The sequence below is a fragment of the Rhea pennata genome, chromosome 12, assembly GCF_028389875.1.
Source record: "Rhea pennata isolate bPtePen1 chromosome 12, bPtePen1.pri, whole genome shotgun sequence".
NCBI classification, from domain to species: Eukaryota; Metazoa; Chordata; class Aves; order Rheiformes; family Rheidae; genus Rhea; species Rhea pennata.
In genome coordinates, this window is record NC_084674.1 from 24,268,422 (window position 1) to 24,329,369 (window position 60,948).

The following is a 60,948-nucleotide window of genomic DNA, read 5'->3' on the forward strand; positions in this document are numbered from 1 at the left end:
GGTATGTGCCTTGTGAACTTTATCCCATCAGAGACTTCCAGTTTCAAGGCCCAGACATGAACTCCTATCACCTCTTTCTCCAAGGAAGTGACAGAATCCTGTAGTACCTCCCTATTCGTGCGCTTACATGCTGCAATCGTTTAGTCATAGTCTCCCACTGGGAAATTGTTGCCTACATACAAGTTTTCCAGAATTTGCACAAAAAAAAAAAAAAGGAAAAAAGGAAGAAGTTTGCATTTAAAAAGACAAATGCCTAGGAAATTAAAATCTAATGGTAAATACAGGGAACCCTAATTTGTCCTTAACATTAATAATTTCTGTGCAAAATTAAGACTGAAGTATGTTTGGATTAAGTTACTTTGATAATCAAAATAAATGAAAATATTTTTGACTCTTAGCTGAGAAGGTCAATAAAGCATAATATGGTTTAAGGTTGCCACGATGTAACTGATAATAAAGCGATAGAGAATGAACCAAAAAAGATGAGGGAGTCCAAGTTTACTGTGGTATACTGGAAACTACGCACATAAAGTATTATAGCTGCTTTAAGAAGTGCTCTAGAAACAGGGTTTTGAAGCTATCCTAAGGTGACCGGAGTCCTTTTACACCATTTGTGCCACACTGAGGTCAAGTTGGCTTAACAATAAGTTAGTTTACGTTTTGAGTTCCTTTGCAAACGATCTCCTGCAACAAGCCTCTGCATTTTTTTTAATAAACTAAAAAATCTGGAAGATTGCTATATCAATTTAACCTAAGCATTATTAGCACTGCAAAACATTTACAATCTATCCCCCAAACCACCCTAAACCTGCACTCCTAAGTTACCAACACTCTTTAAACAAGGACCTCCAGAACTGTGTGCAGTGGCCTGCTCATCTCACTTACGCTATACACACAGATTAAGTTCTCTTTTATGTTAGCCTGTTTTTGCCAGAGCACACTATCAGGATCTTATGCTGGTTAGGTATCTGTTTACTATGACTTTCCCCACAACCTTTTCAAAATCCATGTATTTCAAATATGGTTTCTCACACTATGCTCTGTAGTATTATTATGCTGTACTTAAACTAGACAAAATATGATCTTTTTTTTTTCATTCCCATATCAGTCTCTTCATTGAGCTATGTTAATACACACTTTTGTTTTCACAGACTGGAATCTCTCTTCTGTGCAACTGTTCTTGCATTTAATTCTGAAGAGGGTTCTTTCCAATTTTTACCTGTAATGCAGAATTCATGAAGCAGGTATTTCCAAGGTTACTGAGTCCACAAAGTCCAGGTTGTGACAGGGAAGCAGAGTCCCTGCAGTTGTAAGAATTATAGGAAAAGCCAGAACCTCTGGAAGGAAAGACAACACAATGTACTCTGCAGTAAGTTTACCCAGTCTCAGTAATGTTTAAGAGCAGCATCAAATACCAGTTGAAAAAATTGTTTAACGAAATGCACCAGCTTGCATGTTTATGCTCCACCACACTGGCTAAAATTGGATACCAGGAGGGTGAAAAATACCTGCTAACTCTGTCAATGTTATTCTCTATGCAATCTGTTTTTAATTTATGCCTCCTAACACAATAATTTCCTGTATCTACAAGTACACAGCACACTATACTACTGCAGTAGTCTACTCTAAGTATCCATATTGAATTTTGTAAGGACCAATGAGAGAATTACTGTCTCTACCTGGTAAGGCAGCTAACACAGATGGAGATAGGAATATAATCCTATCCTACATAGGATATAATATAATATATAGGATATAATGTAGTATATAAGTTTATAATCCTATAAACCCCTTTCCCAAAAAGAAGGAAAAAAAAAAGAATTAGGCAATGCCGTAAGAATCAGGCAATGCCCTAATAGTTAGTAAGCTCTGGAACATGCATTTCCAAGTGAGGAGGGAAGAACAGAATAAGATTGCTTCAAAAATAAGTCTGGTTAAACACATATGCAAGGGTAGCAGAAGTAGTTATTTTACTCCTTTTCTATTCAGGCAAGGATGCATAGCAGTCACAAGAAGGTCAAGGAATACAAAGAAACGTTCCTGCTCTTACCCCCTGCCCAGGTGGGAGCTGTTCAGTCCATAGGAGTTACTGCTATCACCATTAGTAATGACAGAAGTGGCAGACACTGAGGAATAAGAACTTGCTGATGATTTTGAAGAGGTAGTAAAGGTTCTGCTAGTTGCAGTACTTGATCTGGGAGAAAGGAAAAAGTAGAAACAGTGCTACTACTTTTTTCAGCCTCTCCCAACCCCCACAAAACTCCAAGGACTTGCCACTTTAAAGTTAGTTCCTTCACCCAGAATTTAAGCTTTGATCTACATGGTCATATTTCCAAGTACTTGTCTGGAACAGAAAATGTAGCAAGAGCATTGAAAGTAGCAGCAGCAATTCTTGCTTAAAGCAAAATCTCCATCCATAAAGCAAAATAAGAAGGCAACTTCAATGCAGCAAATGAAAGAGAAGTAAGTTTTAAGTTTACTCATAAATCACCTTGAAACAAGCAAGCAAACCCCCCCCCCCAATATTAAGACCAAAAAGTATTTCTTCTGGGTAAAAAGTAACAAAAGAAGCCCTCCTCTACTTAAAACACAAACAACCACTCAAATAGGATATTATTAACAAATTATTAACAAGAATTTAATCAGTTTGGACACTAAGCGGTTTGCTATGGAGTCTAGCTTGTATAACTACATTCCTCGGGGCTAAGACACACTGCTATGTTCACGCAGTGCAAGTATCTCAATCCTCAGCATTATGAGGCTGGATGCACAACGACTAAGCTGTTTAGAAACACAGCACATAAGGAATACTGCTGTGAACACCCAAGTGAAATGCATAATCCTTCCCAAGAACAAACCAATAGCACTTGCAAGGAAATGCAAGAAACAGATCACAGAAGCCTCATCTAGGCATAGGATTTCCCGGGGTGCTGAATCTAAAAACGAAGCTGGAGGAAAACCCAAGAGGAGCTGAGCAGCATTTGTTAGGCAGACAGCTGCTGGACTTTGGAAACTGGGGAAGGGAAGGGAGGCCTTCAAACCATACTGGAAAAAGAGTACAAGTTTCAACTAATGCAGAACAAAAATACATCCTCCTCCCTCTAAGCCAATAAGGTAACACATAAGACCTGTACATCAGTGCACGCAGCACAAGGAATGAACAGGAAGAATTAGGGATCTCTGGGCAGCTGCAGGGCCATGATTACATTCAAATTACAGAGAGATGCTAGGATCACAACCCCAGAACTCAGGAGAGCAACCTTTGCACTCTTCAGGGAATTACTTGGAGGAATCCCATGGGTTAGGGCCCTAGAAGAAAGGGGGCTCCAGGGGAGCTGGCTAGTATTCAAGCACCACTTCCTCCAAGCTCAAGAGCGGTGCATCCCAAGGAGAAAGAAGTCCAGCAAAGGGGGCAGGAGACCTGCATGAATGAGCAGGGAGCTCCTGGCCAAACTCAGACAGAAGAGGAAAGTACACAGAATGTGGAAGGGACAGGCCATTTGGGAGAAATATAGGAACACTATCAGAGCATGCTGGGATGTGACAAGGAAGGCTAAGGCCTGTTTGGAATTGAGTCTGGTAAGGGATGTTAATGACAACAAGAAGGGCTTCTTCAAATACATCAGCAGCAAGAGGACTGGGGAAAACATGGGCCCACTACTGAATGGGGTGGGGTCTAATGACGAAGGCTACAGAGAAGGCAGAAATACTGAATGTCTTCTTTGCTTCAGTCTTCACTGTCAAGGGTAGCCCTCAAGAATCCCTGAGTGTGGAGGCAAGGGAGAAAGTCTAGAGAAAGGAAGACTTTCCCTTGGTCACAGAGAATTGGGTTAGAGATTTTTAGGCAAGCTTGACATCCACAGATTCATGGGCCCGAAGGGGATGCACTCACAAGTGCAGAGGGAGCTGGCAGATGTTGTTGCCAGGCCATTCTCCATCATCTCTAAAAGATCGTGGAGAACTAGAGAGGTGCCTGAGGACTGGAAGAAAGTCAGTGTCACTCCAGTCTTCCAAAAGGGCAAGGAGGAGGACCCAGGCAACTATAGGCCGGTCAGCCTCACCTCCATCCCTGGAAAGGTGATGTGACATTCTGTATGTCATCTCCAAGCATATGGAGGATAAGAAGGTGATCAGGAGTAACCAGCATGGATTCACCAAGGGGAAATCCTGCTTAACCAATCTGATAGCCTTCTACGAAGGAATGACTGGCTGGGTAGGTGAGGAGAGAGCAGTGGACGTTGTGTACCCTGACTTCAGCAAGCCTTTCGACACTGTCTCCCGCAACATCCTCCTAGATAAGCTCAGGAAGCGTGGGTTAGACGAGTGGACAGTGAGGTGGCTTGAGAACTGCCAGAATGGCAGAGCTCAGAGGGTTGTCATCAGTGGCACGGAGTCTAGTTGGAGGCCTGTGGCTAGTGGAGCCAGGGCTCAGTACTGGCTCCCATGCTGTTCAGCTTCTTCATCAATGACCTGGAGGAAGGGACAGAGTGCCTCCTCAGCAAGTTTGCTGATGATAGCAAGCTGTGAGGAGTGGCTGATACAGCTGAGGGCTGTGCTGCCATTCAGAGAGACCTGGCCAGGCTGGAGAGCTGGGCGGAGAGGAACCTCCTGAGGTTCAACAAGGGCACGTGCAGGGTCCTGCACCTAGGGAGAAATAACCCTAGGTACCAGTACAAGCTGGGGGCTGAGCTGCTGGAAAGTAGCTCTGCAGAGAAGGACCTGGGAGTGCTGGAGGACAACAAATTGACTATGAACCAGCAATGTGCTCTTGTGGCCAAGAAGGCCAATGGTACTGCGTCCGGCTCTAGGCTCCCCCAGTACAAGAGAGACATGGAGCTACTGGAGAGAGTCCAGCGTAGGGCTACAAAGATGATCAGAGGGCTGGAGCATCTGCCCTACGAGGAATGGCTGCGAGAGCTGGGCCTCTTTAGCCTGGAGAAGCGAAGATTGAGGGGGGATCTTATCAATGTCTATAAGTACCTGAAGGGAGGGTGTCAAGAGGATGGGGCCAGACTCTTTTCAGTTGTCCCATGCAAAAGGACTGGAGGCAACAGGGAGAAACTGAACCACAGGCACTTTGACCTGAATATACAGAAAAACTTAATTTACTGTGAGGGTGACAAAGCACAGACACAAGCTGCCCAGAGAGGTTGTGGAGTCTCCTTCTCTGGAGATATTCAAAGCCCACCTGGATGCAATCCTGTCTAGTGTGCTCTAGGTGAGCCTCCTCCAGCAGGGGGGGCTGGACAAGATGATCATGAGAGGTCCCTTCCAACCTCAACCATTCTGTGAACAGACACTGGAAGAGTCCAAGCTCCTGTGGCTTTCCTTTGGTGAAAGGTGCTACATGTCTAACAGAGATAAACACCTTCTGCAGCAACAGTAACATTCTATCCGTACAGGAATAAACAACTGTGAAGAAAGGCTTCATCTAGCCCTCCTGATTAAGCACAATTGTCTCCCAAGTTAACTCCCATTTGGGCTAAAATATCTCTTTTAGAAAAGATCTGCCATCATGGTTTTATAATGGCCAGCAATAGCCAATGCAGCAACCCACAGGTAAACCGTTCTAACGATCAATCATCTTTCCTTTTAAAAGAAACATGCATTTTTTTTTTGCAGTGTGCATATTTGGCTTTCACTTTCAGACACTGGTTGCTACAGAAGATCACAATCAGGAGACTGAACCAGTACCAGCATCACACTGCCACAGGAGTCCAGCATGTACACAGGGCTTAAGTTCTTTATTCTCACATATACAACTTCATACTTAATTGCACTGATGTACACTGTTACCAGTTTGCCAATTAAAGACTGCAATTACAAGTCTGTACACAACGCTACTCTGAAAGCATGATGTCAAGTACCAAGTCAAGCACTTAAAGTCAGGAACTAATGATGTGTCCATGCAATCTAACCCCTTTTGCTGAAGAGGTCCTCTTAAATCAGGACATGTGGGACCAGGGAAAGGAAATACTAGTTTCAAAGATGAAAGGGCACTTATTTATTGCATTAAGTCCTTAAAAAGTATATATTTATCACAGATGTCTTAATAAAACCTTACAGTAATTGTACAACATGTAGTATCACTAAAATATTGTAATCAAACTGAATATATCAAGATAAATCAAGATGAAGTAGTTGAGACAGACCACGAGTTACAAGATGGGTCAACCAAATGACAACTCCTCAATATTTTCACTGAAATGAGTACCAGAAAGAAAGAAGTCATCTGTAACGCATGTACAAGGCTACTAGTAAACAGAGTATCATGAAGAGAAAATAGCAAGAAGTTCTAGCAGTGACTTCAAGAATCAGATAGTTTGCTACTGCATATTGACAAGACAGACAGACAACTTCTGGTCAGATATGAACAGTATTTCATGAAAATTCCCATTTTATCATGCAATACCTGTGAAGAAGGTACTATTTTTATACGATCGACCTGATTTCTTACTCATCTGTGCTAAGAAAATGATATGCAGGCTACACAGTGTATGCTGGGACATATCCTGAACTAGCAGAGTTCAGGCTGATGTTTTGGGGAATCTTGTAAATAAAAAATTCAGGAAAGGACCAAGTTTCAGAGAAGAGAGTTATTGGCACTAACCTCCTTCAGAAACAAAGTATGTTTACAATTCTGACATCACTCTGTCAAGTGCCAAGAATGCAGAAAAGCAGCTTTCCTTGAAGAAGCCAGAGCCCTTGACAAGCAATAAATGGTGACAGTGGTGGGGGAAATCTGACCACAAACTTGTACATCTCAGTTATCTTCTGAGCATGCATTCTGCAAGTAATAAGTGACCTGAATGCCTACTTTTCCAAGGTCTCATTTTGCACAGTTACACAGATGCTTACCATTCCTTTCTCTTGGTGTATCCCTACTACGTGATACTTGATGGGAATGGTCCGTGTTGTAACTTTTTGTATCTGTGCTACCTGATACTTGGTGAGAATGGTCTAGTGTTTTAACTTTCTAGTGCCTAGAACAATACCGCTGTGTTAAGCGGGATACAAATAAGGAACTAACAAGGTCTTGGAAATCTGTGAGAAAGAATAGCGGTTGGTTACATATAGATCTTGTGGCTTCCAGCCACAGAATCACCATGAGAAGCAGTCAACATGAAGGTCAGAAGTTGGAGGTCGCTATTTCATTACTCTTCAAAGTCAAATGTGGCCCCCAAAATAAGTCTGCATGTGTGCGCAGTATCATGACCTAGTTATGCAACCGGGGCGGAGTTGGGCTAGACTCCCCGCACTTGTTGGCCCCAGGTGCCGGGACTCCCGCCTACCGCAAATAATCATAAATACTGGAGCTTTTCCGAAGGAGGGAGAGGCTGCTACAAAACAGAGGGCCACGCTGCCTCCTCAGGGATGCCCGAAAAGATTGTGCCTGCCGACTCTCTCTCTCATCATGCAGATGATCGGGACAAGCATTGAGGTGATCCTTCTCGAGATTATCATCGGGTTGGTCTGTTTGTAAGTATCTACTAATAAACTTCTTGCTACTGACGAGTGTGTGTGTGTGTGTGTGTGCGCGCGCGCGTGCGTTTGTGCTGTCTTGCCAAACCGGATGTTTGGCCCCTGGGAATCTAACTAGAACACTTGGCAGCAGATGGCTCTACCTCCCATTTGGTTTATGCCATTAAAAGTCTAAATACAGAAGAGCTGTCTCCTAAGCTTTTAATATTACAGTGATGCACAGCAAAGAAAAGTCTCTCTAAATATGACCTCAGCTGGAGAAAAGGAAAACCTTTGCATCGAACAGGATTAAAATTTGGAGTTAATTTGATACAGCAAGATGGGCCCCATTCTTCAGAACTTCAAAACCTAAATGCATTTAGAAAACATAGCACCTATCAATGTTACAGATTTGCTTTGCTCCATAGAAGATCAGAACAAGTTTCCAGGGCGACAGTCTTGGTTAGCATTCTTAGCCATCCTGTTGACGCCCTTCCCAATGTGCATCCTACAATACCTTTTGCTTCCAGAAAGTGTCAGTTAGTTCCTAAAGACAAGAAACCCCCTCTTAATACAGAATACTTCACACTCCAAGGCCCTTGTCAGTACTCAGAATTTGTAAGACACACACTTTCTCTGGGCTGGAAACTCTACACCTTTCGTTTTGCTACTTTTGTTTCCCACTTCCTCTCCCCAAAACTCCATTTGGTTCAATTACCAAAAATAATAGGGACTATTTATACATATAAAGTCTGTGGATGAATATCATAAAACTTATTAAGCTGAGGTCTTAAATGTATACTACTGATGTAGCATAACATGTATATGGACACACATACGCATACCTGTGGGAAGACAAGCCATGTCACAACCCAACAACATTTGAACCCTTCAGGACAGGGAGTTTTTTACCAGCTTTTTTCCCCCCACATTTAAAATGCTGGCAGTGTTTCATTGCATGAAGACATCTCATATCCAGAACAAAAGAATAAAACAAAACAATGTTTTCAATGAACAACTCAGAGCATACTCTTAAATTCCAGAGTACTCCTTCACATGAGGTTTATTTGATTAGGTATCTGGCAAATGAAAGAACATGGCTAAATGAGCAGCTGAATTTTTTGATTTTTAAAAGAGCTTTATCTGAAAATAATTTTCTGCTGTTCCGGGGGTGGGGGGAATCCATGTTGTTCCCAGAACTTACCTATGTACAAGACCAATACTAGTAATAATAATAAATCTTTGCAATGTGCTTTGCTGGATTTCAACATTATAAAAAGCTGCAATTTAGACAATGTTTTCACAAAACTAAATGAACTATTTATAAAGCTACACTTAATAAAAACAAGCCTTGAAAAATTAAGGATTCTTGACAGAAGATGAGAAACAGCTAGAGAATATTCAGACATCAAATAAATTACAATGTATTCAGTATTTACACATTTATAGAAAGGTATGCTAAAATAGGAATGGAAAACAAATAAACTTCAGAACCGATTATGACTAAAGTGAAAAGATAAGTATAGACAGTTCCAACTGGATTAGTGTGGAACACTGCCAATGATTCAAGAAATAAGTTGAATTTGACATACTCACCAAGAATAGATTCTGTAACAAAAATATGTAAAGAATATCAAAACTATTATTTTAAGTCCCTTAAAAATAGGTAAAAGCTTTGTGAAATAACTCTTGAGAAGTAGAAGAAAATCATTAACCCATACAAATGAATGCTCTAATCTAGAATGGCATCCAGCCTACTGATACTTGATAGGGAGTGAAGACAGGCAACAGAGGGAGCACCAAATGGCAGGAGAAAAGTTCCCTGGGACCATCAACATTTAATAAACGCAAATATGTAGACTCAACTGTCCCAGAAAAAGTCTGAATTGCAGGCTACTGGAAGATAGTAGTATACCACAGCAGGTGTATTGTTATTTATACACTCTTCCTACAGGGAATCTCTTTTTATCCCTCCTACACATATCTGCTACTGCCCACACTAAGAGGCAGGATACTGGGCACATCTGTGCCAAATCTGGTACCGCCATTCTCACACTTCTGGCAGTTTAAGCATGATTCATACACATTTTGGGGATTATCAACCGCCACAGAAGACATAGTTAAATCTAATACGAAAATACTTGCTTTTTGTTGGCATCTTTTGCATATGCCTACAGAAGAGCAAGTACTCAGCTTCTTTCTCCTTCCACTTCAACCACAGAAGGAAGCTTAAGTCCAATCATCTTTCTCCTGACTTGCCTTACACAACACAGCTGAGTTGGGTGTAGGATGCCATAATGTTAGTCCAACACTGATTGTTCTGATCCAAAGACATTAAAGTATACCATTTTCCTCAAAGGTACCTTCTCCCTGGCCATATAAAGAGGCCCTCATTATTTGATCAGCAGTTTGCATGCTGATCAGCATACATCAGGGTCAATCCTGAAGAGCAGTGGAAATCTAGCTGGCCAGCTGCTTCTTCCCCTCTTTATCTTTCCAAATAGTTTTTGAATAAATGGATATCATGCATTTAACGTACAAGACTAAACAAGGGACGATAGTCAGAGAACAGAGCTTTCTAAACTAATGCATCTACCTGAGTAAGGAAAACAGATTACGTAGAACAAACATGCTTAGTTTCTTTAACTAACAGAGACAAGGGAAAAAGAAATAACCAGAATAAAGTACAAAGGAACAGATAATCCTATTGGTATGATTTGTTACTATTTTCTCCACCACCACCATCAGCAGGTACCCATCAAGTCAAGCAATTTCATGAGTCCTACATTGTAATAAACAATCCTAATGAGTAAGAAAATATTAACTTGCACACTGATAACCATTTTCACTTAAATATCACTAGAGATATATATGTTTACATATCAGATTAGCTATTGAAAACAAAAGACAATTGATGTCTGGGAAAAGTACAGGGCTCCTTTTTAGCTTTGCTTCAGTTGGAAATAAAAATCTTAGTGCTCGTAGCTTGTCCTCTGCGCATGGCTGCCTCCCTGCAGCTGTCAAGTAATGTTTGGGGTTTTTTTGTTTTTTAAATGTATGCATGCATGCATCTGATGAGTATTTATGCACCTTTTACACAGCACTCTCACAGAAAGTTCATTGCAATCCTATGGACACTCTCATGACCCATTTACTAAACATTATATCTCAAAGGCAGAGTTACCATCTTAAGATAGGTTCCACTGACAATCCAATTCTGATTTGATCCCCAAATTTTAAACTAGTAAGATCTTCACATCAACAAGTTCTCTTGACAGCGAGTTCCCTACGTTAATTTTTTTGTTAGAAAAACATGTTCTTTATCAGTATTGAGCCCGATGGCTTCAGTTTCACTGCACTTTGCATTCCTTCTGCAGGAGAGTAGATACAGACCATTTCCTCATAGCTGTATCCAACTTTTTCTACACCATTCATTATATACACACACAGTATTTCATCAAGCCCCCATCTTATCTCTATACTTATCTCTTCTCTAAATTAAAGGTAAGAGCTGTGTCAACATCTACAGGCTAATGATTGTCTTTTGGGAGGTAGGGGAGGAAGTCAAGCCATTTCTATATCCTTTTTAAGGATGAACTACCACAACTGGAAGTATTTGCTTCCAGCAGCTTTGGCAACATACTGCAATACACTTTTCGTTCTACATATTAAGACACAAGTTTTTATTTGACTGTGCAGTCTACAGAGGGAGGTTTTTAAGCAGACTAGTTTAACATAAATAATACTTTGCTCATTTCCTAAGCAGTGTATGAACATAAGCTTTTTAATCCTTATACTGCCTATTTGAAACAAGCTTTAAAACAGAAGAAGATTGCTAAGACAAGAAATTGGTATGCAAAACAACTGAAGAATATTTACATTCAAGGTTTTATTTCCTCCTTCAAAATACCCAGAAGAAAGCAGCCCACAACAAGACAAATTTGGGCTTTCATGGAGAACAAAGTGCCACTAAAAATCAAGCAAGCAAGCTGGACAGAATAGTGGGACCTCTTTAAATAGCTTACTTTGCCAGAAGAGACTGTCTAGGCCATGTTCCATCTTCATTCTTCACTTCTATTAGAACAATCTGAAAGAGTTCATGAGATAAAAACAGATAACTGCAATTCTACTATGTATATATATACACTGCAAAATCATTAACAATCACTTTCTCAATGATTGCTCAAAATAAATAAAAGGGAATTAAATAGATTGCCTATTAAAGAATACAGTACATAAGAATCCGAAAACAAACAGTTTTTTAGAGAAAGCACTACCCATGAAAACATACATTGGAAACTGCAGAGTGTATTAGTGTATACTGCCATCATTTACTGTGATCATTAAAAATCAAAAACAAAAAAAGACCAAACCCTTACCTGACCCTGATAGAGCCCTGCATCTTGCACAGTACTATCCAGTTTGCTGAGCTGCTCATAAGCATTACTCATATACCTGTTCCATAACCTAGTTTCCTTTTCAGCTGGGATATTAAATAATTTTCTCATTTCTTTCTCAATGGTAGCTGTTTGAGAGGGTGAAACAAAACAAAACAGAAGCATTTTAAGGACAGTACCACAGTTGACATTCAGCATTTTCACATGGGAAAATACAAGGAATGATACAAATAAAGATGTCAAATTTCAGGAAGAATACTTGGGCAGGGAAAGCCATTAATGAAATGCCTAAAATATTCACACACAAAGAAGCAGCAGCCAGAGCAGAACCAGAGCTAGAACTGCTTTCCACAGGAATAACATGATTGTTTCTCAAGGACAGGTTAGTTAGCAACAAGCTCCTTAATGCTCTTAACCTTCACTCACTGCATTACATATGTAGAATCACTGTGGCTGGAAGGAACCTCAGGAAGCCTGTAGTCCTACCTGCTCAAAGTAGGGTCAATACTGAATTTGGACCAGGCTGGTTGAGGCTTTATCCAGTCAGGTCTTTAAAACCTTCAAGGATGGAGATTTCTCCACTCTTCTGAGCCTCATTCAAATGTTCAGCTGTTCCCTCAGAGAAATTGTTTTCCGCATCTTATTCAACTGGAACCTCTCCTGTTTTAATTTATGACTATTGTCTCTGTTTTCTTGCTTTGTACCTCAGTAAAGATCCTGAATCCATGCTCTCAGTAACATCATCATGGATACTTGGGGAAAGGAGGCCACTATTAAGAGGGCCCTGCAAAGCTTTATCTTCTACAGGCTAAGAAAGCCCTGTTCCCTCTGCCTCTCCTTACACATCACGTGCTTCACTCCCCAGCCATTTTGGTGGTCTCCACTAGACTTACTCCAGTTTATCAACCTTTTTCTTGCAAGGATCAACATATTTTGAGGGAATATAAGAACATAGTTCTCAATATCAGAGAGATACTTACCAATAGTATCCGCTTTGCTGAAATGGCAGCTCACCACATTATCAGGGTCACTGTTCTCACAAAGTTTCAACTCAAGAAGATAAACTTCAACCTTACAATGCTTCACAAACAGACCATATTCCACTACCTGAAAACAGAAGGCAGATGCAATGGGCGAGTAACACAAACAAGAAAGTTAAAGTGCTTTACTGAATAGCTCTGAATAAACTACATTTGCTTAAACGTCTTATGTCTTAAAGAGTCTGGCAAGTCAAATTCTAAAGTGAACACTGACTTGTTTCGAAGTTCAGATCAAAGTCACAGCCTCTCTGCTAGTTTAGGATTGGGTTTTTCTTTTTTTAAGGAAAAAAATCCCACTATTCTTTCCCCACTAGAAAGCTCCAAAGGTACAGACCTATCATCATAGCTGAACTGGTAATGTCAGCTAATTACAGGTAAAAAAAATCAATCACGCAATCAGAGCACTCTAAAATATTTACCTTTTACATCTAGCCTTTGGCTAAGGTTTACTTAAAAAAGAAACAAGCCTGAAATGTTGGAACAAGTTCTCTTTAATAGAAGACAGCTCACACAACAAAGAATGAATTATTTTCTTGTATAGTATACAGAAGGGGCCTCACTCCTCTCTCTGCAAAAGCAAATCAATATGGCAGAATTTCCTTTGATAAGCCTGCTTTATTTTGGAGCCCTTTTAAAAATAACTTTCATATTTGAGGGAATACTGCAATGAATATATCTGCCCATCCCATTAGCTTTCAGACTCTTTTTTTTAAGCAAATATGTCTTCTAATGCTAGATACTGTTCTTCAGCTACGGACCACAAATCACATTATTCCAGTATGTTTTAGAGGTCAGTTACCTGATGCTTGTGGTGTAATAGGACAAAAAGAACCTAGCTGCAGAACACACATCTCCTACTGTGACATCTAGTACTATGGTGGAAGTTACAACTGATGTCAGAACTCCTCTATGCTCAAACACTAATCATTTCTCATTATCCTGAGTCAAGTTTTCAGCTAACAGATGCACAGTACTAAGCTATTTTACTTTTAAAATTGTTGCACTTGTTTCATTTTCTGGCTCTATTGCTGAGATTCCACCTTGATAATGATTTAAAATTACATGTTCAGCTATAAGTGAATTATTTTTAAATTTGCAACTTTATTAATTTAAATCCTATGATCACTCCTTCTCCTCTACACTTATTATTAAGGCAAACTACAGAACAATCCCAAAGCCTTCTGCAACACTGAAGCAACATCAAGTTCTTTTTTCAAAAATTAAATTCAGAATGTAGGCTATTTAAGATTGTACTGGCAAAAACACTGTTTCCCAGGTGCTGAATTATATTAACTTTTTAACAATTTGGAAATAAGATGCTTTAAAATTTAGCCTATAAAACAAATCTTAATTATTTACACTTATAAACCCAGTGAATTCAGATCAAGGGAAGAAAAAACAGTAAGTGTTTGGACTCATAGATATCAGTGTATATCATATATACTAAAAACACATATACCAGAAGTGGAAGTGAGGCTGAACAGTCTCACCGATTGCTGGCCCTATGCAAGTAGACAGAGCACGTATCACTTGAAAAAATACAAATAAAAGTGGACTGTCAGTACAATCCCATCAAAAAAAAGCTATCAGGGACAGCCACATATTTTAAAAAGCAGGTACGAATTTTAAAAGCAACAGTTGTTTTGCATGCCACAAGACCTGCTACAATCTCCATAGAAAAACTTGTGCCATCTTACAGAAAGTAAACTTTACTCAGTTTTAGAAAGAAAAGAAAAAAACAGAACTAGGACTCACTGTGAGAATCTGGGGAGACAATACTTCCCTTCTGAGCTTTTATAGGCTTGTGTTAGATACCTAAGGTACTGTTTTAAAGATAAATAAATAACAAATACATTTGGAAAGATCTTCAGTATTTTATTGTTCCAATAGAAACAGGAAGATTCCTGTTTAAACAACTTTTGGACAGGCAAATTGGGCCTTAAAAAATACAGAATCAAAGGAACCAATTCATAAGTTTTTAATTTATTTTTCAGAAGCAAGTTGGGTACACTGGTAGAGACATTCAAGCTTACTGTTAGTTCTATTTTGCAAATTAATACACTTTCTACTAGGACCGGATAGAAGATTGTCCTGACAGCACAGTACAAAATATCACTAGAACACCTGTACTACAGACAAATCTAATCCCCTTGTACTTGTCTCTGATCATCAGAAGACCAAGGATGAAAGAAATCTCAGCTTGTAAAAATCACAATATATCTGAAAAAAAAAAAAAAATCTTCCCAAATCTCACTTCTACAGATATTCTGATGCATGAATTATCATCAATCTGGTTTTAGGAAAGGATTAAACTTATGATCCTTTAATGGTTTAAATATGTCACTTTAAATGCCATCTGGAGAATCCTGCCAGAAGATACTGACCCCTTCATACTCAGATACGGGACTCTGGCTTGAAATTTTTACTCATCTCAAAGTTTAGTCTTTAATTTTTCTGTTGCTTCCCCACTGCAAAGGCTGTCATCATCTTAAGTTTTCTCCTATGTGTTCCACTGACTTTCTGCCTTATAATTCTTACAAGAGACTTTAATACCCCACAAACCTATTATTATATTCTTCTTCAAGAAGTTTTAAGTCAATAATCAACTTCTGTTACCATGTTAACATCAAACACTGAAACTCTCCTGGCAATTCAAAACTTAAAAAATTTGTTCTTCACTAGAACAGGATAACTCCACATCACCTGACTGTAAAACCAACATTAGCTGTAAACTCTCCTGCTCAACAATCAGAGTGCTGAATACTTGGGTCTGATTACCCCAAGAAAATAAGGCTCACGCAGTCAAATCCATCACCCATTTATTTCACAGTACCTTTCAGATCTGTTGCCCAACTTCTGAATTTTTTTTTAGAAAGCAGATTATGTAAAGATAGATCAGGTTTTGTGAGAGTCAGTGTTCAGTAATAGTTCTAACATTTCTCAGATAATATAGAATAATATAGAAAATCTATACTGTTTTTATTAATACCATAATCATCTCCTTCATAAACTGCAACTCATTACCAACTGTCTTCCTGCATTTCCAGTTCTTTTACATGGGAGTTGTATCAATATTCACAAGAGTGACCATGGGATGAAGAGAGAAACTATGATCATTCAAGCTGTCTGAAGATGTCATCATTTCTTATTAGGTATAACTTCTAGACCACACTAAATGACAACATTTCAGCATCACTAATCAGCATAGGTGAGTTTGTAAGGGAGGTATTTTATTTCCTCCTACCATTCTGGTGCCACACTTTCCTGGGTTTTGCATACACTAAAGTAACACTTATACCAAGATGATACAACTTAAACTTAAGCAGTATTAATTCTGAGCATTATTTGTTCATTGTTTTCTCATTGTAGTGCGTAGTGCTTATGTACTCCACAGACTGGCACTGCTTAATAAAATCAGCATAAAAATCAATGACTAAAACAAAAAAATATACTAGTAAAGCAAATGCTTGACTGGGGATTTCAAAAAAGTGACTTGTGAATTTTACCCTTCAGAACAGGTTAAGCGTAGAGTCATTCAGGACCGCATTTGCAGAACAAAAATAAGAACATCTTCACAGAATCACAGAATGGGTAAGGTTGGAAGGGACCTCTGGAGATCATCTAGTCCAATCCCCCTGCTCAAACAGGGTCACCTACAGCATGGTAGACAGGGTTGCATCCAGGCAGGCTTTGAATATCTCCAGAGAAGGAGACTCCACAACCTCTCTGGGCAACCTCTTCCAGTGCTCTGTCACTCTCACAGTGAAGACATTCCTCCTCACATTCAGGCGGAACTTCCTGTGGTTCACTTTGTGCCCACTGCCTCTTGTCCTGTCACGTGGGACAACTGGAAAGAGTTTAGCCCCATCCCCTTGACACCCTCCCTTCAGGTACTTACAGACATCGATAAGATCCCCCCTCAGTCTTCTCTTCCTGAGGCTAAAGAGGCCCAGCTCTCACAGCCTTTCCTCACAGGGCAGATGCTCCAGCCCTCTGATTATCTTCGTAGCCCTATGCTGGACTCTCTCCAGTAGCTCCACGTCTCTCTTGTACTGGGGAGCCCAGAACCGGACGCAGTACTTGAGGCCTCAGCAGGGCTGAGTAGAGGGGCAGGATCACCTCCGGTGACCGGCTGGCAACACTCTTCCTAATGCACCCCAGGATACCACTGGCCTTCCTGGCCACAAGGGCACATGGCTGGCTCATAGTCAGTTTGTCATCCACCAGCATTGCCGGTCCTTCTCTGCAGAGCTACTTTCCAGCAGCTCAGCCCCCAGCTTGTACTGGTGCCTAGGGTTATTTCTCCCTAGGTGCAGGACCCTGCACGTGCCCTTGTTGAACCTCAGGAGGTTCCTCTCCGCCCAGCTCTCCAGCCTGGCCAGGTCTCTCTGAATGGCAGCACAGCCCTCAGTTGAAGCAGCCACTCCTCACAGCTTGGTATCATCAGCAAACTTGCTGAGGAGGCACTCTGTCCCTTCATCTAGGTCATTGATGAAGAGGTTGGAGAGGATGGGAGCCAGTACTGAGCCCTGGGAGACTCCACTAGCCACAGGCCTCCAACTAGACTCCGTGCCACTGATGACAACCCTCTGAGCTCTGCCATTCTGGCAGTTCTCAAGCCACCTCACTGTCCACTCGTCTAACCCACGCTTCCTGAGCTTATCCAGGAGGATGTTACGGGAGACAGTGTCAAAAGGCTTGCTGAAGTCAGGGTACACAACGTCCACTGCTCTCTCCTCACCTACCCAGCCAGTCATTCCTTCGTAGAAGGCTATCAGATTGGTTAAGCAGGAAGCATTCCCCTTGGTGAATCCATGCTGGTTACTCCTGATCACCTTCTTATCCTCCATATGCTTGGAGATGACATCCAGAATGAGGTGTTCCATCACCTTTCCAGGGATGGAGGTGAGGCTGACCAGCCTATGCCTGTAGCTGCCTGGGTCCTCCTTCTTGCCCTTTTGGAAGACTGGAGTGACATTGACTTTCTTCCAGTCCTTGGGCACCTCTCCAGTTCTCCAGGACCTTTCAAAGATGATGGAGAATGGCCTGGCAACAACATCTGCCAGCTCCCTCAGTACCCATGGGAGCATTCCATTTGGGCCCATGGATTTAAGAACATCAAGCTTGCCCAGTTCTCTAATCCTATCCTCCTCAACCAAAGGAAAATCTTCCTTTCTCCAGACTTTCTCCCTTGCCTCCACACTCAGGGATTCTTGAGGACTGCCCTTAGCAGTAAAAACTGAAAGAAAGAAGGTATTCAGTAACTCTGACTTCTCTGTATCCCTTGTCACCAGGGCCCCTGCCCCGTTCAGTAGTGGGCCCATGTTTTCCCCAGTCCTCTGCTTGCTACTGATGTATTTGAAGAAGCCCTTCTTGTTGTCCTTAACATCCCTTGCCAGACTCAATTCCAAATGGGCCTTAGTCTTCCTCATTGCATCTCTACATACTCTGACAGCATTCCTATAATTCTCCCAAGTAGCCTGTCCCCTCTTCCACATTCTGTGTACTTTCCTCTTCTGTCTGAGTTTGGCCAGGAGCTCCCTGCTCATCCATGCAGGTCTCCTGCCTCCTTTGCTGGACTTCTCTCTCCTTGGGAAAAAACGCTCCTCTTGAGCTTGGAGGAAGTAGTGCTTGAATACTAGCTATCTCCCCCGGAGCCCCCTTCCCTCTGGGGCCTTAACCCATGAGATTCCTCCAAGTAGGTCTCTAAAGAGCCCAAAGTCTGCTCTCCTGAAGTCCAGGGTTGCAATCCTGCTTATTGCTTTACTTCTTTCATGCAGGATCCTGAACTCCACCATCTCATGGTCATTGCAGCCAAGGCTGCTCCCAACCAGTCCTTCTTTGTTGGTTAGGACAAGGTTCAGCAGGACATCCATCCTCGTTAGCTCCTCCACCACCTGTGTCAAGAAGCTATCATTGATACACTGCAGGAGCCTCCTGGACTGTTTGTGCCTAGCTGTGTTGCCCTTCCAGCAGATATCAGGTTGGTTGAAGTCTCCCATGAGAAATCAGGGCCTGTGATCGTGAGGCTACTTCCAGCTGTCTGTAAGTAGCTCTCATCGACTTCCTCTTCCTAGTCAGGTGGCCAAATCCTACAGACTTCGAGATTAAAACAAAGAATGTGCCTCACCTCTTCAAATTTTAGAATCACAGAATTTTGGAAGACAAAACAAAAAACAAACAAAAAAAAAACCCAGAGGAAATCCATAAGCCATCTAAAATTAAAATGCAATTTACTCCAACACTGCTTCCTGCCTAGGAAGACTGATCTGCTTGACGGAACAACTTGAATTTTTCAATAAAGCTCAAGTTGTTCCACGCAAAAAGAAAGCACTGCACTGGTTCAGAGCACCATTAGTGCAAAATGGTACCCAGAACAAGGTTCATAGCTCTTACCCCATATAATCCATCAAATGAAAACTGATTAAAATTTACGCACTTTTAACTGTAATACTAGAAAGTCATCTTCTTTCAGACATGGCAAAAGCACTCCAAGCTATTATGTCCACAAAGGTGCTGAGCATCCTATCCTAACTTGTAACTAGCACAATAAACACAACCAAAATTTTGCAGAGGTAAAATAATGAAAGCAGAAGAGAATTCAGTTCGCTCATACTTACTTTTCTTACAATAGGCTCCTGTCCATCAATGCAGCCATACCAGGTTACTAATTTGTTCCAGGCTTCAGTGGGAACTAATACATAGTCTAGTTCATCAATGAGGTGTTCTTTTAAACTCTGAGTTTCTGGATCTAAAAGAAAGAAAAAAAAAGAGCATGACCTGAAACAGAATTCTTTCTTCTGAAGATCTACAGATGTTTGAGACATTCGGTGCCTAGATCTTATGTCTACTAACAGAGATAAATTAAGTTGCTTTAAATCTGTAGAAAATTGACAGATAACCACATTTCTAGTATTTATTAGGAATCATGACAGATGTTTGTAGAAGGGCACATATGAAGAGGAATACTTGTGACTATGCCTCTGAAAAGACTCTGAAGTCTCCATCACACAGTAAGTTGTGAATGACATGATGTCTAAATGGAGCAGGGTATGTTTTTCTTCCTCACTCTCGAAACACGTTCTACAATACTTTTAGAAAGCCAAAGCACATGAGATTAGCATCTTCCAATTTCTGTGGCTGGGAGGCCATGCAGTAGACAGGTTCTGGGCAGACATCCCTCTACTTACATTACAGAAAAGCTGTACCGCATTCTACTAATAATTTGTCAGTACCAGTAAAAGTACCAACAAGGGTATGGAATCCTTTAAATTGTAAGGGAAGAAGTACTTAAGGCAGGCAAACAACTATATGGACTTACATACTATCAGAGAAACCTGGAGGAAGCCAGATACTTCAGAATTCCACACGGTAGGTACCTTTCTGCTTTTTGAAACAATTCCCTTTTAACTACTAAGAACTAAGTTATTTCACATGTAGGTTTTTGCTCATACATCACTAGAATCTACATAGAAACAGTTATCTGACCATTACTACAAAGACATTCCAATAAAGTAAGTAAATGAGTTGAGCCAGGCAAAAAGAGCCGAGACATCAATAACAGCGTACTCCCATCATGCTAAGGGATACCAACACTCCCCAAGGGCAAGCAGAAACCTCACCAGTCTCCTTGCTTACAACCTTTAGGTCAGTCGTTTGCATCCTCGCAAAACACATAGCTTCAGAAGTGAATCAGAAGTGAAAGCAGCACGAGGGAAAACTCGGATTCTAGTAACGCAGGAAAGTAATTTACTCGAGTCCGAGCAGCGAGGTAAGAGCAATCTGGATAGCACGAAGCACTCGCGGCCGCCGCGGCCAGCCTCACCCTCTCTCCCCCTGCTAGCTCCGTAGCCGGCCGTGCTCTTCCGCAAGGGCCCAGCGCCGCCAGACAAACTCACCACTGAAGAGCCCCGAGTTGTCGATGGGCCCAGGGAAGAGGCTCGGCTCGCCCACGCCGAACATGTCCCAGCTGTCGAAGCCCACGTACTTCTTCCACTGCTTGAACCACCGGCTGTCCACTAGGTACCTGCAACACACGGCACGGAGCGGCGCGGCGCCTCAGCAACGGCCCGGCCGCTCCCACAGGCCCCGCCACTGGCAGGAAACGGGAGCGGACGGGGAACGGAGAGGAAGGGACGCATCGGCCGCGCTCACCAGGACTCTCCTGGCTTCAGGGCCATGGCCAGCAACGGCCCCAGCTCGGCACGCTGTACTGCCGGGTCCGGGGGCGCGTCGCCGCCGCCGCCCTCAGGCACAGCCGCCATGTCGGTGCGCAAGCCCCGTCGCTGGCGGACGTCCGCACGCGCGCGCGCATGCGCAGCGGGAACAGCGCGGCCGCGCGGAGAGGAGCTGCGTGCGCTCGCGCTGCCCGCGCGCCTCCGCCGCGGGGCGGGGCCGGCTGCGCGGGCGCCATGGCGGATGGGGGTGGGGGCACGAAGGCAGGCAGGGGCAGGGTGCCATCTTCCCGTGAGCGGCTGTCGGCCGCGGCGCCCGGCAGTCCAGCCTGGGAGCTGTAGCAATGGCCGCCCCACAGCGTCGGGATGGCAGGCCGAGATCCAGCCGCAGCTGTTCCCGTGGCGCTTGTAAGCAGCAGCAGAAGACGGTCGCTTATCGAGCGTGGTTGTTCGTGCTGAGTTGTCTTTTGTGGCATGGGCGAAGCTGGCCCCCCATAACTGTTCTCCAGTCTTTACCCATCTGTGCTGTGGAGAGTTGGCAGCTCCCTCAGGGTGAGCATGTCGCCTTGGTGATCTGATTTCTCCTTGCATCTCTTTGATGGTTGGAGGGAGAGGATCCTGGGGGATGTTTGGGGACCTTAGAGCAATGCTGAAATCCTTTGGGACACAGGAGATCTCAGCTGTGCAGGCAGTGGGCTCTTCTCCATGATGGTTTGACACCCCGGAGGGCGCACCTAGGGTGAAGCTATCTCCAGAGAGGAGAAAGCTGAAGTACTTTGTGCGGGCAGTATGGTTTAAGTATTACTGGCATGACAATACTTGTAATGTGATAATCTGAGCCTTTTCACTGTGCAGTTTGGTGCCTGATGTGGTTAGAGGGCTTTGGACATCTGGAAGGATGTGAAGTTAATAGGATGGTTACGGGAGAGCAGAATTCTCTGCCTAATCTAACTTGAAGGAAGACAAATCCTTCTAATACTAGCTTGGAGGGGTAAGCCTAAGTTTCTCTTTCTGTTCTAGAGACTGATATCACCAACCTTTTGATGCAGTTTTTGCCCGTCGATTTTCTTACATATGTTTCTTTATGGATGCCTCTTCTCGTGGCTCTGGCTAGAGAGGGACATTTTGAGTTGCTAAGGGAAGAAAAGAGAGCAGGTGCTAGTGACTAGCTGAGGAGCTCTCAAGAATTTTGAAAGTGCTCTTTGGACAGATAACCCTTCGGAAAGAAATTTAGTTACTATTCTCTACAGTAGTATACCTTGATGGAAAAGAAAGAGCAAACTGAGCAGAGGTCAAGGATGTGGCTCCTACCCAAACAGAAATGACACTGAATGTGTCCTTCAGCAGCATGAATTTTGGGTTTGTCTTCTTTGTATCACAGGGCTAAAAAAACCCACCACCACCACCAACAAAAAAACCCTCAAACACTAGTCTAGCCCTCAATGAGTTTAAGCCAAGTTCACCTTCTCTCCTGTCAGAAATTGTAATCACTGAGTTTTGCTCCACTGATGATTTGATGCCTTGCAATTCTAGGGCATGCTCATACAAAATCTGTATTGTACCTGCTTGCGTAGACCAGAGGAAGGGCATTCCTCTTCCTAAGTTCAGACAAGCTGTCTCAAATGAAGACTTTTTTTTTAATAATCTTACTTCTGGTGCTGACTTGGCCAAATCTCTGTGGCTCATCTGCCCTCTTCAAGTTGCAGTTTGCTGGAGAAAGGAAACCTGAGTTTTGCTTTATAAAATATTATGTAAATTAATTTGTCACTGTTCATTATTGAAGAAGACTAGTATTCTTACTCTAGCTATATCACCTCTGGAATCGGAGTCTGGAAGGTCACAAATGGTTCTTAATGGTTTTGTTGTCTCATTCCTCTCTGCTCGTGTGAATTGTCCCACCTTCTTACATTCATAAAACTAATCCAAGCACCAGAAATTCTTGTATTTTCTCTGCTCTCATATCATTAACTGAGTCTGTAAGTATATCAAGGAATCTTTAGAAATAATTTCTAATTGTGGGAGTGTGCAAGTTTAACTAGCATTTGCAACGTTGCTATATTTTCACTTAACAAAGATAGTTCGAATAATGAGGTAAATTGTGATTTTTATTGTGTACAGACCTTGTTGCTTGATAAACTGAATGAAATATCATCCAGCTGAAGGCCATAGTTTGAAGGCTAGGAACAAATATGGAAGGAAAAGTACAGGACAGTTCGTGTCCTGAAAAGCAAGAACTTTGAAAATAATTTGGGATTTACATGGGTATTCGTCAGTGTTATGCTGAAGCTCTGAGGGCTAAATGGATTTTAAAAATAAAAAGATGGATTTGAAGTAAGGATTTAGTATTAACTCTGTATGGAGCAGTGGTAGAACCACTGTTAGAGAGCTCTGTGTTGTTTATGGAGCCTATGCTTGAGAATTAGGAAGACTGGGAAGGATTCAGATGATAATTCAAGGATGTACGAACCTGCTTAAAACTGAAACACCAAAGAAATCCATTTACCTCATGGAAAAGAAAGGAGGGGATGATGTGCTCAGACTGTAAATCTCTGCTGAGAGAAGCACTCTCCTTGCAGATGGTTCCCTACCATCCGTCCGTATGGCAGTTCTGTAGGCTGGCTTTGCCTCCTGCCAGCCAGGCCTAAGAACATTGCAGCAGTCCTGCAGTAAGAAGCTAAATGCCTTTCATCTTTTTGAATAGCAGGGAAAGTCCACCCAATTAATGTCAAAACAGAAGACTATTTTCTCCTTCCAGCAAGAGTTGAGTCCTGTTACTTGCTCATTTCTTTCTTTTTTTCTTTTTTTTTCTTTTTTTTTCTTTTCTTTCTTTTTCTCAAAGAGTAGGGCCACAGCCCTTTTTGGTCTTCAACAGACTGATACACCCTGTTAAAACAAGATTGGGTGTGTTTTTAAAATGAGTCAGCTATTCTTAGATAATGCTGTCTTGGCTGACCTCAGTCTGGTGAATGTGAATTACTTAAGTGTGGTGAAAACTTCAAATAGTCTCATTCAGGGCTTTCTGATTCAGTATTAGGAAATGACATTGTTACAGTTTCACAGTAGATAGCGGTGTCCCTGTGTTTTCTCCTCTGTTTAAGTGCTTTCCTTTCAGTTACTTGGCTTCTTGCCCTTACTGGTTTCCAGCTGAAATCTTATGGCTCTTAACTGCTAGAGTGGAATGGAAAGGAACAAATACCTTCCCACCAGTTACAGGTTAGTACAACCCAGTTTGAGTCAGGTGTTTCCTGCACACCTTACTACAGCAATGATAAAAAGCATTGAGTGAGTAAAAGCTATCATTCTTAGTAGGTGCAACAAAGCTTTACAGGAGGAGAAAGGAATTTAAATGGCTGAAAGAACATTTAATAAGCTGAGCCAGAAAGGTCTTATGCTTCATTTGTTGGCATTTCTGTTGAGTATAAGACTTCTGAACACCACATTTCCTGAAATCATGATTGCTTAGATGTTTTAGGGTGTGGCAGGTGGAACATTCTGGAACCTGGGAGAGGGAGGTAGAGGCAGGAAGAGAAAATTTTCTTTGTAGCTAGTTAACACCGACAGCACCGCTTCAAATATCTGAATTTGTTTAAAGGTTTAAGAAGTTGATGACAACTATCAGCAGCTTAAAAGAGTCAGAGGAGAGAGGAGTCATAAGGTGAGGGAGAAGGGAGCACCAAACTCATTCTCAAGAGTGGGAAAACGTGGGACTCCCCTATGTGGTGGAAGAATGAGGAGAGCAGTGTGAACAGATTCTTTGGCACTACCACAGGGACTACTAGTTTGCAGAAAAGTCTTGGGCACTTGGCTGTGCTCTTCAGGTTGTGTTGCTAAGGAACCTTTCCCAGCCTGGAGGCCACCTTTTCCCCACCCCACCCCACCCCACCCTAGGAGCCGGAGCTAGCTACTCTAGTGAATGATGAAATCAGGCAGGGAGTAGTGAGGCTGAGAAGCTTTTATCTACTCTGCAGAGCTACTGCTGGAACTTCAGTGTGCTAATACCTGTACTGTTCATTTTCCCCTTGGCATAGCTAATTCTCATTCTGCAATAGCATAAACATACCTCTGGCATGGATGTATCTGTACTGGGACTGCTGCTTTGCTTTTCTGCTAGTACAGCTGCATCAGCTGGAGAGTTCATCCCTTGGCTCTTAGCACTGCCACAAACACTGTAAAATATGAGTCTGACTGGGGCAGGGTGATATCCCAGCTTGGCACGAGTTTTTTTTTTTTTTTTTTTTTTTTTGTTGTTGTTGTTGCTTTTTTCCTCCTATGCATGACGTTGGAACAACAGTAGATGTTGCAACCTGCTCCCCACAGCTGTGGGTCTCAGTGAGGGCCACAGACCAATGAGGAACATGTCAAAGCAAAGAAATTGTTACTGCAGAGGAATCCTCATTAAGTGTCTCAAGTTTGGGTGAATCAGGATTAAGGAAGTGCCACAACTTATGTCAAGTAAGATTTTTAAATACAGTGTAATGTCTTCCTACTACCCATGATCCAGTATTCTCTTAGCATATTTTAACATCCTGCATTAGAGAAGCAGATTTAACTGAAAGTTTAATGCCTCAAATCAGGCGGTTTCTGCTGTAAAGCTAGAATAGCTACTGAAAACTTCCTGTTTTCCCACAAAACTGCAGTGGAAGTTAAGAAATAGCCTGGTGAGGATTATGTAATCTTCAGTTTAGAGCTCCAATTACTCACCCCAAGAAGTAAGTAGGGTGGGGCAGGCTGTAGGTTTTGCCACAATGTGTTTAGCCCAGCACTGTTCAGCCCAGCAGGGGCCTTAAATTTACTTAAACTAACAAGGCAATCAGTGAATAAATGTGGTGAGGAGCTGAAGCTATAAACAGAAAACAACCAACCAAATCTAAGTGTTTTTAATTATGAAAGCAATGCACAACTGATAAAACTTTCAAGTGTTAGGCTTTTCTTTCAAAAGTCTGGGTTTCTAGTTTGCATTTGGTGCTCCTCAGTAGAGTACTGAGCTTACACTCAGTGCTTCTATGTGTTGCAAGGCGTGACTTGTAGCCACCAAACACAGATAAGGAGATAACTCTTTCACAAAAAAATATCCAAGGTGGTAAGGTCATGGGCTGACTGAAAACTTGCAGGACCTGAGTGACTGGGCAATAAGATGGCAGAGGAAAATTTGGTGCAAGCTCAGTTCTCAGAGGGAAACCAATTCTAGTTTCACAGAATCAGCAACAGGCTGTGAGCTCGGCATCAGTGCTCAGGAACAAAATACCAGGATTATAAAAGCTCCATGATACTAGTATCACCTAGGGCTGAAACTGTCCTGCTGTCAGTGGATGGAGACTGTTTCTTCTCTCGTTCAGCAGAAGAACTAAGGGGAAGGAAATGGAGCTTGCACAAACCAGGTTCAAAACAAACAAGATAGGCTGATTCGTAATCTAATTCAGTGTGTTACAGGTGTCGGGGGTGCAGTAAGGTTAGATGGGCTTAATGTGGGACTGGGCAAGCATGCAGAGATCTGTTTTAGGCTACTACCAATACAAAACACAACAAACACAGGAGAGAGCTGAGCTGAAAAGGGTGTGGAGGTGGTTCTGTTACCAGGCTTGTTGTCTTAGCCTCCCCAATGAATCCATTGACAGAGGCCAAATAATTAGGTGGACCTTGGTCTGAATCAGGATGGCTGTTCTTCCTCAAGCCATTTGCAAGAGCCATCAGAACAGCACAGCATTCAACCCAAACTCAAAACTAACCCTATATGTCTCAAAATGTTTATTAATCTAGCATCCATGCTGTCCAGGCCTCTTATCACTATCCAGACTAGAAATTTGGAAACTAATTCATACCTTGGTCCTGTGCCAGCATTATCTTTCTCGTGCAGGCAAGCTTTGAATGAGGCCAAGAGTCTGGCAAGGTTATTTCTGTTCTAGGCTACTTTCCTGTTCTGACAAGCTAGTTACACGGAGAATAGGACACAGCATCGATTCATCATTTGCAAACAGTTTACCCATCAAGTTGTTTTTCCTTTGTGTTCAGATTTCAGCCTGATAACATGCCACACCGGGGTAGTATGAGTCAGGCCTGTGAGCACATGCATGAGCTGATGAAAGTGTGGGGTGGCAGCCATGCTCTACTGAACTATCCCAGATTTATCAAGCAGTAGCCTTAGAGAAAGTACGCATTTTTTATTCAGAGGCACAAAGCTGCTTTCCCTGCAGTAGCTTTCCAAACATGCACATGCAACTTTTAAAACATCAAGTACACTTCAGGAATTTAGAAGATGCACTCTCATGAGCAAAACTTGCAAGGACATTAGAATTTTACCACCAGAACGAGCAGCTCCCCCCCCCCCCCATCAGAAAAACAGGCACAAGCCTAACAAACTAAGCAGGAGGTGGAGATTCCTCTTGCACATTCAGCAATAGATCTCAGCAAAGCTTTGGTTTAACCAAGCACATTCTTAGGAACTTTCTGAAGAAGGAATTCAATATCATCTTGGATCTTGATGGTTTCAAAATGCCTGCTGTAACGTTTGAAGGGCACACCGTCAGGGCCGATGAGAAACTTCTCGAAGTTCCAGGAGATGTCGTTCCTGCACACTGGGGACCAGATGATGTACTGCGGGTTGGTCATCAGTGAGGAGGGGTCGTCATGTGGGAAGGGCAGCGCCTCTTTCAAGAAGGTGAAGAGTGGGTGGGCATCCTTCCCGTTCACGTCGCACTTCTCGAACAGGGTGAAGTTGGGCTTGTAGCCGTTGCCTGGACGAACGTGTTCCAGCGAGTGCAGGATCTCTTCGTTTGTGGCATTCTCCTAAGAGAGAGAAAAACGAAGAAGAGGAAAAAAAAAAAAAAAAAAAACCACGAAAATTAAGTGTGAAAGTGTGAGAATCCAGGTGGGACCTGGCAGCTTCAGCTCTAAGCTCTCCCAGGGTGGTGGTGAGGAAGCTCCTTGTCGGGGCTCCCGAGGCAGAGGGGCTGCTGCTTCGGGATCCCCCCCCCCCCCCCCCCCCCCCCCCCCGCAACCCCAGCCACCCGTCCTCCTCCCTGCGGACCTGGGGCTGCACTTCGGGGCCTGCATCCCTTGTACCTCGCCGAGGTGGGTCACCACTAAACTGGCCTTCGAAGAGGTTACCGCAGCACCTGAGCAGAGGGGCTGAGCCGCACCGAACGGGACCGGACCGGACCGGCAGTACCTGGTGCCCGAACTGGTTGCAGGGGAAGCCGAGCACGACGAGCCCGCGGGGGCCGTAGAGCCTCTGCAGCTCGTTGAACTGCACGAAGTCGCGGGCCGTCGTGCCTCAGAGCGACGCCACGTTGGACACGAGCAGCACCCGGCCCAGCAGCGAGCCCAGGGCCAGCGGCTCCGCCGCGCCCAGCGGCCGCGCCTGCAGCCCCAGCAGCCCGCTCCCCGCCGCTCCCCTCGCCGCCATGGCGAGCAGTGCGGACGCTGCCTCCCCGCCGCCGCCTCGGCACCGCCCGCCGCTACGGGGCGGGCCGGGCCGGGGCGGGGCTTCGCGGGCTCGCGGCGCCGGGGGCCGCGGTTGCCCCCCTGCTGCCGGCGCTTGGCGCCCGGCCCGGTCGTGCGTGCGAGCCGCGCCGGGGCCCGGCGGGGCCTGCTGGGCGCTGGCAGCACGTCCTGGCTTTTTTCTTCTCTCTGTGTGTAAAAATCACTTATTTTTTCCTCCTTGATTTCATTTTCTCTGCATTTTGCCTCTCCTCTTTTTTTTTTCTTTCTTTCTTTCTTTCTTTCTTTCTTTCTTTCTTTCTTTCTTTCTTTCTTTCTTTCTTTCTTTCTTTCTTTCTGTCTTTCCCCCTTCTCCATTTTCCCCTTTTCTCTCTTCCTTTCTCCCCAGAACTGGAGGCTGCACCCTGTGGCCCCCCCCTCCCAGCACCAGTGTTGGTGGGATGCCTCCTCAATGGGCTTCTTCGGTGCTTCTCCTCAATGGGCTCCTTTGGTGCTTCATCAACGTTCAGGTCTTTGCACACATGGTGATTGCATGGTGATGCAGTGTCCTGCACTGGATGATGTAGCATTCGATCAGTTAATTGAGTTTAATGTCTGTCTTGTGCTGTGTTACAATAGCCAGTCCTTGTGCCATGGCCTTTTTCAAGTCTTTATAGAAAGGCTTGGACATTTTTCTGATTAATTAAAACTGCTGAATTAGGTTGTTTATAGATCCATAGATAATGCGCAAGCATCATAAATTCTCATAAATGCTATGGAAAAAAAATCAACAAAATCTGAAACTGCTCCACGAGTTAAAGCTTTTGTAGTCACAAGATGGTATACAAGTATGTGAACAGCAAAACACAGTGTGAGGGGTTGTAGCTCTCACAATTGCTACTTCTTCCAAGGACACTACTGCTGAACGGATGCAGCTTATTAAAAAAAAAAAAGGCAAATGCCTTCATTTTTTTGCCTCAGGAGGTGGAAAAGGGAGGCACCCTGAATCTGAAGAGGGCCTAGAGTTAGCATCTATGGAAAACAGTGATCAGTGCTCTGCATGTCTGAGAGAGGTGCTCTGAAAAGCTGCGAAATAAGAAGGAGTTTCAGACTGAATCAGTCTGGACTGAGTAAGCATTGCTGGTAAATGGGCTGCACCACTGGCACTGGGTGTTTGTCCTTTGGAAGGAGATTGCCCAATTGTTAAGCATGGGGAGGAGACTGAATAAAGCCTGTTGGTCCTGTCATGCACAAGCTCTTCCAGGGATGTACCAGACTGCAAAACCTGCCACTGGTATAGAAGCCTCATTAACGAGACCTCACCAAGACTGATCCACCAAGGACCCCAGAGATGGGCTATGGGAGAGGTACCTTCAGCTCCTTTTGTTCTGACAGCTTGCAAGTTCTGTTTTAGTTATCTTTCATAATTTTTCCAGTTTGAAGCTGGTAATGCCTCTATTTACTTCAGCAGTTGCTTTTCCCCATCCCCAGCTTTTCCATTTCTTGCCTTACCTCTGTGGTCTGTTTAGGGAGTTTTACATCGTACAGTAGTAGCTGTTCTTACTATGGTTGGGTTTGGACCTAGGTGAGTTACATTAACTGTTGCTTACAGTTACTACATAGGTGGTACTACATATTTAGGCCATATTGCTACAGTATTAGGCTAATATATGACCTAAATACTCCTCCATGAGTCTTTTGTGTTAAACATTACACTCCTCGAGACCATCCACAGCACTGAATAATTTTTTATTAGAGGATTCAGTTCAGTGCAGCTGTCTCAAACACAATGTCAGGGCACAGAAGGAATGGGCAGGAATCGTGGCAAGCTGACTTGGTGACCATGATCAGGCAGATCTGAGGTCAAGCCAGGAAACAAAATCCATGGGTCAGGAACAACAGGACCATGCAGCAATAGAGCTTGGCAGGGACCAAGAATGAGGACCACAGTTGACGCACTCCCCAGAGAAAAGAGGAAACCCTTGCTGAGGCTTCTGTCATTTTTTTCTTTTCTTTATTTTTCAGAAAGCTCTTTCTTCACAAGTTTCAAGGTCAGACAGCTGCCTATCAGAGTTGGCCCTGAGCCCAGGCAGCCCGAACCCCACAAGGAGGGAATGCATTCAGGGCTCTGACACACAGGGCCCTCTCTTGTTTTTCTTTTACTGCTGTTTATTAACTTTTCTGCTTGATTGTAGAGACTCATCATAATACCAGCTGACACTGAAACATAGTCACCAAACAATGTCTCTCTTCCCTTCACCAGCACCTCTGACTCAGATTCCCAGGTGACTGCAGAATCTTCTGTTGCTCTTGGAACCTGTGTCAGCAACTAGAAACTGGAATAGATCCTGGTTGCAGGGAGTTTTAGGACCTTTGCCTGATTATCTTGTGTCTTCAGATATTTCAAAAATCTGTGTTTTTTGCAACATTACAGCATTGATAGCAGAAGTCATGACAACTGTCCTGACATCAGGGACTCCTGAGCAAGCCTCAGAAAAACATCTGATCAGGCAAACAGATGCTTACTTTTGAGCAAATCAATGGTTAGTCTATACAGATTCACTGGCTACCTCTTGGGTACTGCAAGCTGTTATAGATTGAAAAAGGAACTTTTCTTCAGGGTGACTGCTAGGGCAGTGCTGAGGCCACACAGGCCACTTCTCTTTAGCCAGCTTTGCTGCTGATTTTGATGCTTGCTCAGACTGTCATCTTTGAGCCTCAATCTGGACCTGGGGATTGCATTTGAAGTAGGGAGTTTGTTTCTGGAACTCTGTTTTTTTCAGACAAGAGTAGGTTAGGCCTTTCCCTTCTGTAATGAGAAAGTTTTGAGGAAACAAACTGGATTAGTTTAACTTTTTTTGGCTTTGAGCTATGCCCTGTACCTAGACACATTTTGTAGAACCAGCTGCGCATAGACCCAGGGGAATGCCAAGAGCTCCCTTGAAATAACACCTTGGAGACTAGCTGGGCTCAGGGGACCCCATTTGAGATGTTTGACAAGTTGTAGTTGTCCTATGAAGAAGACAGACTAGTGCTATTTAAGAGTAACAACAGTGACATTTATTAAGAGGTCACAACACACCTTCCTGTCTCCTGCTCCTGGAATCAAACTCCCACTCCCCTTGCGAGGGCTCTCCTTACTTAAGCAGGGGACTTGCACTTTGATCCTAAATTTTTCCCCTGTTACTACTGTCACTTGGGCACATCTTTGCCTGGTTGGATTGCTCTCCATGAGTGCTCAGCTCTCCTTTCCTAATTCTGGTCTGGCTGCATCCTCAGCTCCTTTTCTTCTGGAATAACCATAGGCAGATAGAGATAAGAGATGTGATTTGAATCCAAAGGGAGCCAAACTGCCCACCTTCAAAAGCAAGACTGGGTTGTGAAAGACTGATTACTTAATACCATGCAGTTATAAACTGGCTTCTGCTCCAGTGCCAGCTGTCCAACAAAGAAAGGGAGCTAGAGCATACAGCCACAAGTGGAGACATTGTCTTAGCAGCAGATCTGAACTTGAAGAAAGGCAGATAAGGGCTGGAGAACTAATGCTAGCTGGTGGAAAAGACAGGGTAGACTGGGATGATAGTTTTGTTGATTAAAGGGAACTTAAATTAAAACTGAGATAACAAATTAATTGCTTCTGATTAGAAGAGCAGATGGACGTGTTACTGAAAACCACACATCCCATGAGTTGGGCCAGAAGAGCATGCAGACCTGATTCAAAACCCCTGTGACCAAAGAGCTACTTTGTAACTTTGACCATAGCATTCTACTACTCTGGCTTAGCAAGACCAAGAAGTTCATTTTTTCTTAACTACAAAAAAAAAAAAAAAAAAAAAAAAAAAAAAAAAAACTGCACAGGAATGAGTAAGCTCGTTAAAAATACAAAAAAATCCTCATAGGCAACATGCAGCTGCGGCTGAGAACTTCCTGCTGGAAAACAGGCATGAAACAAAGAGGAAGAAGAGGAAGGGTGGGGCTGGGTGCCACCACATAACTGTGCTGGCCAGACAGTTAACTCTATGATGTCCTTGGCTGCAGAGGGAGCACAACACACTGTATGTATGGGAGTATGGGACACCTCGCAGGCCTCCACCTGCGGCTGTTAACTCCTTTGTTGCAGAAAGAGGAACAATTGTCCAAAAAACATGACAAAAAAAAAACACCCTCCCCAAAACTAACAAGTATCTCTAGCACACAACTTGGATGCAGCTAGGTGCTCCCTTACACTGCTCATCATCAGTATGTAGACTCCTTCATGCTTAGCTTCTTGACAGACTCTCAGCTCAACAGTACAAGTGCAGAGATGCACACCACTATTCCATATCGTTTCTCACCCACAAAAAAGAGTGCTTCCCTCACTGCAGCACTTAAAAGGCAGCCCTCATGAAAATGGCAGACTGCATACAAATATAACCATACGCAACATCTCACGCACCACAATGCAGGGCAGAATGTGTATGACAATCTACATTGGGATGTTGTATGCCACCAGCATTCTTCTACTGCACATATCTTCTTAACACCTCCTTCTACATTCCCCCTCCTCTCCTCCTAGTCTGTACACACATTCAAGATCGCAAATTCATCTCAGCCGATGGAGAATCTGTTTTGGTTTGAATATAAAGTCTTTGGCAAGAGGCTTCTGGGGAAGCTTTGCCACTCACCATAGGGTGAGGGATTCCACGGCTGGTCTGTGCTGCAGCATCTGGAAACCACCGCAGGCACTAGATGGGTATCGCTCACTGGGAAAAAAGAAAAAAAAGAAGGAAAAGAAAACTTGCAACTGCTAGGTGGATTCTGTGACAACTGTATCAAAAATGGTATTTTTGCTTCAGGTTGTCAGATGCTGGGCCAAAAATCCCAGAGTGAGGAATACAGACACCAGGATACAGGGAGCTTAGAAAACTGCCTTTATTCCATTAGTTGTTGGAAAAATGAAAATACAGAAAGAGTCTAGTTGGCTGCAGAACAGCAAGAAGTTCACAGGTTAGGAGTCTGATCACTACATGGTAACCAAACTTACACAAAAAATTGCATTTTTTAGTCTTGAAATTGGGTCCAGCAATGAACTTAAGGCAACTGAACATTTCAGAAGCTTTGAGCGTGAGCAGGCTGTCTTTTCTCATCTCTAGGGCACATCATGGAAAAAAAACTCCTGGATATGCAGACCACTCAAATCACTCAAATAGGTCAGTCTTACAAATGAACAGGGGAAAAGGATCAGCTGCTTTCCATCGGACTTTATTTTCAAATACAGTTTCTTAAAAAACCCAGAACACCTTAATGCAGAGGTTACAAGTAACAGTATTAGGAAATCCAATTATACAAAAAATACTACATCTAAGCTGGGGTAAATAGATTTATTTTTGGTAACATACATTTAAACTGGCACTAATTACACAGTAACTAAAAGGTAACTAACATGAAACCACAGAACCCTCACTTTTCTTCAGCTGAATGGGACTTGGTCATTTCAGAGTGATCACATTTTCAAACTAATGTTTTACACCACAGAGCCATGGAAATCAAATCTTTCTAAATGTGATAGCACTGAAGCTACACTTGATTCCACAAACAGCTATTTAACTGTTGTACTCAATTAGAATGGGACATTAGTTATAAAGTAGTTACAGACCAATCCTCTGTGTTGCCAGCTTTTGCTCTTTCTAGAGAGGAGAAAGAAGATAGAGAATTGTCTTCAGTTAGCGCCTGGCATATCCTGTGAGTGCAGAAAAGGTTTGTTAGAGGAATGTTGAGGTTAACCTTGGGTGCACAGATGAATTTGATGCAGATTGTTATAAAAATCATGGTTGGCTTCTAAATACTGGTAGCAAGATGACTCGATTTTTAAATCTCTTAAGTAAATTATAGATAATGAAAAAGGCCAGTAATCATACACTAAGATTAATAAACAGCACTTCAAAATTACTCAAGTGCAGGGTGCTCCTTTGGCCATCTTCCCCTGGCCACGCTTTACAAGAGAAGGCACCCGGACTTTTTCTTGCCACGCCGGGCTTGCAAAGCAGCTCTAGTGGCCATTTCAAAAACCTCCCTCACACCGTCTTTGGTCTTTGCCGAACACTCCATATACCCAAATGCACCAATGCGATTTGCCATATCTCTTCCTTCTTCAGGTTTGACAGGCTCCTGTAACAACACAAAAGCAAGCCCAGATAAGAACAATCCAAAACCGCATCAAAACATGCTATTATTCTCCATCCAGCTTCTCAAAAAATGCAAACAAATTTCTAGATAAACTGAAGTAATAGATTATTAACAACAGGTCTGCTGTGATTAATCCTTTAAAATAATCAAAGGAAAATTTAAAATACAATTTGCTTATTTACTCAAGATGCTGTATGCCTTATTGCATCTCTCAGCTTGGATTACACAGACTAACATATTGTGCCAAAGCTTGAGGACATTACAGGTTTTACAATGCCTCTGAGTTTAAAAGACACAAGACCTTTTGAAAGTCAAGCAAAAGATTACTTATACTTAGCAGTAAGTACTTATGCAACTTTTTGCCATAACAGTAACACAAGCCTATGAAAAATTCTCCAAATTGTCTCATCAGTCTTCGTCTGAAAACAAACATTATGCAACGGGAACAGAAAGTCTAGGATGGAGCAGAATATTTGCAGCCTGATACCCAAGCTGAGGGTGGGAAGGGTGGTTCAGACATGATCTGAAAATGAAACTAAGCTCTATGGTCAGGAAAAAGCTACAGCATCTGTGGTTATTACTTCAAAACACCTACCAGTGAAGCTGTTTCCTTTATTTTTTTATGTTCAGGATGTATAAGAACAAAAATTCAGGTACTTGATGTGTCAGTGTCTCCAGATTACTTCATTTCTACCTCATGAGTCCAGTTCTTCAGTCTGGAGTAGCTCACTGTCAGGAACCTAGCAGTTCCTAATAAAGCCATTTTTATTGTTGGAAATGCCTTTCAAAATATACAGTATGAGAAAACATACACTCAAAGGTGATATATACTTTCTGGTTTCTGTCACAGAAACATGTCCAGTTACCATTCTGTTTTTCTGCAAGTTATAGGAAGCTGGCAGCAAGCTGCAAGTGCCCATTTAACACTCTGGTATAGCGCCCACACACTTCCTTCATTTATTGCAAGACAATCTGAAAGGAACCTGCCTGCTTCATTTTGGCCAGCTCTCGTCTTGTGTGCTCGTCATTCCTCAGGTCCTTCTTGTTTCCTACCAAGATGATAGGCACATTGGGGCAGAAATGCTTCACCTCTGGAGTCCATTTCTCTGGGATGTTTTCTGAAAAAAACAAAAAACAAGAACCACAAAAGCGTGACTCTAATGACATTCAGTACTTGAGGTAGTTTGCTTTTAAAATTTGGATCTGCTGTCTGATTGGTTTTAGCTTGCTAATCCACCCTGATCATCTTTTCCTGCTTTTCATTTGGGAAACAAATAAACCTGCTCTGGTGTTACCAAAATGACATGCTAGTCTCTGGTAATTTTAAAGCTGAAGGATACCTAAACTTTTTGTTTCCCTAAATCTCTTAAAAAGTATTTAACAATGCTTAGCATCAGGTACTTCAAAGAACAGCATGCATAACTCCAAAGTAAAGAGTTAGGTAATACTCTGCTTCAAAAGAAACATTTTTCTCCATCTCCAAAAGCTGAAAATGAGCACAACCCTGAAGCACAATTTTTTACATCTCTTCTTCCCCTTAAAAACAAAACCAAACAATTCTTCAAACTGTCTCATTAATATAGCAGAAATCTTATTCTATATGCTAGTTATGGATGCACAGAAATAAGACTTTATAAGGCAGTTGTGGATTTGCCGTTTAACTGTATCCACAGCAAATTAATTTCCACTCATATACAAGAATCTTCTGTCTCCTAACATAACTTCCCTACATGATTTTTTTTAAGTTAAAGTTGCAAATATAAGACCTGCAGTTTATGAAAGCATAGTCTTGATAAATTCTTTACAGCAGGAAGTGTTGAATAGCCTAAAACATTCAGGATTTGCTTTCAGAATTCAGACATCTAAGACTGAGCAGGGGATAGACCTGCAGGCTATATACTCATTTTTATATTCATGAATTTCCCTTCAGCTTTTGAAGAGACATTAACTATTATGATACAATTTTCTTGCTTGTAAGAGTAACTATACAGAATCATTTTGAAGCTAGTGGAAATGATGGACAGCGATCAGATGTCAAAGCTGGCACTGATTCTTCTAGGTGGACCTTGTCTCTCACACAACTGCCTGCTCCATGACTGCTACCCTTCAGAAGCAAGGCAACACACAGACTGAACAGCCATCGGGGACCATCCCAGTCAGTCCGTAATGCCGCTCTAACATCTTAGGGAATATTTTATTAGCTCATTTACTCAAACCTTCTATGAATTGTGTCAGGAACAGTATTTTTTGACCATTGTGGCAGATATATTCAAGACTAATTTTCATATGAGCTGCATTTTTGTGTTCCACACCTCCTTTTTGTCTCATTCTTGGTTTCTTCTTGAAATCTAACTCTAGGAGGCAGAACAGAGGTATGGAAATAAATCTCTTTGAGAACAGCTTGCAGTGATCATGATTCTTTGCAGTAGAAAACTCTAAAGGATTCAGTGGTTTAATATATTTGGGAGATAATTGCTATCTCCTTTATGAGCACCACTTAAATAGATTTGACACTCTTCATGTATACATAGAACAGAGGGAGCTCTCATTTTTCCTGGCAAGGAATTGCCTCTATGCACAATGTATGGATATACTTTTGAGCAGCTACAAACAAATACCAGTTAGTCATCGTATACAAGGTCTTTGTCCAAGTACAGCTGGTCTCACAAACACACATACACACACACACACACTTGCCCACAGAACCTAAGCACATAAAGATTTTTCTCATTATCTGCATTCTAATAACTATCTACAAAAATAGCAACTAGGGAACAAAACCCACTTAAGCAGCAGGTAACTAATTTTTTGCAGTAATTATTTCACTTGTTTAAGAAAGTTCTACCACAAAGCAGTTATTTAGTAGACTACACTGGAGGGGTAATCACTATTTTAATGGGAAGGAAATCAAAGTTCCAGAGATGTTTTCAGTCTTGGAAATAACAGCATCTCCATCTCCTGCTCTTTACCCTCTTCAAAAAACCTACTTTGGAGGATCAAACATGCATATCTGCATCTGATTTTTAAATCTATTACTTAAAATTTCAATCTCGGACTCCATACAGAAGAGACGCACATCCAATGCATGAGTAGGTGTTCAAAACCTGTTTTCAGAGCTCATAAATTACAAAAACAAGTCTTTTTTTTCTCTGTCTTCTCCACTGCAGTGATGCTTCAGTCACTGGAGAGCAGACTAGGATATCCTAAATCTGCAGCCTCTGCCATCATTTTTCATGAGAAAGCTAAGCCATTCTGTGTCTCTTTGCAGCGCCACAGGTTATTTGGGACCAAATAATTTAGCACGTTTCAGGCTGATCTCTCTTGAATAATAAAGTGTGTGTGTGGGGGGGGGTTGGCTATGAAAACACAAAGCTAGCATTCCCATTTATACAGAAAGGGAGTTGCTATATTGTCCTGGACATAATGTTGTCCTGAGGGTATAAGAATTCTCACTTTACAAGGAGAAATAAATAAATAAATAAAAACTATGACCCCCCCACCACCACACCAAACCTTGGCTGGGGTATGCCACCCATTGGACACCCAGATGTACAGAGTGCAGCTACAGCCTTTCTGTTTGCTTGGGGTCAAGAAAGCAGCACTTCCCAAGGGATGAGCACACTGCTAACACTTTCTCAGCTACTCAGACCCTCTGCACTGCCAGGTTTGGGTGACTGAACTGAACCAACGAGCTGCCTCTGCCGTTAAGTGTTGCTCTAATTATTCAGCAGAGCCCTGTGTAAAACCAGCATGCTACTGAGGCTTTCAAAATGCTACTTAAGACAAAAACAGACAAGAATTTGAAACTTGAAGAAAACAGATTCCTTTAAGACCATAATTTCTGAAAGCTATATACTTGAACCAATGCTAATTTTGAAGCTAAAGATGTTCAGTCATTAAAACACATGGGAATAGATTGTGCTGTGTAATCTCTTAGGGGGACAGAGAGATACAGAGAAACAATTTTGATTCAGTTATTGATATACTTACCTAAACTATCAGGACTATCAATTGAAAAACACATAAGTATAACATCAGTATCTGGATAAGAAAGCGGTCTAAGTCGATCATAGTCTTCTTGTCCTGCTGTATCCCACAAAGCCAACTCAACCTGTGGAAGAAAGATCACGGCAGTAAGCTAGATCATCAGGGAAGCTTTGATTCCAAAACCAGCAACTCAAGCAAAGTGGATAAAAAGATTTCACTCAGTACCACTTGAAAGGAGAACACAAGGCAAACCACTTTCTCAGGAGAACTATTAGAAACTTTCTGTTCTATAACTCCAAAAATCAATTTATTGCAGTTTGAGACTTTTCATTATATCCATGATCACTATCAATTCTGTGAAAGAGCCATTAAAAGCTACTAAAATAAAAGCAATACAGAAGAATCAAAGGGAATCAGCTCTGAAGGCCTGGGAATGTTTGATAAGCATTCCAGAAAAATCTGTTTTCAGTGAAAGAGAACTTTAAAAGCATATGCCTTTTAGGATTATGCACATTTTCAATTGGTTTACAGCTGGAACCTGCAGTGACTAAGAAGTGTCAAGATAGTACTTATTTGTACACAAATTGATTAAACCTCTATCACAGCAAAAATTTGAACCTGCAGTTTGCCTTGAAATAAAGCTGATTTGTGTGCAAAGCTCTTTGTTGCTAGGAACTGAACAACATAGCCCATGTTTTCAATATTTATACTTATGGTGGTGCTAAGGGAGAACAAACCAATAGGATTGTGTAAAAGTGTAGAAGCAATAGCCAATATTTAAATTAGGAAATTCAAACATTTTAATCGAACACTTCCAGACATGCTATTTTTTGGGATTCTCTGACGTGGCTATCTTTTGACCAAGTGAGCCACCTCTTTTCTCACCTCTTATGTGCAAAAATTTTGGAAAACACTCTCACAGCAGCTCAGGAAAAAATACACAAACAGATCTGAAACGCCAAAGTGAGTCTGAACATGCAGCGTAACTGTCTGGTCAAACTGTTAAGATACATAGCCTTAGTTACATGCCTATAAATAAATTTTTCTGTATTTCAGTGAGTTTCAGACTCCTCTGAGAATTCTCTCTGCATTCACAGTTGCAAATGTGAGTTTTGTAGCAAACATTCATCCTTTCCACCACAATGTCTATTGAGGGACCCCTCGGACAACACTGAAATCAGGTCCTCTGGCCTATCTAAAACGGCACATCTCATATTGTCACTGTTTCTTCTTCATAAGGCTGGAACATTTCTGGTAACGCTCTTCTAGAAGGACAGCAGGCAAGCAGCTGTCAAACAGAACAGTCTTTAGCATAGCTCTTCTACAAACTTGAGTAACTAGATGTTCAGAAGACAAAGTGCTTGCATAAGTATGTCATCCAGTTGCGTGAAAATTCAGCTGACATTTCCACAACAAATGCACTGCTCAAGCTGCTCGTGCAATTTTATCTACATACTGGCTGTGTGAGGCTGATAGGGTATGACTCCCCGTTCAACCAATTCAGAGATGCAGGGATTCAGGCAGAAGGGAATGAGACAGGCTGCATCTGACCAGGTGATAAGAAACAGAAATGGGTATCATACATATCTTAAAGTACCCAACAGCCCTCAGAGTCTAAGATAAAATGTAGTAATTGCAGAAACTAATTTGGGAGGAGAATATATTCTATTATTAGTTTAAAATAAAAAAAAATCTATGTATTCATATCATGGAAGAAAAGCTTTGTTTTTTTGTATAAAGACTGGAAAAGCATCAACTTCAGTGATTAAAACCACAAGTAATGCATGCCTGTAACACTAAGAAATCAAAGACAAAAACGCAAGCCTAGCTCAATCTTTTTTCCTTGAATCAGAAATGAAACTGAGTAGTTGTGCTGAATCTGTCACTATATGTGAACAAGAACTGACTGAAAGATGTTCTGATTGTACCTGAATCCATAGCAAAAGCACATGACACAGCAAGGTGAGAAATGGGGAAACTCAGCACCTCCATGACCATGAACTGCCACATTGTTAAATGTGGACCTCCAGCACAGTTATAGTCAATTTTGTATGCTTAAAGTAATAAAACAGAGATGTAAACCACAGCTCCCTAAAAGGTTTTGAAAACAGCTGGGCTTTCAAGGTGCAAAGTTTCTGCTTCAGGTGCTTCCAGAGCGTCCTGAAAAGTGGCAGTTCTACAGCTCCCACACTGCCTAGTGTGACATAAAAGCTATCAGACAGCAATTTTATGAAAACTGCCTCTTGGAGCAGGGGGTTTGACATGTTTGGTGGTTTGGCAAACCTAAGGACTCAGAGGTCAGAGAGACTTAAATTTAATTTTTGAAATACTTAAAACTGAAATATTTTAACAAATCATTTACAGAACAAACTAAAAATGAATCTCAGTGAGCTGCAGGTATGCTTGGCTGCCAAGAAGTACATTCTTTCAGACAGGTAAGACAGATGATGCTGAGGTACTACAACAATCAAGTCCTTTTGAAGCCTGCCAGTCATCTGTTCCAAAGATGATTGTGTGTGCCAGGAATGTGTATGAAAAAAGACCATCTCCAGGAACTACTGTCTCCATAATCACGATATATCAGGTCCCTACCAAAACAAGGACTCTGCTATGCAATTCCAAAGGCAGTGGCTTAGTGTTCTTGCATGTAGATACATCTTTGAATCATTCTATCCACCTACTGCAACATTTTACTTGGAAGTACTGTATGTTTTTAAAATCTCAACTTGTATGAGATTAGAAATATTTTGTTAAATAGACAGCATATATAAGCAGGATCTAGCAAGATCAGTATCTATTCATGGAAGCATGCTTAGTATTTAGAAATGTATTTGCAACATAACAGTAAGCACGTGTACTGAACTTTAATAAACAGATCTCCATGATTTTCAGAACAAAAGCAAGTCCATTTAACTGTTACAGAACTGTATACGTACCTGCTTTCCATCCACTTCAATATCTGCTACATAATTTTCAAACACAGTGGGAACATACACTTCAGGGAACTGGTCTTTGCTAAATACAATCAGCAGACAGGTCTTTCCACAAGCACCATCACCCACTATAACCAGTTTTTTTCGAATGGCTGCCATAGCTGAAAAACAAAATGGCAACTTATTAGTTAAAAACTGCACTAGAAGAATTAAGATGCTAAAAAACCAACAACTAGGTTTCCAATCAATAAGAACTTTTAAATTGAAGTGTATGTTACAGCAACTGTGCAAGATAGTTACCTATCTGGAATCATACAATTTCAAATTCCCATCCTTCTTAGAAAAATACCCCCCACCCCAGATATGTTAACATCTTGCTGAGAGGTACAGGTATAAAAGGAATAGAAAGTAGGGGAGACCAGTATGTTTTATCATTTCTTTACCTACTCTATAGGTTGAGATAGGAACCTACAGAGAAAGCGAGTGAACACGCAGCATTGGCCAACAGCATCTTCTGAAAAGTTTAAGTAAATGAATGAATGAGATACTTAAATTCAAAGGTAGTAACATATCCTTACCATACTGATTTGTCTTAACCACAAAGCATCAGAGACTTTGTGCAAGTTAATTGGACTGAGGAGTACTCTACTGTCACATCAGAGCACTGACAGAAGGATCTCAAGGTAATCAACATCATCTCAACTGTAACAACCTCACAGCAGACTTGAAGGCACACATCTCATTCTTCAATCTATTCTCCTGGACCTCATCCTTCGTGTTTTAATGAAGCAAATAAAACAAGTGCTGCCAGGTTGCATTAAGCAAAGGGGCAGGGGGAGGGGAAGGAGGAAGGAAGAGAAGAGGAGATTCCTAGGATTCCTAACAGCTTGAGGGATACAGATGGAGACTCTGAAGCATTGCTGTGGTGATCTCTGCTGTTCAACACATTGCCCAGCAACACAAAAGACAGTATGAACAGTTAGCTGACAAATTTTGCTAACAATACGAAGTTATTCCAGGTAGCTCACAGTAAATACTTAGAAGGTGAAACACAGACAAAAAAAAAAAAAAAAAAAAGCCTGTACTTCATCTACAAAACAAGTGGGTCTGAATTGCCCATTGCCTTTCACAAGCAAGATCTTGGGTCAAGTATCAAGCTCTCTGGAAATACCAGCTCGGTAGCAGTCAAAAGAACAAAATGAAATGGCAGAAACTGCTAGAAAAGGAAGAGAACATCAGTATGACCACCATACAAACCCGTGGCCTGCTCACACCTTAGGTGCTGGTCTCAAAAATACTACAGAAAAACTGACAATAGGAATGAGTAGGTTGGAATTGAAAAGAGATGATTTTGGTGGGTGTGGTAGAAGTCTACAAGGTCAAAGCTGGTTGAAACAGAATGGATAAGGATTGATTGTTCATCATTGCTTCCCATAACTGAATGGGAGGGAATGACATTAAAGTAGTAGAAGTGGATTCAAATCCACCAAAAGGCAATGGGCAACTGACCTGTGAAACTTGATGCTGTGGACACAAGAAAGGCTTAAAGTGAGGCCGGGCAATACGGAAAGAACTTCTCATGTGGGTTACAAAGCACACACAAACCATATCTGGCTTAGGAAATCCCCACAGCTGAAAGTAGTGCTCTGTTCTTGTTTTCCCTAGGCATTTACTTATGAGCACTGCAGAGACAAGTCAGAAATTTATTCAGGAACCTGGCTACAAGGGACTGGAATGAGGACAGAACCATAACTACTTTCTTCTCTCTAACATGAAGACACTTTAGCCACTTAGTCATCCCATGAAGCCTCCTGAAAATGGAGCAGTAACGCTACTATAATATCAGTCTCTGTATGACCAAAAACCACAGAAGGAGTACCTTATGAGTTAACTTTAGTCATGAAAACCCTGTCCAAGCTCTAAGAGGATAACTAGAGCAACTAGGGAGAGGAAAAGTGCCCAAAGAAGGAAGAGAAGAAAAAAAAACCATCAAAAATGTTTTCTTCTACCTCCCCTTTCACCTTAAAAAAGGTAATCAAGTAAATTAAATTAAGCAAGTAAAAAAGTGAAAACAGCTAAAATCCAACCTTTAGTATTACTGTGTGGTGAAGCAGCATTATATATTACAGAGATTCTGTACTGCTCCAGGAACAAACAGAGGACTAGTTCAACCAGTAAGCAGCAAAGGCTCAAGGACTTTTAGAGCACAGCCTCAACAGAAACAACTGCTTAAAATAATCCAGTGCTATCTCTAACATGGGCTTCATTCATCTTGCAAATGTATATGTATACACGTTTGAATTATCTACCTTAAGGTCTGGGGGTTATTTTTACATTTGTGGAAGGTTTTAACTGATTCACAGTTTAAAAAGGTTTTAGGTGTTTTTGAATACTTTCTAGCAATTAGTAATATTGAATTTTACAGAACTGGAAATCATCCAAACCAAATCAGGATAAACTACTTACAAGTTTTGTCTACTCAGTCAGCTTTGTCTACTTTGCTGTTCAAAAACTATAATATTGAGAGTCTCACAGAACTTCTGAAGCATGCTTCACTACATTTAATATAGGAGAGTTTCCCTTAAAGCGTATCCTTAACTGTCTCTGATGCAATATAAGCCTATTACTGTTTATCCTATTTGCCACGGGCATAGGAGAACAGATTATTCCCTTCCTCCAGTGTATTTGAGAATATATACCTTCATTTAGTGTTCTCTTCAGGCAAAACAATTCCAATTTATTCAAGCTTTGGTTGTAAATTATGTTCTGTAGTCTTTCCTGTTCTCTTCTTCTGCACCTTTACCAAAATACGGAGCCCAAAAACTAGATCCAGTACTTTGCCTGGTGCCTTACTAGCACTGAGAAGAACTGAAAGATTACTGCATTGTTTTTTCAAGATATACTATCGTTTAAACATGACATTGGAGATGTGTGTCTTTTTCTCCAAAGACAACATTATTGACATGTGTTCAGCTTGTAATTCATGGTAACTCCCAGATCTTTTTCATTAGAGCTGTTATGTAATCAGTTGCTCTCTGTTTACACAGCAGAATATTCCACTGTTAAGCATTTATTTATCCTTTTTGATTAGTGTTTTATTTTATCCCCAATTCTACTTCTGGCCTTGAGCTTAATTTTAGTTCCTCAGATGCGAGTTAATAATCCTTGTATAACTACCTAAGTCACAGACGAAACCATGCTGGAGAAAAAGTAGGTGGAAGAAGGAACAGAGTACATCATTCTTTCTTCAGCTTTCCTTTTTTCTCTTCTGTATTGACAGCTGAGGCCTTATCCCTTTATCATTTGCATTATCTGTTACAGTACCTGTGGTAGCTGACCTTTCTGGCATCATCTACAGATAGCTTTATTTCTCTGTGGAGTATCAGATTAACTTTGCATTTATCTTTCTCTAAAAAAATATGCAGTTCTAGATTTTTTGTGATGTTCCTTACTGGTTGAGCTTCATTTCATACCTTGCCTTCTGGACTATGGTTGAGGAGAAAACTTCAGTAAAAAAAAATCATCATTTGATGTAGTGCTTTCTACACATCCTTCTCTATAAAACAGCTTTAAATATTATTTTTTCTTTCAGATATATTACTTTTCCTCACAATCTTTTTTCCTCTGAAAAGCCTACCACAAAATTTTGCCTGTCTGGACCTCTCCTGAAATGTGTTGACCCAATGAAAAACACTTTCAAACATGCAAGAACCTCCCCTGTTTACAATCTTGTATGTGCAGAACTATCACCAGCACATCTCAAACCTGCTAAACTGTCCATTCAGCTGAACATCTATTCCAAAAACTGCGATAATTCAAATCCCCTTATCCTCAACCTCTAGAAAATCCTGCCAGGTACTCACAGAGACCCTCATCCATCTTCTCCTATCTTGGTGCCCATGACATGCCCCATCTTTTTTTCTTCTAGTGTTGCCTTCAGTAGAGGCCTCTACATCACGTCCTTTGAACAAATGCATTGTATAAAATTCAATTAAGGGCACAAATATCATCACTTACATTATCTTTAAAGTTTTCACCTCATTCCAAAGTCCTAGGAGTTGCTTTTGATTTGCTTAGTCTCATTCCTGGCATTATCTCAAATGTTCATAAGGAAAAGCAGTACAGGCTGTGGCTAGTTCATATATGAATCTCAACAACTTTTCAGAAAAAACACAGATGGGGACTGGTGGGTAGGTGCATATGCCCAGGATGTCAGGTCTGATCACCAGATTCAACCCTTTATCGACTGCAGCATAGAAGTCACAAAATCATAGAATCGGTAAGGTTGGAAGGGACCTCTGGAGATCATCTAGTCCAACCTCCCTGCTCAGCAGGGTCACCTACAGCATGTTAGACAGGGTTGCATCCCGATGGGCATTGGTTCTGGCAGAACTTCCTGTGGTTCAGTTTGTGCCCATTGCCTCTTGTCCTGTCACCCAGGACAACTGGAAAGAATTTAGCCCCATCCGCTTGACACCCTCCCTTCAGGTACTTGTACACATTGGTAACATCCCCCCTCAGTCTTCTCTTCCTGAGGCTGAAGAGGCCCAGCTCTCACAGCCATTCCTCATAGGGCAGATAGCCCTCTGATTGTCCTCATAGCCCTACGCTGGACTCTCTCCAGTAGCTCCATGTCCCTCTTGTACTGGGGAGCCCAGAACTGGATGCAGTACTTGAGATGAGGCCTCAGCAGGGCTGAGTAGAGGGGCAGGATCACCTCCGGTGACCGGCTGGCAACACTCTTCCTAATGCACCCCAGGATACCATTGGCCTTCCTGGCCACAAGGGCACATTGCTGGCTCATGGTCAGCTTGTTGTCCACCAGCACTCCCAGATCCTTTACAGCCTTCTACTTCCTCCTGCTTCTATTGGTTATGAATCTTGCATCTTTGTGATACCTAAAGTTTCTTCTCTGCTGGTGAAGTTGAAACCTTACTTGCTGCCAGATTGATATACTTCACTTCTATTCAAAATGTGGATGTTCAAGGATAGAACACAGTTGTTGAGCCTGTACCCAGCTTTCTTCCTTTGTAGATGCTATCTACATCTCCAAAGGTCTCCATGCATATGGAAATTTTTCAAGTGGTATAGCTTATCCAAAAAGACCCTATATTTGTTCTAAACAACTTGATGCTTGTTGGTTTCCTCAGATATTCCTTCAAATTTTACCAGATATCTAGTCACGGCAAGAGCAGCCTGGAAAACAATCCATGGAAAATTAAGATAGCTATTTCCTACTTCATTGTTTATTTGCATTAGCATATTTACAGGAATATTTCCTATTTTGGAGGATTCAGTGCAGAGATTAGCATCTTTTCACTATTTTTATTTAAAATAAATGCATTCCAGGTATTGTCAACTCTAGCAAACACTCAGAGGAACAACATCAATATAACATAATGGATACAAGAAGTTGGTTGCTTGCAACGCAGCTACTTCTTAGTAGTGCATATCACAAGGGCAATACTAACAGTGTTCACGACAGTTGGTCTTTTAGTTGCATTTTGACTTAAGAAAATCAAGTATTCTGAAACCTGGAAATGCATCAAATTTGAACGAGCAGTATGTTCTGACTAGAATAAAAAAGCACTCCGCTAGTCTAAAAAGTAAAATTAACATTTCCAGTACTTATATTTCATGCAAATCAGCATTTGCGGCAGTGCAACCTGTCACCAGTACATCTTTATACGCACAGAGGTAAAGGATAGCATCTGAAATAGTTACATTGAGTTACAGGATGCTACAAAATAAACCAAGTCCAAGCTACCAAAACCTCTTGGCAGATGAACACAAGTACCATGCAATCATCCTTTTACACAATGCATAGAGCAAGGAGAGAGCAATAAATCCAAAAAGCTGCTGCAGCAACATCACTGAAGATGTGTACAAAACATTCAGCAAAAATATTCTACTCCATTTAGTGTGACTGCATGAATGACTGCAGCAATCTCCAGTGCAATCTATACGTTCTTCTGCAGCAAGATGACAGACCCACAGCAAGATGACAGACCCACAATTTTTGCTGTTCTTAAATTAACCATTTCTCTCACCTCTGCACTTATGGGATTCTTAAAACCAGCTAGTCTGCTAGATTCAAAGTGGAAACTCTCACTACACCACTCAAATGACTCATTTGAATGGAAGAGATTCAGTTATGACATTTCCTCAACCTAGGCCAGTGCCTTTCATAGGTATTACAAGAGCTTTAGACATAGTTTACTCAATCCCACTGACATCACAGGAGGTTACAACACAAGGAGCTCCTGTTTGCTGAGAGTTGCCTCATCAGTATCCTTCTTATACCAGTCTGCTTTTTCTAAGGGCAGTGATATTCCAAGGGAATCATGCAGCATAAAGCCCTACTTGTTAATGGAATCTAATGAATACCCCATGCACACATACCAGTCTACCTGTGCTATCAGACTTTTTTTTTTCACACAACCTCTACCTCACAGAGGATGGGCTACACTCTTAAGTAGCAATAGTTATGAAGCAAAGGGAACTTTATGACCCCAATTCACATCTTACAGAAGTTGGAAACTATAGCAAACAGCTGCAGAATTGCAGTAAGAACAAGAGAAGTTTGTGATTCAAACACATCAAGGAGTTGGATTCAATCCCTACTTCTACTCTAGGATTCATAAAAGATCATGGAAGAACTATGTACACCAAAACATGTTGCAGCTGATGACTTATTTATTGTCTTTATTTCCTAAGACATCCAGAATAACTCACTCATATTACTGCACTTGAAGTAAAGCAATGCTTAGAGTAATCATATTGGGATCTACTGTACATGTGCACAGAACAAGCCAATGATGAAGAGTGCTCCAGTCAAATTCTGAGTGTATCTCTAAGGATGGTGAAAAACTTTTTCCTTATATCCAATTGAAATTTCTTGGATTCCAAATTTGGCCTCTTGTGCACTTTTGAGAACACCCTGGCTCCATCCTCTCTACATCCGCCCTTTAGGGCGGTGTATCTCCATTTCCAAGTCCAAAATTGTAGACAGTGAGGTGAAGTTTTATATCTTTGGAGGTTAATAGCTTTTTTTCTTGAACAGTCCATAAAAATTTTAAACAGGTTTTAACATGTTATTTATCAGGAATGGAAACAATATCAGCCATTAAATAATAATAAAATCTTGCTCTCTCTGAAGTAAAAACCAGAGGTCTTTGTTGTAGGTCAAAACTTAATCTAAAATAGCACACAGTGATGTTTTAAGGCTTGGATCAGTGATGGGCAGTGCTATTTGTATCTTTTACAATAGTGATACACTTGAAATCAAATATTACTGGGATTAAATTATAAGCCATTGGTATACAATCAGTACAAATGTGAATGTGGTTGCTGCTATAAAGATGATAGTCAATACAGCTTATTTCAAGAATTTTAATTTGCTTAATTCAGTGCCAATTTTGCTTGTGGACACTTGCATTCATAAATTGATATACTCCACTTTATCTAATGTGTTCATTACATGGTCTCTGGAAAACAACCGTATTTATATTCTTCACAGCATCAAGCACATAAAAGCAGCTTGTTTGACAGTACTGCAGAACAGAATTATTTCTAACTACTTTGCTACATGAGAACAGTTGGGAAGAAAAAGGTTGGGTTTTTTGAGGGTTACACTTGAATTTTAACGCTTGAAGAAAAGAATTTTGAAGCTGGTGAAGCACAGGGCAGGCTGTTAAAGGTTATATATTAAATGAAAACCACAGTGAAATAGAAATTTTCTGTAGTAATACTTAAGTAGAACTGAAAAAAGTGACACAGACTGGAAGGTGTAGTATCCAATGGGACTAACATACCAGACCAGTCCTTCACAAAGGTCCTTGGACAGGTCAAGTAGGACATTCAACTTTCTGCTAGCAGTTTATTCAGACTGGGTATCAACCATACTCAAGTTTGGCAAGTTCTACTGGTTTGGAAAAAGTGCTTTGCAAACATAGCTGCACCATTTCCAAGGCCAGCTTGAAAGTGGGAGCTCTATAGCTGTGTTATAACCCCAGCTAATATACCTCACTGGCTCTCAGCTGACTCTGTAAATTGTCAGCTCAAGTCTTTTTGTACCATATCACCAAAATTGGGACCACCTTCAGCTAGCTCCACTAGGTCTTAATAATATTGATTCAGTGCCAGCTCTGGTGAATCTTAATGATTAATGAATTATAGTCAGTGTGAGTTACCCAAAAGTACAAATTTGGTATGTATCAGGGGATGGGCATATAATGCATTGCTGCTAAACACACAGTATGTTGTTTGTGCTGCCGTACAATGGCTGCTGTAAGACAGGAAATAGCTCATCCAGCATAAAGCCTGCCAGCATACAGTTTTTTCAGACTTACCATATAAATGTTGTATATAATATGGACATAGTACTTCTGATCTGAAAGATCAGGAGAAGTTCCAAAGCTGGATTCACTACACCAAATTACAGTCTTTGCCCTTATTTTTCTCTTCAGGGTAAAACCCCTATAATATCCTGCAATTCTTCTGGTTCCTAGAGAAGAGAGTTGCTTTTGATTCTGATAAACTTTCTTGATTTCTAATCATTGCAGGAAAGATGACGACAGTTTTTCTTGCTCTTTTTCACTGAACAGTCCACCAGTTGGTGCTTTACAGGAAATGTGCCTTAGCACAATCAACTACTCTAAGAAATACAGAACTTTTCGTTAAAATGTCCAATCCATGAGCCGTGCAACTCTCTACACTGCAGCACAATATCCTACAAGCAGCTGCAGCATTGACACTTATCAGAGGACTGACTTGTCCCTACAGTTAAACTTATGTTTTCCACATCTGTAAGCTCACAGATTTTCCTTTGCTGTACGACTTCACATACGAGAAAACGGGTATGTTAGTGTGAGCCTGAGGTCTGTCTAAATCAGTACCCTGTGTTTTATAATAGCTTAGAGGTGAATGTCTATGGAAAAACAGAAGAGGGAAAAGGCATGTGAAACTTCCCCTGTGTGCTCTCCAGCCCCTAATCGTTTTCAGCCCAGGAACTTCTTGGGTCAGATGTGGTTTCCATGAATTTGGTAACCTCAAACAGATTTCTCTTCCATGAGCATGTCCAAACTCCCTTTGAACCCATGTAAACTTTCAGCATTCACAACATCCTGTTGAAGGGAGTTCCCACAGCTTAATTACACATTGTGTGAAAAGCCACTTCCTTCAAATTCAAAATTGTCCCTATTAGTTTCTTTAGCTGTCGCCTAATTGGAAAGAGAATGAGCACTACATCCCACTCACCCTCTTTCCTGCCACTCATGTTACAAGCCTTCTACACTGTAGCATCATAGCTTAGCAATCATTTATACCTTTACATCTTTGATAGTTGAGTGCAAAACAAGATGATCTATCGATCAGTTGCTCCTAACATAAGGAGTCACAAAGCAGTAGAGGTGTCAAAGTGGAGTGTTTCAGCCAGGATGGTTCTTGGAAGACCAACAGCATAGCACTGTGCACCTCCCTATGCCACAGCACCCACCACGGCCCCAAACATACCAGCACTGCTGCAACACAGACATCAGAAGTTGAAATCAAGAGATTCCCGTTTTGACGAAGGTGCACTGCTACAGCCACTTGCACTGAATCGGAGAACCACACCCGAGCTGCATTTCAAGTAGAAACAAGCTGCAGCTTGGTCATCCCCCCTGTTACAAGTTTCACTCCTTGAATTAACTACCTGAGAAACAATATTCAATTTTGATTTTAAAATAGGCCATAGTGGAGAATCCACCAACTGACTTCTTGCTCCTGTGGTTAATTAGATTTTCTGCATTAGTAATAAGGTTTTATTTGTCACTTCCTTATTTTTCATCCTCTAAATATCTTCATATTGGTATTAGTGTTTTTTCCAGGTCATCAGGAAAAAAATACAACCCAAAAGCTAACTTCTTCATGATCTCACCAGGCACAGATTCACTAGTCTCCGATTGCATTTTGAAGTTCATCAGCTGTCTTTTCTCTAATAAATTTAATATGAACCATATTGATTTTATACTAGCTTAGTTTCTTACTGAAAATAATATACAATTACTATCAAGTGCTAACCAAAGGCTAAGATGAACATCTGTACTTAAGAACCAAACTGAAACAATTACCACTAATTGTTTTTATGTCCCCCAGTCCAGGCTGACTGACAATAACTTTAATTCTTTCCCAAATGCTTTTCTAGTTATTTCATTATTATACCTGGGATTGATGTCTTAGTCTGATGGGGTTATAATTGTTAAGGTTGTCCTATTTCTCCTTATTATTACTGCGTATTAGCATTCGTTCAAGCTCCTTAAACTGTTGCAGTATTTAAAGAGCTTTCTAGAAAAAAAAAAAAATCTATATAACAACTCCCCTCCCCCATTAACAGGCTAGAGAACTTCATTATTGATATATAGCAAAACATAGGTGTAAATTATCCAGTCTGGTTAGGTTAAGTGTGTAATGTTACTCAAGCTTATATTTTTTTATATGTTACATATTTATATATATAAAAAGAGATTATTAAGATATCTATTGCAGAGAAGTTGCCTGTCTATGAATAAATAACTGGGAAAAATATAAGAAACAAGAGAAAAAAAACACTCAGCTCTCACAGTAACAGAACACCATCAGTGGTCGTCTGTTCGAGCCTGTACAGCTCAACATTCCTAAATGACCTGAAAAAGGGAGTAAAAATAGCAAGACAACAACATTTACTGATGCCAAGATGTTCAGGTAATAAGGGCAAGAGCTAACTGTGACAAATTGCAGAAGGACCTTAAAAGACTCAGTGACTGAGTAATAAAATGCCAGATGAAATTTGAAGTAGATAGATAAATGCAAAGCGATAAACAGAGTAAAAACCGTTGCAACTTCCTATACGAAATGACAGATTCTGAACTGACCAATGCTGTTCACAAGCAATATCCTGTGGTTATATGGTTAGGTTCTTTAAAATATCAGCTCAACAGTTCAAATAACTCCCCCCCAAAAAAACCCAAAACCAAACACCACCCACGCTCAACAATATAAATTCAAAATTAAAAACTAGGAAGGAACGAACAAAACAGAATCATTAGGCTAACACATAAATCCACAAATATGTGTGTAGTTCTGATCCTCGCCAGGTCAAAAAGGTACAAAAGAACTGGAAAACATTCAGAGAAAGGCAATGTGGATCATTCAAGTATAGAGCAGCTTTCATATGAGGAACAACTAATACAGGACTGGAAAAGGGACAATCTGGAAAAGACACGGAACTAAGGAAGAGAATGACAGACATTTCTCTTTAAGATCATAAGCAGTGGTGAGAGAAGCCAGGCTTTGAACACTCACCGTCTTGTAAATCAAGGACAAGGGCATGTCAGATGAGACAGGCTCAAAGGAAGTCAGTCCTTCTACCAATGGCATACAGCAAGGCTTTACTGTTTCTAACTCACTTAAAAACTTTTTATATCCATAATTTCTTATTTATGGGCTTCTTCTGTGCTCTCTTTTCCCCAGGCCCATATTTTTCATGCTTTTCACCTTGTTTTATATTTTCTGCTTTCAGTTTCTGATTTTTTCTATTTGATCTGTACAGCTTTCTTGCATTTTTTTTAATGCAAACAAAACAGATGCTTTCATTTCCTTTCCAAGCTAGGTTATTTAATTCTTCTTCAACATTTGCTAGGGGAAGAAAAAAAAATCACAAAAGTGAAGTGTCTTTTTTTTTTTTTTTTTTTTTTTTAATCCTGTTAAAGCCAAACCTACTGTTAAAAACTAAAATTGCAATACGGGCAAGCAGACCTTTCTGTCTTAACTCTGTCACTGTGCATCCTGTTTTGCAAACACAAAATTTAGTCAGGTGTTTCTGGACTACTTCAAGATTTTTTTTTGTTGTTGTTGTTCTTTACTATCTGCAAAGTTAACCACCGTGCTGCTCACCTTCCTGTTTCTATACAATTAATAAATTAACATCATTTCAGAACACAGGGAAGAGTACTAATTCCAGCATTTCTCCCCTATCTTCCTCTCACACAATTGGTTCACGAAGACACACTCTCCCTTCCCTTTCCCATGCTGAAGGTAAAGCTTGAGCTACCAGGGCAGAATTTCCCCCCCCCCCCCCCCCCGCTCCCCCATGTCTATTGCTGCCATTGCTGTTCTTCTCTACCCGGTTTAACTTTGTTGTTATGTTGTCCCAACTTGATAGTTCTTTTTTTTTTTTTTTTTTTTTTTATCTGTAGGTAGGGTGATTTATGACAGCATTTCTCTTACGCAGTAACAAGTCCCAGGATTACTATAAGCAAAATAAGATTAGGACTTAATATTGAGGTAATTATGATAGATCTGTGGATCTTCAATAACCTTTGTGATTTGCAAAGTTCTTTGCACTTTGTGGTAGTTCCTTTTTCTTCTTTTTTCCCCTTAGGTATTTGCTCTCTCCAGACACCTCGTGTATGTAAAACACGGAGTGCCTACAAGCTAAATAAAGCAGGTCCTGCTGGGGTGAGATCCGTTTCTTTAGGCACCCCCCCACACTGCCCTGTAGCTGGCAGCAGAGAGATACAAACAGACAAAAGAAACTATTAACAGCAACTCTTAACTCTTTGAGCCATCATCTTTTTTGCATCCCTAACCTAAGGGTGACACTCTCACACATCTTCCACCTCTTCTCCCAACATGACAGAAGTGGTAAGATTGTACTGGTTCAGATCAAAGGCCAATCTAGCCCAGTACTAGCAGAGGACTAGGAAAGAGTAAAAAAGCAGGTGAATACAGCATTATTTCTGAAAGGGTATTTTTCCAGTGTCCAGCAACCTGTAGCATGGGTATTCTTATTTTTTTTCCTGTTTTGTTTTTTAATCTTTGTGCTCAAAAACACATTTGACAGAATTTTCTTCTGCATTTTTTTCTGCTTCATTTTGAACCCATGTAAGTTGCATTTTGTGGCAGTAAATTCTGTGGTTTCGGTAAAGTCTGCGGGAGAGGCACTATCAATTTTGAACTAGAAGAGACTGACCAACTGTTCTGAATTGTTTTTCTAGGTAACTAATTATCTTACAGCTATCTCTTCGCTCTGTTCTCAGTCATGTCGTTCCCAAGATGAACAAGTCTTTTTAAGCATTCCTTGTATGGAATCAATTCCTCATCCTTGATCATCCTTGTCATCCTTTTCTTTGTTATTCCAGTTGTACTATATCCTATGGTCCATTTTCTTTCAGCTCAGGAACAGTGCTCAGGACATCACCGTGGCATGGACATACTGACATCCTCTGTTCTCTTTAATCCTTCCCCCCAAATTCCTAGCTTATTTGATCACTGCTGAGCATTAAACTTATATTTTTCACAGAATTAGCAGAAGAACTTCCTTCTAAATGGCAACAGTTAAGTTTCATTCCATTAATGTATATGCAAACTAAGAAAATTTTGCACACTTTGGATTTGTCTAGAATAAATTTAATTTGATATTCTACTGCCTTTTAACTCTGTATCACAGCATCTACCTGCAATTCTTTCTAGTCAGCTTTAGTGTTTTCTTCTTTCACTACTCAAAACCTTTCTAACCTTCCTATCTCATCAGATCATTTATGAGCAGGTTGAATAGTACAGACACAACACAGATGCCTTTTCTTCTCCCTTATCAAACTTCCCCTGTCCATGCTTCCACAGTCATTCAAGAATTCCCATTGATTTAAGTGGCACTATTTTCAAAAATCACATTTACTCTCCCACTGTAAGTTATTAGTCCATCAATTTACTGATTTTTTAAACAGACATTGAAGTCTGTCATATCCTACTAAACCATTTCTTCAGAATTGCTACCATGTAAGGCATCTCTCTCTGGTTTCAAGGTATTAAGTGAGAAGTTACATAGTATAATTAATAATTCAGTCATTTCATCCTGGAGTTCTGGAGTTCCTTTGGAACCCTTGGGTGAGTACCATCAGGTCTTGGCATTTTGTAACTATTTATCATTTTGCTCTGAAATGCTCTTTGCTGACACTTCAAGTAGAGACACATCTCCCAATGAGCCCTGCTCCCCATTAAAAAAAAAAAAAAAAAAAAAAAAAAAAAAAAGTGGCATAAGAACCTCAATGAACTCCATTACAGTAAATAGGAATGCAAATAAGTCATTTAACTTTCTTCTGATGGTTTCATCATCACAAATTTCTTTCACATCTTTACAATCTATTGGCCCTCTAGACTCTTAACAACTTTTTTTGCTTCTGATGTGCTTATAAAAGAATTTATCATTTATTTTTATGCCATTAGCTTGATGTTGCTCAAGTCTTTTTGGCAGGTCCTCATATTTTTCATTTGATTTGCCAGAGTTCACATTCTTATTTATTTTCCTGGTCAACTTCATGACTTAGACTATTACAAATAAGAATACAGCCTTGAGAAAGTTTTTCTCCCAAACTGAATTCTCATTCTCACCTGTCAACAGTCCACATTATAATTTGAAATCTCCCCCAAAACATTTTCAATTTCAAGTGCAGAAGCTTAATTCTGCTGTGGTTTACATGGAACTCAGCCTTTCCAAACAGCTTTTGCACTGAGGTTCAAAATGAGCAATTCACTTCGTCAGCACCAAGCTGAGATCCTACTCCAAGACAGCTTTCTCTGTACTTTGGCATTCTCACTTACTACAATTTCAAAACAGCAGGTAGATGGTGAAGAACAAGAATCTTCAGGTGTAAAATACAAGAAAAATGAAAATCACAGAGTGCTTGGGAGATCTGTACATTCCCTCAAACCACTAACACATGCAAAGATAGCCTTCCTTAAAATCATTAAGAATTATTTTGTTTGTAAACATACAGATCTAGAGCAGATCTCTAGCATGTGACCGTTCAGTCAAGCAAAAGAACTATTTATTATTGCAAGGCACTGTTAATTTATTGAGCAAGAAGACTGAATGCATCTAATTTAGTCCCATCAGTTTCTGATTAAAGAAAAAAAAAGTAGAAAAATAAAAAGCCCTACATGCCACCTTTGTCAGAGCTTGGAGAAAGACCAACCTCATATCTGTTGTGGGTACTGAGGTTTATTTACAGATGCCAGGTATAGTAGGGATGCTCTGTGTGCCCCTTCTAATAGGAATCCTTCCCTTAATGCTGGTCAGAGAAAGACAGTGAACCTTGTTCTGATCAGTATAATTAGCTGATTCACTTTGAAAGGATGGGCTCTAAGTTGTGTGTATGTAACAGTGGATGGCAAAATCGTTAATGAAAATTCACTCTACGGATGTCTTAGTTACTTCATTGTCTCAAATCTCCTTTTCAAGTAAAAGCAAAGACAGAAAAAGGAAAGAAGAGAGGATTAACAGATCAAAGCTACTCTAGCAATTCCAATTATGCTTTTGGTTTCTTATATTCACAGTTCAGAATGAGGTGAGAACAGAGATTATGCCAAAGTCAGAAGGTATCCAGACATCTAGCAATGGTGCAAAATGGCTTACATAGTTATGCTGTAACTTTGCCAGTATACTGGAAACTGCCTCTTGGGATATTCATGCTTATTTTTGATATGATCTGAAAGGCAATGATTCTTATTCCTGTTTGATGACCTACTTATTTATACAGTGCTCAGTGATACAGAAGACAAAACACACCAATATGCAAGGACCAGAGGATTTTCGTCCCACATTAAGGTGTGTATATTTGCATATCTATATCTCTAGGAATTAATTTGTCTATTAGATGCATTTACTTTGCACAGCACTGTTCCACATTATGGGGTTTTACCAATATTACCTGTTTACTACGACAAGCTCATCATAAATCACTAAGATTTAAAGGGCAAGTCAAATCACCTTTACTTCCTCAAGCCAATTGATTTAATTAATATGGACAAAGAGTTTAATGGTAATTCAAGCCAAGTCTTAAGAGAACACAGAGAATATCACAATTGAAATAGATGTGAAATAACACTAGATAGGTTAGAGTTTAATATAAATGTAAAAGATAGTGTTTGAGTGGAGACTTGCAAAAGATCTTAATGAGATCAAAGCAGTAGGGAGCAAGCCTCTGCAGAGAGACTGAAAAGAACAGGAAGATACAACTGGCCAGCGAGGAAAATACTGCTAATATTCAAGGTAAGAAATTTTTAGAGCCTGAGCAGACCACAGAAAAAGCATATAGAAGAACCAGGAGGGCATGGGACAATGTAATATGTTGAGGAAAAGAAAAGAGAAAGTTTAAAAAGATGAAATGCTAGAAGAAGGGAAAGCAAGAGTTATCAACAAAAATGAAAAGAGAAGATGTGCTCCAAACCCCTTCCAAAATGTCAGATTGTTTCTATTTGGAATTCACTTATCTGAAGAACCATCTCTAGCCTTACATCCTAGTGGCAGTTAAGATCATTTAGGATGTTTTTACTGTCAATTCCTGGCTTGGAGAACTCCCCGCCTCTGGCGCTCAATTGCTATGGCAGTCAGCCAGAGCTTGAGTTTGGTGAACTCAAATGAGGGATAACACAAGAGTTGTTTAGCTTATTTTTTTGACTTGATTTTTCTTGCCCATTGTGTGAAGATGCATCTATGCCTTGAGAAATTACTAGAAGAAAAAAGGTGTTCTACTGTTAAATCATGTAATTAAAGAATTAATCAATGTCAAGTATTTCTACTGAACACATCTTTAAGCATTCCAGTGAACTAATTAAAATGAAATAAGGCTAATGGCAAACTTTCTTTTTTTAAACACACACCCTTGTCCAAATCAGGACAAAAATTGGTCTGCTTATTTGAAACAGAAATACTAGAGCTGGGTGGCTGAGACTAGGTTAAGGCCAGAAAAGGGCAGTAGGAGGGCACAAAGATGTGTCAGAAGAGCTCTCAACAGAAGGTAAATATTTTGTGAATAATCTTTTCAGGAAGGGATGGACTTTGTATTTCTCTACTGAATAAGATGAAAAAAATTTCCCCAAATAGAGCCTTTGATACTGCAGCATGTAATACTTTGAGTCACAAATAACACTTAGAATAAGTAAAAGTACTTTTTGGAGATTTCTGAGATTTAAAAAAAAGTTTATATATATAAATATTTTTAAGTCCACTTAAAAATAATATGGATGACATAATTGTTACCTACTGTAAGCTCTGGAAGAAAAAAGAAAAAAAAAAGGCTAACATTACCCACACAGGTTTTAGGATTTGATCCTGCCCAAGTCTGACATCATTTATGGGAAGAGTAGGTGGGAATTACTGCATATGAAGAATTCCCCACAACAAACAGGTGAACTGTACCAGGAGAAAAACAAAAGCTGGATATGAGGCAGCAACTAAAAACAAACAAAACCCTATTCCAGACACCTCACAGAAATAGATTTAAAGAAATATCAAAGCTCTAAAGGAAGAGTTTGATTTAGAACAATACTTTTAAGAAACCTTTGCAATAACAATCTTTTTTAAAACCTAAACTCAGCTAAAATAGTCTCTAGCTTCCTCTTACCCCTGAAGAAATGGGCTTCCTGACAAAGAACATTTAGGAAGCATATAATTTTAAGCTGTATAATTTTAAATCTAAAGGTAAGGCTGTTATACCACATGAAGCTGATAGAACTTTGAGGAATGCTAATAGTTCATTTTTCAATAAAACTGAATTCTTTGCTACAGACTCATTCACAGGCCTTCACAGTCATCTCCAACTAAATCAGAATCTGCTGCAAAAACAAAGTACTTTTCATATACTTTAAAGTTATAGCCACATTATGAAATACAAATTTTCTGTAGGTGCAAGTGTAAACAGCATAAATAGAAATTAGAAGGCCCCTAAACTAATGAAAATGGTCAAAACATCTCATTGCAGCAAGTGTGCCATGTCTGTCCAAAGGATGAGCAGGGAATGCTTTAATAAGTCCATGGATGCACACTCAGTCCAGTTTAAGGTGTGGTTTTAAAACCAACTTACCCAAGACGCCCAACTTTCTGCTCTCGCGCTACAAGACTTGAACACGACCAAATTACGTCACCACAACAAGCCGACAGTCAGTCGGGTCACCCCCGCTCTTCCAGGGCCCACTCGTGTCACGTCCAAGGGGGAAACGCCGCAGCTGAAATGCGTGCGAGCAAGCGGATAGAACCGGGTCTTCCCTGCCAAATCAGTGAGGCCCAGAGCATCCAGGCAGAGAAGCAGAGCTCACCATCGACCCGATCCGACGGCTCGGGGAGGTTTCAACCTAAGAAGCCCTCCCAAGGGGCCCCGCTCTGCCGGAATGGTCCCCCAATAGCTACCAAGTGGCAGCTTCCCCCTCCACACACACCTCCCGAGCAGGGCCGGGGCAGCAGCACGGGCCGCTCTCTCCCTCCTGCCCAGATAAGGCCCCGTTACCGACGCCGGAAACTTTGGGCACTCCTGAGGAGGGGCCTGTCCGCGGCCCAGGTCCCGGCCCACGCCCTCCCCTTTTGTGTGGGGACGCTGCCCGGGCCCGGCGGCGGGAAGCTCAGCTCGGAGAGCGGGGGCGCCCGGAAGCGGCGGCGCGGGCCGCGGGCGGGCGGGCCCCACCCGCGAACTGCGGCCCTGCGCCGCGCCGGGAAGGGGGAAAAAGCGGTGAGCCGCGCCGCAGAGCGGCCCAGAACCCCATCCTCGGTACCTGCGGCCTCCACTGGATCTCTCTCCCGCCGCTTCCTGCTCCACAGGCCCGAGCTCGAGCAGCGGCGAACGGAAACGGGCGGGGCGGGGGCGTGCGCGCTCACCAGGCCCGGCGCAACGCGGCGCTTCGCTGAGCGACGCTTCCTGATGCCGGCCCAGCCCGCGCGCGCGCGCGCCCACATGCGCGTGCGCGCGCGCGCCCTCGCTGCCGCGCCCCAGCCAATCGCCGCGCCCCAGCGCGGGGGCTGCCGGGAAGGGGAGCTATAAAAGCCCGGGTGCTATTTACGCCGTGCGGGTTGGGTTTTGCGCGCGTGCGTGGTGGGTCGCACGTCCCGGCGGCCGCTGGGTTCGCGGCTTCGGCCTGGTTCTTCAGCGAGCCTCCTTCAGGCGCCCTGCGGTGGCAGAGCTTCCCCTGCTTCACCCGCCTGTTGCTTCAGCTCGCTCCTGGCAGTTTGTCTTCCTCTTTTTTTCTTTTCCTGCTGTGGTGTGGATGAGCTTGGTGGCAGCAAGGCCTGATGGAGTAGTGACTGTCCTGGGGCTTCTGGGATGTATTTCTGCCTGGGAAATCAGAGCTCAGTGTCCTCAGGCTTCTCTTGCCTGGAGGCTGGAGACCTCCCTTCCACCTGCTCCCCAGCTGAGGGGTGGATGTGGGTTGTCTCAGCACCTTCCCCCTGCCACAGCCTTCTTCAGGGGAACAGAATAGGACTTCAGAGGCTCTGGAGGTCCCTCTGCCTTCAGTCTGGGGAAGATACAGGCCTGTTTCCTTATCTTCATCTGCCAGTGGTTTGTCTTATGAGCTGTCCCCCACTGAG

General features: G+C 41.6%; 3 protein-coding genes across 14 annotated transcripts in view; all 3 read right to left on the reverse strand.

The window, feature by feature from the left end:
• USP4 (ubiquitin specific peptidase 4) overlaps window positions 1–22,171 on the reverse strand; it is a 49,764-nt gene extending 27,593 nt beyond the window's left edge. For 2 of the 10 annotated variants that reach the window (XR_009959701.1, XM_062585833.1), the window contains exons 1-9: window positions 22,110–22,171; window positions 21,053–21,962; window positions 20,797–20,924; window positions 19,519–19,649; window positions 12,839–12,965; window positions 11,841–11,986; window positions 11,487–11,548; window positions 2,051–2,194; window positions 1,220–1,337 (exon numbers count right to left, since the gene is read on the reverse strand). Coding sequence is in view for 8 of the 10 variants with exons in the window: in XM_062585833.1 (XP_062441817.1) it covers window positions 1,220–1,337; window positions 2,051–2,194; window positions 11,487–11,548; window positions 11,841–11,986; window positions 12,839–12,965; window positions 19,519–19,649; window positions 20,797–20,924; window positions 21,053–21,663 (1,467 nt within the window). In the remaining 2 variants the exon portion in view is untranslated. The other 8 variants (XR_009959700.1, XM_062585828.1, XM_062585829.1 and 5 more) reach the window with 8 other exon arrangements.
• A 5,039-nt stretch (window positions 22,172–27,210) lies between these two features.
• On the reverse strand, window positions 27,211–28,503 carry GPX1 (glutathione peroxidase 1). Its single transcript, XM_062585837.1, has 2 exons — window positions 28,238–28,503; window positions 27,211–27,855 (listed from the first exon to the last, which is right to left on the reverse strand). The coding sequence occupies exons 1-2, from the start codon at window positions 28,472–28,474 to the stop codon at window positions 27,490–27,492; spliced, it is 603 nt and encodes a 200-aa protein (XP_062441821.1). The 5' UTR covers window positions 28,475–28,503; the 3' UTR covers window positions 27,211–27,489.
• Window positions 28,504–33,375: 4,872 nt separating this feature from the next.
• RHOA (ras homolog family member A) lies at window positions 33,376–60,298 on the reverse strand. 3 transcript variants are annotated; one of them, XM_062585839.1, is made up of 6 exons: window positions 60,138–60,298; window positions 59,456–59,597; window positions 41,577–41,734; window positions 38,644–38,764; window positions 35,641–35,771; window positions 33,376–34,635 (listed from the first exon to the last, which is right to left on the reverse strand). In XM_062585839.1, exons 3-6 carry the CDS (start codon window positions 41,730–41,732, stop codon window positions 34,462–34,464), a joined length of 582 nt encoding a protein of 193 aa, XP_062441823.1. In that variant the 5' UTR covers window positions 41,733–41,734; window positions 59,456–59,597; window positions 60,138–60,298; the 3' UTR covers window positions 33,376–34,461. The 3 variants fall into 3 exon arrangements, with proteins under 3 accessions (XP_062441823.1, XP_062441822.1, XP_062441824.1); XM_062585838.1 differs by lacking the exon at window positions 59,456–59,597; XM_062585840.1 differs by lacking the exons at window positions 59,456–59,597; window positions 60,138–60,298 and adding an exon at window positions 52,896–53,176.
• Window positions 60,299–60,948: the final 650 nt, after the last annotated feature.

Excerpts from the sequence above, each read along its gene's own strand:
- RHOA (XM_062585838.1), bottom strand. The coding sequence starts at position 41,732 with ATGGCAGCCATTCGAAAAAAACTGGTTATAGTGGGTGATGGTGCTTGT. Across the intron at positions 38,765-41,576 it reads TTGAAGTGGATGGAAAGCAG|GTTGAGTTGGCTTTGTGGGA; the intron begins GTACGTATACAG and ends TTTCTTCCACAG. Across the intron at positions 35,772-38,643 it reads TGATAGTCCTGATAGTTTAG|AAAACATCCCAGAGAAATGG; the intron begins GTAAGTATATCA and ends TGTTTTTTTCAG.